This window comes from Pleurodeles waltl, chromosome 6 (genome assembly GCF_031143425.1).
Source record: "Pleurodeles waltl isolate 20211129_DDA chromosome 6, aPleWal1.hap1.20221129, whole genome shotgun sequence".
In the NCBI taxonomy this organism is placed as follows: Eukaryota; Metazoa; Chordata; class Amphibia; order Caudata; family Salamandridae; genus Pleurodeles; species Pleurodeles waltl.
In genome coordinates this window covers 1,499,126,771-1,499,198,859 of record NC_090445.1, presented here as the reverse complement: position 1 = coordinate 1,499,198,859, position 72,089 = coordinate 1,499,126,771, and positions in this window count along the sequence as shown.

The following is a 72,089-nucleotide window of genomic DNA, read 5'->3' as shown; positions in this document are numbered from 1 at the left end:
AGACCGCCATGGTGAAGACCGCTGAACAGGTCAAAGACCGCCAAATCAAGCCTCGTTGGCCCATGTGCAGCTGGGACAGTGATGGAACTGGGACCGTCACGGAGAGCGTGATGCACTCTGGGCACCATTCCCCCTCCAGAACCAGTGGAGACCTGCATCCACTCTGTCTGTCCTTCACAGGATGAAGCACTCTGGGCGCCAGTCCCCCTCCAGAACCAATGGAGACATGCATCCACTCTGTCTTTACTTCACAGGATGAAGCACTCTGGGCACCAGTCCCCCTCCATAACCAGTGGAGACATGCATCCACTCTGTCTGTCCTTCACGGGATGAAGCACTCTGGGCACCAGTCCCCCTCCAGAACCAGTGGAGACCTGCATCCACTTGAGAGACTGTGGCTTTGCACTCCCCAGGATGGTACAGTGAGCAACCCACCCACTGTAGACACTTGAGATACTGTGGCTTTGCACTCCCCAGGATGGTACAGTGGGCAACTCACCCACTTGTGAGACTTGAGAGACTGTGGCTTTGCACTCCCCAGGATGGTACAGTGGGCAACCCACCCTCTGTAGTGACTTGAGAGACTGTGGCTTTGCACTCCCCAGGATACATCAATGGGCATGGAGCCCCGTCATGGATCTGGCATGGTGCTGTAATCTGGCTGAGGTGCCCCCCCCCCTTCCTTTCCCCCTGAGGTGCCTGTTGTATTTCTATCTGATGCCCCTGCAGTGTTCTCTCTGTTTGTGGACAAGTATCTAGTGTGGGCCTCGCCCATGCATTTTGGGCCCGGTGGTCCACGGACATTGATATGTGCATACCTGCAGTACTAATCGTGATGTATGATTTTAGAATGTTTATATCTATCTGTATATATTTGGTTACTGTATTTTGATACATTACAATGTTTGAACTGATTTCCTTTTGTCTTTGCATTCTTCCGGGGGGGTTGTGGGCTGTTACTGTGCTGTTTGGAAATGCATTGGTGTGTGTGTTGTAGTGGGTGAGGGTCGGGTTGGGGTGGGGGTGTTGCGTGTGTGTCCCCCTGACTTTTACCTCCCCCCTCCCCTATGTCGTAGGTGCAGTATTCACTGTTGTCTTCAGCACCTATGTTGCTGGTATTCGTAAAGGAGCAGGAAGACAAGCGCAGGGAGTATTTGTAGTTCGGGCTCCATGGTGGCCTCCTTCCTCGTGGCGTGTGTTAAGGTGAGCGTGTTCCCATTGCAAAAGCTGTTTCTGCTGTGTTTTTATCCACAGTGAATCTGCCCCAGAAAAGGTTGCGGATTGGCGGGTTGTGATACTGTGGGCGGTACTTTGTCTTCCGCCTGTCTGTTGGCGGTGACTGCCACGCTGCTTGTCTGTACCGCCGTGGCGGTCGGACTGTTAAAGTGGCTGTCTATGTTGGCGGTTTCCGCCACGGTCATAATTCCCTTTTTTTTCCGCCGGCCTGTTTGTGGTATTACCGCAGCTTTAACATCGTCCGCCAGTGTTGTAATGACCACCTTTATGTCTATTCACATGGCATATTTTACTTCAAATTGCAATAATACAATTGTTTGTGACATGGGTGGGATGACTAAGGTCTATAATGTTGGACCAGTCTATGGCCATTATTTGTGAGCTGCCCAAACGTCTGGTGTGAATTCTTTGGTGACATATACAGAGGTGAGTGTATTTTCTCTTTCTTGGAACAGGATATCTGATGCTCTCAGTTTGACTTTACCTTACTCAGCTTTGCACAGCTACTAGCTGCATGCAAATGGTAGAATTAATCCACACCAGAATCTCCTTTGGTGGTCAACAGACATTTGTCTAGCGACTGGTATTGGCCTTTGCAGGAAAACCACTGGAGGCTATATACAGCAGAAGAATATGGGATGGGTGTGTTTTGTTAATCCCCCCAAACACTGTTAGTGAGACAGGAATCTTTTGTAGCCATGATTGTGGGCTGTGGTTTGTTATGGTCCTGACTTATAGTTAACATTATTATCATATTAGAAGGTTGGAGCCACATTCTCAATAGGTGTGGATACAAGCTTTCATGTTTGCAGCAGAAAGGAATGATCTGTTGCGAAATCAAAGCTACCTCCTAGAAGCTTCCTATCTATACAATCATAAAAAAATCTCAGGGGGACAACAACCTCATTCTGTTCCCCTGAAACCATTCAATGGGAATGATGCCTTTGGTTGAAAGCATAGGCACAGTTTTGTACACCACCCACTTTCAAGTTATTCAATCTATTTTCCAGATTCTCAAAAATTTAATTCTGGTGGTTAGGGATTTTTAAAGTGTCCCGGAGAGTAGAGAGCAATATGTAAGAGTAACACCAACAGTATTCTACCAAGTGGAAATAAAGTCAATAAAGAGTTTGGGCACTGAGTGCTGGATCAGGGGAGAGCCCTGGGACAGGAGGCTGCCCTAAACTTCCATAAATGTTGCACAGAAATAAGTCCTTTGTAGCAAAGGTGTGATTACTTATCCATGGACAAGAGGTTTTGGGCAATATTTTGTCTTACCTTCCACAAGAAGTTACATACTTCCCATCGCTTTCCAAATTTGGGGAAATCATAATGCATGCCCAAGGGGAAAGGCTAATGTAGGGAGATCCCTCACTTCAAGCGCATGTTTTCAGAGAATTCTTTGAAGGCTATAAAGAGGAGTTAAATTTTCTCTGGTGAGCAATAACAGGGGTCATCTCCTTGGACTGATGGTTGTGCCATTGATTGAGGGTCTACTCAGCTCTTCCCTCTATTTCACTTCCACCTTCCTCCCAGTCTCTCAAAATTTACCACTGGGGGAGGTTATCCCCTAACATGCTTGCCCAAACACTCAGTTCTGCCGCTCCCACCATTTCAGCCTCGCTTCCTGAAGCCTATTGTCAAGTCAATTAATAGATTAAACCATCATTTACCCCTCTACACCTCCTTACGTCTTCCAATGCAAGTTGTATTGCCACCTATCAACTCCTTGGTATTTTCATTCCTTGAAATCTTTAAAATTGGCCTGTAAAGAGGTGCAACACACTTGCAGTTAATTTCCTTCAGCATATGTTTCATTTCAGTCTGCCTTCCTTTTCTACAAGGCACTTCTTCATTCTTTGTGACAATCCTTTTATGCTGACAAAATAATACAGTCTTCTAATTCAGTCAAATAAGTTTTCTCTATTGCTAACTCACTCACTATTCACGCGCATGATCTTTTACATCTTCACACGCACTCTGTGAATTACTTTCCACTTTAAGGACAAGATCATTAAAATTGGTCAAGGTTTTCTCCCATCAACAACTTCTGTATCAACTTCTAGATTGGACACCACCATTCTCCCCTTTACTCATGACTCTTCTTGTTTATTTCAATTTTCCTCTCAGGTAGAAAAGAACTATGGCCCAGATTTAAGAGGGCCACGCACATCTTTGCACCACATCAGTGTGATTTTTTTCATGCTGATGTGGCCCAACAAGGCCCAAATCACCACACCAGATTTGCAAAGTGGTGCAATACACACATTGCGCCTCTTTGTAACTCCTTACAAAGGCATGATGTATGCAAGGGGGGCGTTATCCTTTGAGAGGGCAGAAAAAATGGCTCAAAGAAACCTAAAATATTTCTTTGCGCCATTTTGGTGGCATTTTTAACGCCTGCACAGAGCAGACATTAAAAGGAGGCACACCATTATTTCTAATGGGCTTCCATGTAAGCATGATTAGTGTCTACGTTTTTTATCCTAATTCTGTAAAGCACCAAAGAAGCATCAAACATGTTCACTCTAGCTCCCTAACTACTGCCATGGTGCACAGTATCTTAAATAAGATGCACACATGGTAGCATTAGGGGACACTAAGGGGAACAAGAGAAGTAGTGCTGCAATTGACAAAGCACCACTTTTTTTGATCCGGCCCAACTTATCTTCTCCTTTGCACTAAATCTGTTTCCCTCTTGGATCCTTGCCCTGCACATATTATGCATCATGTCTTTTCCATAATCAGCTGCCCCCTAAACAAACTTTGTAATCATTCCTTTAGTCAAGACAAAGGTCTCACTTTGTAGAACTAGACATTGGTTTGCCCTCTTCTGAAAAACCTTTTGCACAACCATCAGTCCCTAGCAATTTCTATCCTTTTTCCCATTTATATATTTTGACTAAACTACTGGAGTAAGAAGTTACCCACCAGATCTCTATGTTCCTTAATATTCACAACATCTTAGATTACCTCAGACCTGGTTTAGGGTCACCACTCAGTACGGCATCTGCTCTTCTTTCTAATGTAGATATTCTTAGGCTGCTGATAGACCATGGAAGCACTACAGCTCTCATCTTCCTTGAGCCTTTAGTTTGTAACCTGGTAGGCTAGTTTGACAACTTCTTCTCCCTCTTTATTCAGATAAACAAAGCCACATGCTCCTGTTGAAGAAATGTGCAACTTTTCTTTCTCTATCTTCATGGAAACTTGAGCTGCAGTGTGATAGAGTGCGTTACATATACACCCATCATCATTATTCTGCTCTTTAGTAGAAAGCCTTAGCAGGCTAATACCTCACAGGGATAAAAACCCTTAGCAATAGAAGAGCTCAAATATATTGCAGGATTGGAACAAATTTCTTCCACAGGTCGGAATCTGGAGAGGGGAAATTATCTTTTGCGATCCTGCTTTCTAAAAGAGCTGAATTCTTCTTGTAGATTGTTTTTTTTTTTTAACAATGATGCTAATCAGCATAAATAATTTTAGAGATAATTATTATATGTTTAAGTGAACTCGGTTTATGAAATAATTTATTTCTTACTTCTATGAGTGGTAGGAGGGGATGCCTTCCATCAAGCTTATGACAGGTACCACACCCCGTGGTGACGTAGGCAATGATGTAGGCAGTGATGTGGGTGCCCTGGCCCCGTGCTGACATAGGGGTAGGTGTGTCACATGGTTTGTGACCTCATGGTGTCACGTGTTAGCCATGTGCCAGGGTCCTAGCCCCTTTTGTATTGGCCTATGGGCTGTGTAAAATGAAGGACTTGATGGTGTGCAACCTGTTTCTGAGCCTAGAGGACAGGTTTGGACATGTCAGACATTCAGGACCAAGTGGCTGCTTGGGGGCCGCCTCACAGGACGGAACACTGGGAGTGCAGGCCAAACCTCCTCAGTGCTGGCTGATCAAAAAAGGGGTGGGCAAATATTGATTGTGTTAGAGCCAGCCAATTAGTTTGGAAATGCAAGCCTAAAACAGATGTAGCCCTAAGTGTTCCCAGACCATGGTTCAAAGGACCTCAGCATATGTCAGAATCTAAAGTGACCATGCATTTGAAAAGGTTTTGAACAGGAGACAGACACTGCAAGCCTAAAAAGATGGAGCCCTAAGTGTTCCCAGGCCATGGTCCAAAGGATGCTCAGCATATGTCAGAGTCTACAAAGACCATGCAATTAAAAAAGTTTTGAAATACACAGGAGACAGACATTGCAAGTCTAAAACAGATGTAGCCCTAAGTATTCCCAGGCCATGGTTCTAAGGTGCTCAGCATATAGCATAGTCTAAAGTGACCATGCAACTAAAAAGGTTTTGAAATGAACAGGAGACATACACTGCAAGCCTAAAACAGATGTAGAACTAAGAAATCCCAGGTCGTGGTTTAAAGGTGCTCAGCATATGGCATAGTCTAAAGTGACCATGCAATTAAAAAGGTTTTGAAATAAATAGAAGGCAGACACTGTGAGCCTAAAACAGATGTAGCCCTAAGTTTTCCCAGGCCATGGTTCAAAGGTGCTCAGCATTTGACATAGTCTACAGTGACCAGGCAATTAAAGTTTTGAAATAGACGGAAGACAAGCAATATCCCTCCTAAAACAGATGTCTATTTCTAAGCCCAGCCCCCAAAACAAAACCAAATGCATAATCAACACAGTGTGGGCCATATAAACCCCACCACATTCACAGGGCTCTTTTTCTGAACTACATACTGGCCGTATACAGAGAGCTTGGGCCTCCAAAGCACCTCAAGGAGAAAAATATGAACGGCACTGCACAGACTGATGATGCTGAACCTCTTCTACTTAAGGTCTGTAACAATGTGATGCTTGTATAGGTTCTATTGTAGTTTAACATAGACGTTAGCCCCAACCTTTTTAACTATATATTAATCCCTGGGATCCCTGAGCAGCATAACGCTCAGGGGCCCCGTTATTAATGTAAAATATGCACTCTCAGAACCCACGGGGTCTCTGAAAGCAAAGATATTAAATTGATAACTGAAGTCCTGAGCGCGGTGCGTCTCGGAGACCCAAGTTATTAACTTAACAGCCCTGCTCTCAGAGCCCATGTGGGCTCTGAGAGCAGAGATGTTGAATTAGTAACGACGGTCTCCGAGCCGCACCGTGCTCGGGGACCATTGTTACTAACTTAACATCTCTGCTCTGAGAGACCAAGTGGGCTCTGAGAGCAAAGATTATAAGTTAGTAATGAGGCTCCCCGAATGCGGTGCGGCTCACAGACCTAAGTTATCAGCAGAACCGATCAGATCAGTTCTGTTGATAACGGAGGTCCCCAAGAAGCACCGTGCTCGGAAGCCTCTAGTTAATAATAGAAATGGCCTGCTCTCAGAGGCAGTGAGGCCTCAGTGATCAGATCGGTTTCTATTATCAACTAGAGGTCTCCGAGCCGCACAGTGCTCAGATGCCTCTAGTTAATAATAGAAACGGCCTGCTCTCAGAGGCCACGTTAATGGTAGGAGGCCTCGCACTTCATGTTAGGCACCCCTCCAGCCCCACTTGGGGGTTTGAGGGGTCTAACACGTGGTGCGAGGCCCCCTGCAACCATGTGGTACAGGGGAAACCGCAGATGGCGCGAAGTACGGGCTGAGGGCCCGAGCCTCGGGCGCTTGGGCCCTTAAGCCCTGCTAGTATCAAATAGATTTGGGAACCGTGGGAGCCCGAGCACGATGCTTGGGGCCCCTAGTGGCCAATCAGGCAGCATTTTTTGTATTTAAATAAAAGAAAAGAAAAAAAATAAGTAATTAAAAAAAAATAAGAACAAAAATAGAAAAGCTGATCTAACAATTACTGGGGTATACAGGGCACAGAGGCCACAGTGTGTGTGTGTGTGTGTGTGTGTTTCCACTTGTGCCATGTGGCCTCTGCCCTGTAACCCCCACCCATACAGATTATCAGTGGTGGGGGCATTGAGCAGTAGGCGAAGACCCCCAAACTCCCAGCCACTCACCAAGGGCCTGTTGTCCTAGGGTGGTACAGAGAAAGACACAGAGCCCCCACATGATGCCTCCACAGACTGCCAATTGTAAAAAAAAGACTGTGTCTAGGGTGTTAGAGCTGGCTCAGCCTATCTGCTCCACCCTGGAGGCTGGAGTTTAGATTGAGCTCCGCCCCCACACATGGTTCAGAGCATTGGAGAGCTAAGGCTAAAACATGGCGTGGATCCTAGGATCCGGCTTCCAGTCTATTGTACATGTATAAATTCAAGGAATTGTAATGTTTTTAAATTGTGTTGTGTTATATATTTTTATAATTAGTGTAATTCCCTCTATTTCACTTCCACCTTCCTCCCAGTCTCTCAAAATTTACCACTGGGGGAGGTTATCCCCTAACATGCTTGCCCAAACACTCAGTTCTGCCGCTCCCACCATTTCAGCCTCGCTTCCTGAAGCCTATTGTCAAGTCAATTAATAGATTAAACCATCATTTACCCCTCTACACCTCCTTACGTCTTCCAATGCAAGTTGTATTGCCACCTATCAACTCCTTGGTATTTTCATTCCTTGAAATCTTTAAAATTGGCCTGTAAAGAGGTGCAACACACTTGCAGTTAATTTCCTTCAGCATATGTTTCATTTCAGTCTGCCTTCCTTTTCTACAAGGCACTTCTTCATTCTTTGTGACAATCCTTTTATGCTGACAAAATAATACAGTCTTCTAATTCAGTCAAATAAGTTTTCTCTATTGCTAACTCACTCACTATTCACGCGCATGATCTTTTACATCTTCACACGCACTCTGTGAATTACTTTCCACTTTAAGGACAAGATCATTAAAATTGTTCAAGGTTTTCTCCCATCAACAACTTCTGTATCAACTTCTAGATTGGACACCACCATTCTCCCCTTTACTCATGACTCTTCTTGTTTATTTAAATTTTCCTCTCAGGTAGAAAAGAACTATGGCCCAGATTTAAGAGGGCCACGCACATCTTTGCACCACATCAGTGTGATTTTTTTCATGCTGATGTGGCCCAACAAGGCCAAAATCACCACACCAGATTTGCAAAGTGGTGCAATACACACATTGCGCCTCTTTGTAACTCCTTACAAAGGCATGATGTATGCAAGGGGGGCGTTATCCTTTGAGAGGGCAGAAAAAATGGCTCAAAGAAACCTAAAATATTTATTTGCGCCATTTTGGTGGCATTTTTAACGCCTGCACAGAGCAGACATTAAAAGGAGGCACACCATTATTTCTAATGGGCTTCCATGTAAGCATGATTAGTGTCTATGTTTTTTATCCTAATTCTGTAAAGCACCAAAGAAGCATCAAACATGTTCACTCTAGCTCCCTAACTACTGCCATGGTGCACAGTATCTTAAATAAGATGCACACATGGTAGCATTAGGGGACACTAAGGGGAACAAGAGAAGTAGTGCTGCAATTGACAAAGCACCACTTTTTTTTAGATCCGGCCCAACTTATCTTCTCCTTTGCACTAAATCTGTTTCCCTCTTGGATCCTTGCCCTGCACATATTATGCATCATGTCTTTTCCATAATCAGCTGCCCCCTAAACAAACTTTGTAATCATTCCTTTAGTCAAGACAAAGGTCTCACTTTGTAGAACTAGACATTGGTTTGCCCTCTTCTGAAAAACCTTTTGCACAACCATCAGTCCCTAGCAATTTCTATCCTTTTTCCCATTTATATATTTTGACTAAACTACTGGAGTAAGAAGTTACCCACCAGATCTCTATGTTCCTTAATATTCACAACATCTTAGATTACCTCAGACCTGGTTTAGGGTCACCACTCAGTACGGCATCTGCTCTTCTTTCTAATGTAGATATTCTTAGGCTGCTGATAGACCATGGAAGCACTACAGCTCTCATCTTCCTTGAGCCTTTAGTTTGTAACCTGGTAGGCTAGTTTGACAACTTCTTCTCCCTCTTTATACAGATAAACAAAGCCACATGCTCCTGTTGAAGAAATGTGCAACTTTTCTTTCTCTATCTTCATGGAAACTTGAGCTGCAGTGTGATAGAGTGCGTTACATATACACCCATCATCATTATTCTGCTCTTTAGTAGAAAGCCTTAGCAGGCTAATACCTCACAGGGATAAAAACCCTTAGCAATAGAAGAGCTCAAATATATTGCAGGATTGGAACAAATTTCTTCCACAGGTCGGAATCTGGAGAGGGGAAATTATCTTTTGCGATCCTGCTTTCTAAAAGAGCTGAATTCTTCTTGTAGATTGTTTTTTTTTTTTAACAATGATGCTAATCAGCATAAATAATTTTAGAGATAATTATTATATGTTTATGTGAACTCGGTTTATGAAATAATTTATTTCTTACTTCTATGAGTGGTAGGAGGGGATGCCTTCCATCAAGCTTATGACAGGTACCACACCCCGTGGTGACGTAGGCAATGATGTAGGCAGTGATGTGGGTGCCCTGGCCCCGTGCTGACATAGGGGTAGGTGTGTCACATGGTTTGTGACCTCATGGTGTCACGTGTTAGCCATGTGCCAGGGTCCTAGCCCCTTTTGTATTGGCCTATGGGCTGTGTAAAATGAAGGACTTGATGGTGTGCAACCTGTTTCTGAGCCTAGAGGACAGGTTTGGACATGTCAGACATTCAGGACCAAGTGGCTGCTTGGGGGCCGCCTCACAGGACGGAACACTGGGAGTGCAGGCCAAACCTCCTCAGTGCTGGCTGATCAAAAAAGGGGTGGGCAAATATTGATTGTGTTAGAGCCAGCCAATTAGTTTGGAAATGCAAGCCTAAAACAGATGTAGCCCTAAGTGTTCCCAGACCATGGTTCAAAGGACCTCAGCATATGTCAGAATCTAAAGTGACCATGCATTTGAAAAGGTTTTGAACAGGAGACAGACACTGCAAGCCTAAAAAGATGGAGCCCTAAGTGTTCCCAGGCCATGGTCCAAAGGATGCTCAGCATATGTCAGAGTCTACAAAGACCATGCAATTAAAAAAGTTTTGAAATAAACAGGAGACAGACATTGCAAGTCTAAAACAGATGTAGCCCTAAGTATTCCCAGGCCATGGTTCTAAGGTGCTCAGCATATAGCATAGTCTAAAGTGACCATGCAACTAAAAAGGTTTTGAAATGAACAGGAGACATACACTGCAAGCCTAAAACAGATGTAGAACTAAGAAATCCCAGGTCATGGTTTAAAGGTGCTCAGCATATGGCATAGTCTAAAGTGACCATGCAATTACAAAGGTTTTGAAATAAATAGAAGGCAGACACTGTGAGCCTAAAACAGATGTAGCCCTAAGTTTTCCCAGGCCATGGTTCAAAGGTGCTCAGCATTTGGCATAGTCTACAGTGACCAGGCAATTAAAGTTTTGAAATAGACGGAAGACAAGCAATATCCCTCCTAAAACAGATGTCTATTTCTAAGCCCAGCCCCCAAAACAAAACCAAATGCATAATCAACACAGTGTGGGCCATATAAACCCCACCACATTCACAGGGCTCTTTTTCTGAACTACATACTGGCCGTATACAGAGAGCTTGGGCCTCCAAAGCACCTCAAGGAGAAAAATATGAACGGCACTGCACAGACTGATGATGCTGAACCTCTTCTACTTAAGGTCTGTAACAATGTGATGCTTGTATATGTTCTATTGTAGTTTAACATAGACGTTAGCCCCAACCTTTTTAACTATATATAGCAGGGTAAAATGCACATGTTTTTGTACAGGTTATTATGAGACATACATTTATACCGTGTTGAAAACAATTGTTTAAAATGTAGAGGTGTACGTTATGTTTAAAGACGTAAAAACAATGGTTGTTGTAAAAATAGAAGTGTCTAAATTTAAATGACAATATACATTATAATTAAAATGCTTTTAATATTGTAATACTTAGCTATGTAGTTTAGGCCAATGCAATTTTATTACTCAGTTGTTTTTTATAAAATAGATTAATCAAAAAATCTATGTTTTAAAAAGGGTATTAGCAGTGTATACTTTAGGGTTGGTGGTGATGTGGTCAGGGTTTCGCAGGTCTCAGGGATCACTGTGTTTAGCAATAACTTCTGAAGCTAACAATGTAAAAACACATACTATAAATGTCTTTAGGATGTATTTATAATGTTAAGATATAGCCTGTAATTAATGTTCAAGCCTGAGTTTTGTTTAGATGGTGTGTTGATGATTTGTAAAGTAGCGCAGATGGTTAAGATGCAGACTGCAAAGAACATAACTATACATGGATAATTGAGTTGCTAGGTAAAGCCTACCTTTACTAACATTTTTTAAAATGATATTATGTATGTTGGAGGAGGCCTGTGGCATGATGTGGGGTTACAATGTTTAATTTGTGCTTGTTGGTTCAGTTGTTAAGTATTTACACCTATTTTGTGAGGTCTGCACCTATTCTGGAGGGTGGAGGCCATGCTTGATTTGTACTTGTTGGTTCTGGTGCTAAGCATTTGCACTTATTTTAGAGGGTCGAGGCATGCCTTAATTTGTAGTTGTTGCCTCCAGTGCTGAGCATTTGCACTTATTTTGGAGGGTTGAGGCCATGATAACTTGTACTTGTTGGTTCTGGTGCTGAGCATTAGCACCTATTTTGGTGGGTAGAGGCATGGCTTAATTTTACTTGTTGGTTCTGGTGCTGAGCATTTGCACTTATTTTGGAGGGTCTGCACTTATTTTGGAGGGGTGGAGACAATGCTTAATTTGTACTTGCTTGTTCAGGTGCTGACCATTTGCACTTATTTTGTAGGGTGGAGGCATTACTTAATTTGTACTTGCTGGTTCTGGTACTGAGCATTTGCACATATTTTGGTGGCTCTGCACTTATTTTTGAGGGGTGGAGACCATGCTTAATTTGTACTTGCTGGTTCAGGTGCTGAGCATTTGCACTTATTTTGGAGGGTGAAGGCATTGCTTAATTTGTACTTGCTGGTTCTGGTGCTGAGCATTAGCATGCATTTTGGTAGGTCTGCACTTAATTTGGAGGGGTGGAGACCATGCTTAATTTGTACTTGCTGGTTCAGGTGCTGGGCATTTGAACCAATTTTGTTTACTTTTTATTTATTTATTTGATTGTATTTATTTTTGTTGTGTTTTGCACTTATTCTAATGCCTCAAACATGTACTGCTAGCAAAAGACACATATAGGAAAGACCGTGGAAGAGAAAAACTAAAAAGCGTTACAATGGTAGAAAGCAGAAAGCTGCCAGAGTGAGCTGTAGGGGCTGGGAGCGGCTTTAAGTGGATTGAAGAGGTGCAAGACGGCATTAGGATTACTCGGACTCAGTATTCAGTGTTCGCACCTTTAATTGCCGCAGCAAAATGTTTAAGAGGACAGCTTTGGGCATTGGGTATTTCCTAATTAATCCCTGGGATCCCTGAGCAGCATAACGCTCAGGGGCCCCGTTATTAATGTAAAATATGCACTCTCAGAACCCACGGGGTCTCTGAAAGCAAAGATATTAAATTGATAACTGAAGTCCCGAGCGCGGTGCGTCTCGGAGACCCAAGTTATTAACTTAACAGCCCTGCTCTCAGAGCCCATGTGGGCTCTGAGAGCAGAGATGTTGAATTAGTAACGACGGTCTCCGAGCCGCACCGTGCTCGGGGACCATTGTTACTAACTTAACATCTCTGCTCTGAGAGACCAAGTGGGCTCTGAGAGCAAAGATTATAAGTTAGTAATGAGGCTCCCCGAATGCGGTGCGGCTCACAGACCTAAGTTATCAGCAGAACCGATCAGATCAGTTCTGTTGATAACGGAGGTCCCCAAGAAGCACCGTGCTCGGAAGCCTCTAGTTAATAATAGAAATGGCCTGCTCTCAGAGGCAGTGAGGCCTCAGTGATCAGATCGGTTTCTATTATCAACTAGAGGTCTCCGAGCCGCACAGTGCTCAGATGCCTCTAGTTAATAATAGAAACGGCCTGCTCTCAGAGGCCACGTTAATGGTAGGAGGCCTCGCACTTCATGTTAGGCACCCCTCCAGCCCCACTTGGGGTTTTGAGGGGTCTATCACGTGGTGCGAGGCCCCCTGCAACCATGTGGTACAGGGGAAACCGCAGATGGCGCGAAGTACGGGCTGAGGGCCCGAGCCTCGGGCGCTTGGGCCCTTAAGCCCTGCTAGTATCAAATAGATTTGGGAACCGTGGGAGCCCGAGCACGATGCTTGGGGCCCCTAGTGGCCAATCAGGCAGCATTTTTTGTATTTAAATAAAAGAAAAGAAAAAAAATAAGTAATTAAAAAAAAATAAGAACAAAAATAGAAAAGCTGATCTAACAATTACTGGGGTATACAGGGCACAGAGGACACAGTGTGTGTGTGTGTGTGTGTGTGTTTCCACTTGTGCCATGTGGCCTCTGCCCTGTAACCCCCACCCATACAGATTATCAGTGGTGGGGGCATTGAGCAGTAGGCGAAGACCCCCAAACTCCCAGCCACTCACCAAGGGCCTGTTGTCCTAGGGTGGTACAGAGAAAGACACAAAGCCCCCACATGATGCCTCCACAGACTGCCAATTGTAAAAAAAAGACTGTGTCTAGGGTGTTAGAGCTGGCTCAGCCTATCTGCTCCACCCTGGAGGCTGGAGTTTAGATTGAGCTCCGCCCCCACACATGGTTCAGAGCATTGGAGAGCTAAGGCTAAAACATGGCGTGGATCCTAGGATCCGGCTTCCAGTCTATTGTACATGTATAAATTCAAGGAATTGTAATGTTTTTAAATTGTGTTGTGTTATATATTTTTATAATTAGTGTAATTATATGATGTTATAAAGACCACAGGTGACATTGTAATATTAGTAAAATAAGGTTGTGGAGCCCTTGGAATTATATAAATAATGCCTTATAGAGAGGATCCTAGAGCTTATGTTGTGCAAAAGTGCCGCCCTGTGGACTTTGTTTATTAAACAGCGTATAGTCTTTGAGAAAAGGTGAACAAATGGCTCTGTGTATTATACCTTCAGAACATTGGGGCTTAACAAATGGCATCTTGAGAGACTTTTTCTTTTCTTTTTTTTTTTTTTACAACCTTTTGTGAGAGTTTATGAATGGGTTATGCATATAACATTAAATGAGTTATGCTTAAAGTCATTTTTGTCTTTTTTGTACGTAGGATCCCCAAGAGCCTGCGTTGTCCCCAGAGATAATGGAAGCAATGCAACAAGGTGAGTTACGGGTTATCAGCCGTTCTAAACAAAGATGTCATGATTGTTATTTTTTCATTTTACCATTAATCGTTTCCTATGTGTTTGTGTGCTTTTCCAGGTTATGATGCAGAACTACAGCTTGCAGTTGATGCTCTACAACAAACCCTCCAGGCTCAAGATGGTCCAAGCACAGTGTCTCAGGATGTAGCTTTTGCTGGTAAATAAAAAGAGTTCTTGTGTAAACGCTGTGAAAACCTAAAAAACCCCATAAACGCAGCATTTAAAGAACCCTAAGAGAACTTGCATAGTCTGTGTATTATATTGTAAATGTAACATTTTAATCTTTTTTTTCTCTAGCCCCCTTGCGGTACAAGAGGCTCCTGGGGTAACGACCCAGAATGTGGAAGGGAATGTTAAAAAGATGGTCCGCAAAAGGAAGTCCACCTATTAAGAAAGGTCCCTCACAACGGAACACCTCAGGTGAGTTTTTAGAAACTGTAGAGCCAGATGAATTCAATCCTTAGTGTGTCTCAAACCTCTAATATGTATTTTGTTATCTTTACATCCTAGAGTCATCACAAAAGAGCTCTGGAGGAGTCGGCCATAAGACTAAGCAGACAACGTCATCTTTAAAGGTCAACAACGTGACCCTTCAAAACCCCATGCACCAGCCGCATTCGTCAACATCTCAGGACCCCAGGACCAACCCTGCATCGGCTCCACAGACAGAGGTCATGGCCCAGGTATAGCTCTTAACTACACCCCATCAACAGTCATAAAGGGTATGCCAAGTACAGTGAACACTTCTACAACAATTACCTACGTGCAGGGACTTGGACACTCTGACATTGTCACACTTAGAACCTCAGACACACACCAGTTTGTACCATGTAAAACCTCTGGAGGGGACCCTAAGCAGGGCAACAATCCTAAAATAAATTGGCTGTCCTTAAATTACCATAAGAAGAAGTTGCAGACCCCGAGCTACAAGCCTTGCCTTTAGACATGTCTTTTAAAAAAGTTGTTAAGTCTCAGACTGCTCCACCCAGCCCCCAGCATTCTAAATGTTCAACGCTTGCGGAGTCTAATATAGGAGGGGCCATCAGTGACCTAGCACAAACAACCAGTATAACTATCCCTCATAGTCTTTGGGACACTGAATTGGAAAATGATTACCCCATAGAGGTTCATTATTCCGGTTGTATAGAATAGGACTTCTCATGGCACTATCGGGTATGGTAGAGAGTTCTGAAGCCACAGCAATGCCCCCGTGACTCTTTTAATGCATCCACCACAGGGTTGCAATTAACAGGGTCGCAATCACCATCACCCATCCACAACACTTCCTATGCATCCGGGGCCTGGAGTTATTATGACCAGCATTTATCTTCCCCATGTCTGATGTCACCAGTTACATCCCCTGGAGCGTATGACCCCACCAGCCCGACACAAAGTGCCTGCGCGCAGTGGTCTTCACTCTCCTCCTCAAGATAACCCGCCAGCAGTACAGGATGTAGCGGTTCACAAAATCAGAGTTTTGGAACACCACCTAGCGATGATCAGGCCTCCCAAACCCCAGGGTGTTCACATTTGAGTCCTGCTTTTTTTACCCGTTCCAGTCCATCCATTCAGAAAGTGGGTAATAATGTTAACTGGGGTCCTGTAGCTGGGGCGGCTCAGGGAAATGTCAACCATCCAGCTAATGTCTCAAGTACTGACCCAGAACATGGCGCTTCGGACCGTACTAGAGTCCTGGACACATATATAATAGAAATACATCAATCTGTTAGACAGCTAAAATTCAAACTACGCCTAAAAACTTTAAAACTGGGTAAGGACGGCTGCAATACTGCATCCTCCAGAGCTGCCATGAGGGGTTTAATACAGCGGTTGGCACAATGTAGAAACGAGGTAGTCCAATCTTGCAATTCAGCAGTTGTAGACATAAGTAATATACCCGTGTGACTGTGCATGTATGCCGACCTAGGGAATGTAAGAGCCACATTTATTAATACTGGTGTCCTTAGGTCTAAATATAAAGAGGATCCAGGATGTACTCAGTAAAGCTCTAAGACCCTCATTACAACATTGGCGGTAAAAGCCGCTTATTGCCGTACAGAAGACCACCAACACACTGCCGCGGCCACGGTATTCCGCCACAGCCATTATGACCCACAGCTCGGAATCTGCCAAAATTCAGACACCCACACAAGTCCGCCACACCAAAGGTCAGTGATAAACTGGCGATAACAAAACCGACACCATCACGCCAACAGAAATACGCCCACACTATCATGACACACGAATCCACGCGGCGGTCTTTCAACCGCAGTATTCCATTGGTGGTACACACCGCCGCACTCAAAATACACACACTCTTACAAAACACTGCCACATTGGACAATTCGAAACACACACACCTGATACACATACACACACCACTCCCACACCCATTGCAATATAAAACACACACCCACATCACCCACAAACCCCTACGACCACAATTACAGAGAGAAGGCCAGGGAGAGACAGCACAAACAACTACCAATCATCCACAGGCACACAATACCATCACCCACAGAACTTCCACGCACCTCACACAACACAACACTAAATATTACCCCACTTATCACTACACACACCCACTTATCACTACACACACCACCCCACACATCACCCACACCACCCCATGGCACAGCAAAGACACCCCAGGTTCTCTGAGGAGGAGCTCAGGGTCATGGTGGAGGAAATCGTCTGGGTACAGCCACAGCTATTCGGATCACAGGTGCAGCACACCTCCATAGCTAGGAAGATGGAGCTATGGCGAAGAATAGTGGACAGGGTCAACGCAGTGGGACAGCACCCAAGAAATAGGAATGACATCAGGAAGAGGTGGAACGACCTACGAGGGAGGGTGCGTTCCGTGGTCTCAAGAGACCACCTTGCAGTTCAGCGGACTGGCGGCAGACCCCCAAATCCTTCCCCACAACTAACAACATCGGAGGAGCAGGTCTTGGCGATTCTGCATCCTGAGGGCCTCGCAGGATTAGATGGAGGAATGGACTCTGGTAAGTCAAAGCTTTACTATTACATCCCCCACCCTAACTGCATGCCATCACATGCCCCCACCCTCACCCTCACCCCATCACTCCTACTCCTCACAAATGTCCCACTATCACAACCCACCCATCCCAACACCAAGCCCTGCATGCAACAACAAAGCATGGACACCCATCACCAAAGCATGGCCACTGCACATACCCATACACACCCCTAAGCCACCATCACATAAGGTAACACACAGAAATGCAAGCACTGGGGTACCCGGTCACCCACCTATTGCACACCATCGCACACACAGATGCAATAAACATCCTTTTATACCCCTGCAGGACCCCTACCAAAACGTCACCGGACAGGAGGGTCCACACATGTCCACACCACCAACAGAAGAGGCCCACAGTGATGACAGCACCTCTGTCCAACTGGATCTAGATGACCAGCCCGGCCCATCGGGGACCTCGGGACAGTCGGTTCCCCTGACACTGGCACAGGCCACCACAGAGCTTCCCCCCCTCTGGAAACACCAGCAGAGCACCCACCCAGCGGGCCCATACCTCCGTCCCCAGGACACGTCAATCAGCAGTGTGTCCACCACTACATGGAACCGAGGCTAACCCACCACCCCAACAACAACAGGGACCTGGGGGCAGTGGTAGTGGGCACACGTCCAGTGGACGGAGGCCCAGGAACACAGGGGAACTGGGAGGGCTGCTGTGCAACAGGGGGAAGACAGGCCCAGGGAACCCACTCTCCACGAGGCCCTCTCCTCCATCATGGGAGCCTACCACCACTCCCGGGAGACGATGGCAACAGTACTGGACAAGTTTCAGGAGACCCAGCGCCTGCAGAAGGAACAGTATTTGGGCTTCAGTGAGGAACTCAGAACCATCAATTCCACCCTGGGCACCATCGTAGGGGTGCTGAAGAAAGTACTCAACACCAGGAGGGACACCGTGGCATAACAAGGGGCCCCTGATACTAGCCTGGACGATGAACTGCCCACCACCTCCCCCGGCGCTAGTGGACAGGAGGCACCGCCACAGGACCACCACACCAGCACCCCACCACTTGCAGATAGAGAACCACCCTGCAAACAGTCCCTGAGATCCAGGACAAAGACAGAGAACGATGCCAAGACCCCAGCCAAGAAATGAGACCACCCTGAATGTCTTCTTTCTGTACCACTTTGCCACCCTGTCCATCCTCAAACTGCCCCAGCTCCACTTCCTATGCCCATTTGGGCAATGCACATGTTACGACTCGGTCATCCCATTTCCAGGGGGCGCTGTAAGGGGACTGTCAGAAGCCTGGGAATCACCTTGAACTCCTATCTAGAGTCCCTTGCTGACTCCTGTTTGTTTCTCTTTTCTCCATGGTACACTTGTGTAGGACTACATTTGCTTCTTGGGACTTCAAATCCCATAATGCATAGCTTGGTAGTCAGGAAAACCCGGATTCCGTTTCCCATTGTTTTCAATGGGAGAAGTCCAGTTGCTCCTTTTCACTGGATCCTCTCCTCCAGGACTTGCAAGTGTCCGAAACTACACACACCTGAAACCTCTCCTGTGCAGCCCAGCTTGGAACTGCTTATAAGCAGCCATTTCCTTAAGCTCCCTGTCGTGCATCGGACTTCGATTCCTTTGTGTTACAGACCCTTTGTCAGATGGTGTTCCAGTTTTGTTCCTGTTCCTGTTCTGTTCCAGCTTGATCCTGTTTCCTGTTTCTCTGCCCTGCTCCTGATTGTTCCAGCCAGAGTCTGCTCCCTACTTCTTAGCCTTGTACCTGTTTGTTTCTTCCAGAGCCTGCTCCCTGTTTCTCTGCCCTGCTCCTGCCTTGTTTCAGTCTGAACCTGCTCTCTGTTTCCCAGTCCTGTTTACTGCTCTTTTCCTACTCCCTGTATTCCAGTCCTGTCCTTGCCTGTTCCAGCCAGAGCCTGTTCTCAGTTTCCCAGTCCTGTCTCTGTCTGTCCCAGCCAGAAGTTTGCGCCCTGTTTTCAAGTCCTAGTCCCGCCTTTGCTTCAGCCTGAGCCTGTTCCTAGTTCTTGCCTCTGCCTCTTTGTTTTTTCCCTTCTGTTTCTGTTTCTTCTTGGTTCTTTGTGTCTGGTAAGTGTTCTATCAGTCTTCACCAGTGTATACGTGTCCTCCTGTGTACTGGGGTTGGCTCCTGGTTTCCAGGAGGCAATTCCAGCCCCCATCGTTGTCCAGTGTTATACGTTGTATTTCGTGCCTGACAGTGACAGTGTGCTATTGCTGTTTTCTCAGGAATCGCCACTGTGTTTCCAGCTGGACCCACAAGAGCGTGTCCTGTGTATGTAAGTACTATCCTTGTTTGTGCTCTAGGGTCCAGAGACAGAATCACTTCTGCTGCCTCCTTTCTATGGGGCTGGCAGGGTGACTATCTGTAAGAGCAAACTGCACAGAGGCATTGAGATTCCCTGTCACTGTGGGAGGTTCTGCGCCTTACTCTGTCTACAACCCCAGCGTGTTTGTCCACTGGTAATCCGTTTCCTGTTTGTTCACACAATGGTTGCTCTGCTTTTACTTTCCTGTTTCCTGTGCCTATCCATAGCTGTCCTTTCCGTGTATGCCTTTAGCTGCTCTTCTGCCCCAGTACACTACCTCTGTAGGATATTCGGTGACCTCAAGGGGTGTCCCAACCAAAGTCCTGATCAGCCCTGCCCGAAACCGTGACAGAATGCACGAACCAAACATTTCAAGCTCCCCTGGCAGTAAAGGCACACACAAACCTAAAATGCTTTCCTATCATGTTAAGACACCCCTTTCTAAACCTAGACTTTCTCAGAAGACCTCTAAAAAAGGCCTTAGTTTAAAGGATAGACTTGTTAAAGAAAATCACAGATTGCAAATGCAGTACTACATTGCCTGGCTTGCTGATTCCTCAATGTTCAGCTATTATAATATATGTGATTATGACCCCCAATCCCTGTCTGTAGAAGAATTACAAAGTAATAATGAGTTTTTGGAGGTTCTATTACCTCAAACAGGGGAGAATGTTCCTAACAGTGAAAGTGCTTTTGCTACTTCTGCACAAGACATTTAGGGCCTGATTCTAACTTTGGAGGATGGTGTTAAACCGTCCCAAAAGTGGCGGATATACCACCTACCGTATTACGAGTCCATTATATCCTATGGAACTCGTAATACGGTAGGTGGTATATCCGCCACTTTTGGGACGGTTTAACACCATCCTCCAAAGTTAGAATCAGGCCCTTACTCTGAAGAAAAACTGGTTAATTCCTTGCCTCATGCTAGTGCATCCCAAATTCACTTCCAGGACTCTGTCAAAATAAAGAACCCTGACACTGTTCAAGAAGCCACACTAGGGATTCCCTTGTTTTCTGTTGAGTGCTTTAGCCCATCTAGTCCAGTTTCTCAGAATTCAAAGTGCAGTGCTGACTCTTATAAAGACCTATCAGTCCCTCAGAGTTTTCAAGTCAGCAGGCTAGACCCTGTATCTAAGGGATCAGTAAAGACTGTGGGATTCCTTAGTTCAACTCAAACGGCTTGTGCTCCTCCCAAATTGGATGACAGTACATCAGTCTCAATTCCTAAGTGTTGTGCTGACTCGTGTAAAGATCTACCAGTCCCTCAGTGCTATCAAGTGAGCAGGATAGAACCTGTATCAAATGGATCAGTAAAGACTGTGGGATTCCTTAGTTCCACTCAAAAGTCTTGTGCTCTTCCTAAACTGGATGATAATACACCAGTCTCAATCCCTAAAAGCTCTGCTAAACCCTTTTCTATTCTGAGTGGGTTTGATAACAATATGGACATACACACACTAAAAGAGCAGTTTTGGCAAATTAAAAGGCAGATATTGGACTTCTATGATGAATATGTTGTAACATACACAAGAAATCGTGCACGTGGGCTCTTTTCATCAATGCATATTTCACTGTTGCCAGAACCAGACATTCTGTTTATCTGTAAGGTAGAAGAAGTAGCAGAGCAGCTGATGGAAACTACTGCAAGGCAATTTGAAAACCTGAAAAAAGAAAATGATCACCAGCTTTGGCTTAAAGAACAGTATGCTACTTTGTGTGCCTCTCCAAAGACTCCTATAGAGCAGATTGTCCTTTCTATTAATGACAGTCAAAAGACAGCTCCAGTTATAAATATATCAGCCTCTTCTTCAGACTCTCTCTCAGCCTGTAGTTCTCCAGTGAAAATTCCTGAACAGTTGACTGCATCTCTGACATCTCTGAGAGATTTGACACCTCTTGATTCAAAGGAAAGATCAGAGTCTTCAGAAGGAAGTGTCTCAGCCCCTCTATCAGAACAAATAAAGCCAAAGGAAGAAGAGAGTTCTGATGCAGACTGCAATAGCTGCACCTTAAGAAACCAAGATATGACTTTACTGGAGATTAATGGCAAGTTGTGCAACAGTGTTGAAGAATCTGAATCTAGTGATGACAGTGGTTCCTGCCTTGCCGTGAACAAACCTGCAGATAGTGCTGTTCAAATGGCGCACACACCAGAATTTTCAGATTGTGGGGATACTCCTGCCCTTTCAAACAATATCATAGAATTTTCAGATAATGAAGAGGCAGTTCCTGTTTCAAGTGAACTAATGGAATTTTCTGACCGTGAAGAAATACCCGCAATTACTAAGAATGTAATGGACTTCTCTGAAAGTTTAAGAATCTCTTCTTTGTCAAAGCAAACCATGGAGATTTCAGACAAGGAAGAAAGCCAGCAATCTGAAATTAAACAGCCTGTCATAAGAAATGAGATCCTTCACCTAGAACTGGACACAGTTGCAGCCTCAACCACTGACCCTGACCTGCTGATCCATGCCAATGTGTATCCTGTTTCCAGCTCCACAATTAGTGAAGAACAGATCTCTGATCTACCGGTATCTGATTTTGATGTAAAATCAGCCACACCAATGCCACCTGCTGTGTCTCTGAAATTAAAGACTCCTGAAAATCAGCAATCTGAAACCGAAGCTCAAGTACTGAAAGATGTAATATTTCCCACTAAGACTAAAGACTTGAATTTGAATCTTGTATTTGAAAATCTGATGATAAGTACTGTTCTTAGTGTTTTATTGCAAGAAACAATCATCACTTCAAAGGCAAGAGCTGAAATTGTAGAAAACAATGTAAAGGTGATTTCTGAAGAGACTCCAGTTCTATTTCTTCCCAAAGAACAACCTTTCAATGTTAACAGAGTTGAAGATCAACTACCTGTAGTAGAAACGCCTTGCAAAGAAACCATTTCTGATACCACGAACACACCACAGAGCACTTGCAATGAAGAAATCCCAGTCTTGTCTGAAGATCACCCTAAAGAATTAGTTTGTGGAACTTCTACATTTTCAGATGTTAATCCAGTTTCTAAAGACTTGAAAACTCTTGTTGCTCCTGAATTTGATACTCCGAAGTCATCCAAGACGAAAGAAAATTCTGACTTTTTCATGTTTACCTTGAGAACACCAGTTACCCATGTCTCCCAAGTCTCTATGCTTTGCAAGCCTCAGACCACAATCGATGCAAATACTGCTGCAGAAACAGACAAATCCTGCTTGTCGGAAGGAGTTATAGACCTTACAGTTACTAATACGTCAATTATCTCCTCCAAAGAAGACAGTACTGAACAGGAAACTAATGTCCTAAAGAATACTGCCCATAATGCCATTCCAGATCTCCTTGCTCCTGAATCCACTTCACCAGAAACCAACTCCATGCACTCCTCCTGTATCACTCGAACAATAAAGAGGAAAGACATCGGAGCCCATATGGGTATTAATACATGCTTTGCTCATTGGATGATTCATCTGTGGCAGGACTGTAAACTTATCAACCAAGGTTGGTGTTGGATTTTCTTGCTTTGGCTTTTCCTCTTCAACTTTTTTCAGCCAAAGGATCGCCTTCTCTTCTTGAGCAGACTGGCGGGAGGGGGTATACTGTTACGACTCGGTCATCCCATTTCCAGGGGGCGCTGTAAGGGGACTGTCAGAAGCCTGGGAATCACCTTGAACTCCTATCTAGAGTCCCTTGCTGACTCCTGTTTGTTTCTCTTTTCTCCATGGTACACTTGTGTAGGACTACATTTGCTTCTTGGGACTGCAAATCCCATAATGCATAGCTTGGTAGTCAGGAAAACCCGGATTCCGTTTCCCATTGTTTTCAATGGGAGAAGTCCAGTTGCTCCTTTTCACTGGATCCTCTCCTCCAGGACTTGCAAGTGTCCGAAACTACACACACCTGAAACCTCTCCTGTGCAGCCCAGCTTGGAACTGCTTATAAGCAGCCATTTCCTTAAGCTCCCTGTCGTGCATCGGACTTCGATTCCTTTGTGTTACAGACCCTTTGTCAGATGGTGTTCCAGTTTTGTTCCTGTTCCTGTTCTGTTCCAGCTTGATCCTGTTTCCTGTTTCTCTGCCCTGCTCCTGATTGTTCCAGCCAGAGTCTGCTCCCTACTTCTTAGCCTTGTACCTGTTTGTTTCTTCCAGAGCCTGCTCCCTGTTTCTCTGCCCTGCTCCTGCCTTGTTTCAGTCTGAACCTGCTCTCTGTTTCCCAGTCCTGTTTACTGCTCTTTTCCTACTCCCTGTATTCCAGTCCTGTCCTTGCCTGTTCCAGCCAGAGCCTGTTCTCAGTTTCCCAGTCCTGTCTCTGTCTGTCCCAGCCAGAAGTTTGCGCCCTGTTTTCAAGTCCTAGTCCCGCCTTTGCTTCAGCCTGAGCCTGTTCCTAGTTCTTGCCTCTGCCTCTTTGTTTTTTCCCTTCTGTTTCTGTTTCTTCTTGGTTCTTTGTGTCTGGTAAGTGTTCTATCAGTCTTCACCAGTGTATACGTGTCCTCCTGTGTACTGGGGTTGGCTCCTGGTTTCCAGGAGGCAATTCCAGCCCCCATCGTTGTCCAGTGTTATACGTTGTATTTCGTGCCTGACAGTGACAGTGTGCTATTGCTGTTTTCTCAGGAATCGCCACTGTGTTTCCAGCTGGACCCACAAGAGCGTGTCCTGTGTATGTAAGTACTATCCTTGTTTGTGCTCTAGGGTCCAGAGACAGAATCACTTCTGCTGCCTCCTTTCTATGGGGCTGGCAGGGTGACTATCTGTAAGAGCAAACTGCACAGAGGCATTGAGATTCCCTGTCACTGTGGGAGGTTCTGCGCCTTACTCTGTCTACAACCCCAGCGTGTTTGTCCACTGGTAATCCGTTTCCTGTTTGTTCACACAAGGGTTGCTCTGCTTTTACTTTCCTGTTTCCTGTGCCTATCCATAGCTGTCCTTTCCGTGTATGCCTTTAGCTGCTCTTCTGCCCCAGTACACTACCTCTGTAGGATATTCGGTGACCTCAAGGGGTGTCCCAACCAAAGTCCTGATCAGCCCTGCCCGAAACCGTGACAGCACATGTGAGACTAATAGACTGGACTCTGCCATGGACATTCCTCCACCATCACCCCTCACCATTTTACAACCCCCTCTAATATTGAGCACCTAAATAAACACACTTGAAGCACAAAACAATCTGGAGTTAGTCTGTGATTTCGAAATAGTGTATTAGCAATTACAGTGGCAAAATGCTCTTTCAATTGTAATATCAAAATACCTATGTCACACAGCTCTAGTCCATGAGGAAACAAAGCAGATGTCACACTGTGGGACACACATCTGTGAAATCATAAGGGAAAGTGACAACTCAGTGGCCATACACTGGGTGAAAACGACAGACAGTAGAGAGGTAGTAGTGTTAAAGTACATGTAGTAGGCAGGTTTGTATTCTTACCTGTCTCTCACTGGAAATATTGCAGGATCACGAGTTCCTGTTGTCCATGTCCTCTTCTTCTGCTTCCTCGTCTTCACTGTCCACAGGCTCCACAGCTGCAACAACACTGCCATCTGGACCATCTTCCTGTAGAAAAGGCCCCTGTCGTCGCAATGCTAAGTTGTGAAGCATACAGCAGGCCACGATGATCTGGCACACCTTCTTTGGTGAGTAGAATAGGGATCCACCTGTCATATGGAAGCACCGGAACCTGGCCTTCAGGAGGCCGAAGGTCCGTTCTATTATCCGCCGAGTTCACCCATGTGCCTCATTGTAGCGTACTTCTGACCTTGCCCTGGGATTCCTCACTGGGGTCAGTAGCCATGACAGGTTGGGGTAACCAGAGTCACCTGCAAATGGCGAGAGACAACTGTTAGACACACACTAACCTGTAGGGATATCCCCAGACCCAGACAACAATTCCCACTGACTTGCTTCCAGGTGCTCACCTAATAGCCACACACGGTGCCTCAGGAGTTGACCCATCACATAAGGGATGCTACTATTCCGCAGGATGTAAGTGTCATGCACTGAGCCAGGGACCTTGGCATCAACATGGGAGATGTACTGGTCTGCCAAACACACCATTCATGGAATGATAACTCTTCTGGTTTCTGTACACCTGTTCACTCCTGCGGGGGGTACCAAAGCCACATGTGTCCCATCAGTGGCACCTCTGATGTTGGGGATATGTCCCAGGGCATAGAAGTTTCCTTTCACTGTAGGCAAATCCTCCACCTGAGGGAAAACGTTGTAGCTCCGCATGTGTTTCAGCAGGGCAGACAACACTCTGGACAACACGTTGGAAAACATAGGCTAGGACATCCCTGATGCTATGGCCACTGTTGGTTGAAATGACCCACTTGCAAGGAAATGGAGTACTGACAGCACCTGCACTTGAGGGGGGATTCCTGTGGGATGGCGGATAGCTGACATCAGGTCTGGCTCCAGCTGGCCACACAGTTCCTGGATTGTGGCACGGTCAAGCCTGTAGGTGATGATCACATGTCTTTCCTCCATTGTTGACAGGTCCATCAGTGGTCTGTACACCGGAGGATGCCGCCATCTCCTCACATGTCCCAGCGGACGGTGCCCATGAAGGACAACAGCGAGCACAGAGTCAACCAACTCAGAGGTACGTACCCACAGCTTACACCGAACACTAATCAGTATCCGAAAATTGGCCTGTGTGAGTGTTGAGGCAAGACCTAGGTATGTGTAACGCATTTAAAAATTAAACCATGTGGTCCCCTGAAATGGCGGCTTCCTGACCTGTAAAGTGGGACAATGGGAAGTGAGGTAACTGTGCTGGCGTTGTGCACCGTCGCAGTAAACGGTCGAAGACCACGGCACAATGCTGCATTGGTTAACTTTGGACCCTATGGATCCCAGGAGCCAATAACGATGTACGCCGGTGGTGACGGTACGCACCGCTGCAGACGTGACCGCCATTTTCTATCTGTTCAATCACTCGATACCTGATCTTTGACAGGAGAGGACCTACACTGCAAGTGCAGCTGTGACTTCGGTCTGGAAAAGACAATGGCTTGTGCGTCTGGGGAAAGGGCCCCTGCCTTCACATCGGAGGAGTTGGAGAAATTCGTGGATGGGGTCATCTCCCAGTACACGCTACTCTACGGTCCTCCAGACAAACAGGTAAATAAACTGGGAGCATGCTGTATGGGCTATGCCTGTGTGGAGTGGGGTGGATGGAAGATGGGGGGGGGGAGATTGAAGCGTGCATGAAACGACGGTGAGTGCATGTGCATCATGGCAAGGGTAGGGATGGGTGCCAATGACTGTGACGGTGCATTTGGTAATAACTTTTCTTTTCCCCTTGTACAATTCATGTAGGTCAGCACCCACCAGAAAAAAGATATTTGGCGTGCCATCGCCAAGGGCGTCCGGACCCTGGGGGTCTACCACAGACGGGGCACCCACTGCTGTAAGAGAATGAAGGACATTCGCTGCTGGAGCAAGAAGACAGCGGAGGCCTAGCTGGGGATGGCCTCCCAACGTGGGAGGGGTGTCCGTTGCACCATGACCCCCCTGATGTTCAGGATCCTGGCGGTGGCGTAACCCGAGTTCGATGGCCGCTTGGGGGCATCATAGCAGCCACAAGGGGGTGAGTACAATCTCATTCTGCTGATTTTGCGCACAGTGTAGGTGTCTGGGGTGGGGGAGGTGGGCTGTGGGCTGTGGGTTTCCCTAGGCCAGGGCGAGTGTGCTAGTTAGGTCCCCTTCTTCTGGCAGACCCTGTGGCACCCCACCCCACCTGTGTAGAGTGCCAAGTACACCTAGTCAGGCTTCTGTGTCATCCATGTGTGCAGTTGTCATCCATAGCCTTGTAGGCCATGTCCCAGGGATTGAACAGTGGAGCCCAAGTGCGCGCCGTAGTGCAGGGGGCTTCTGTGTCTGTCATGTCCGCCAACGGTAGTGGTAATGCATGCACTGAACATGTCTTTGTTCTGTCGTCGTCCCCCTTTTTGTGGTCTCGCTGTTCTTGTGTCATCAGGAGGAGGAGCAGTGGCACCGGAGCAGGAGGGAGCTGCATCCCACATGGCCCTGGAGGGCGACACTACGGACTTAGAGTTCACAAGTGGGATGGAGGGTGAGGGGAGCTCCACGGCGGGGACAGGAGCTGACACCAGTGACACGGACTTGGCCTCTGAGGGGAGCTTCCTTGTGGTGGCGGCAACATAAGTGCCCCGCATCTAGAGGTACAGCCGCCACCCCCCTACCAGCACCACCCTCCCAGCAGCCCCTCAGCCTTTGCCCCGTGCCCGCTCACCCAGGAGGGTGGGCATCACCTTTGCCCCAGGCACCTCTGGCCCAGCCCCAGTCACCAGTGCTGCCCTCAGTGAGGAGACCATTGACCTCCTCAGGTCCCTCACTGTTGGGCAGTCTACCATTTTGAATGCCATCCAAGGTGTAGAAAGGCAGTTGCAACAAACAAATGCATTCCTGGAGGGAATTCATTCTGGTCAGGCGGCCCTTCAGCAAGCTTTTCAGACTCTGGCCTCAGCACTGATGGCAGCCATTGTCCCTGTCTCTTACCTCCCCCCTTCAACTTCCTCCACCCAGACCCAATCTCCTCTACCTCAGCCTATCCCAAGCACACCTTCACACCAGCATGCACACACGTCAACACATAAGGGAAGCTCAGGCAAACATAAGCACCACACATCCCACAGGCACTCATGCAAGCATCACACACATGCAGACACACCAACATCCACTGCTCCACTGTGTCCCCCTCCTTCTCTTCTCCCTCCTCCCTCCCAGTCTCGTCTACACTCACACATCTACAGCCACTACTGCAATCACCAGCACACACACCATCACACCCCGCTCACGTGCAGTCACCACTGCCACTGCCATTCACACGTTCCCTGTGTCCTCTCCCAGTGTGTCTGTGACGAAACCTCCCAAGATACACAAACGCGGGCACACACCCACCCAACAGCCATCCATCTCACGACAGCCTCCAGCGCATGCACCTTCACCACACCCCGCTCACGTGCAGTCACCACCCCCACTGCCATTCACACGTTCCCTGTGTCTTCTCCCATTGTGTCTCAGACACCACCTCCCAAGATACACAAACGCAGGCACACAGGCATCAGCCTCACGACAGCCTCCAGTGCATGCACCTTCACCTCTTCCTCCACTCCCAAACCCCCTCCAGCTACCCGTCCCAGTGTTTCCAAAAAATGTTTCCTGTCCAACCTTGACCTCTTTCCCACACCTCCCCCACCCCGTCTGTCTCCTATGGCACGACCTAGCACCTCAACCACAACATCTCCGGGACCAGTGGTGCCTGTAGTCACGGGAATCTGGAGTGCACCGGCCACCAGGGCAGCCAGTGTGGCACGGAGCCACAGTACGAACAGTCCTCCACCTGTGAAGCATCAAAAGTTGGCCAGTGCCTGGTGGGAGAGGGGGAAGACTCCAGCCACCAAAGTCGCTCCCAGGGGTACAGGTGGGAGTGTGGAGTTAGCTGCAACACCTTCCAAGGTGGGGAAGGGCCACAAGAAAGTCAGCAAGTCTGGGAAAAGCAGCATGGCGGAGAAGAACGCCATCATCCCAGCTGCCCAGGAGGCCACCGCCATCACCAGCCCTGCTGCCCAGGAGACTACCGCCATCATCCCCGCTGCCAGGAGGCCACCACCACCAGCCCCGCTGGGCCAGACAGGACCGCCAGCACCAGCCCCGCTGGGCCAGACACAACCGCCAGTACCAGCCCCACTGGGCCAGACACGACCGCCAGCAGTTGAGTCACTGCAAAGGACCCTGGCGCTACAAACACCGCTGAACAGGACACCGCTGCAACAAGCACCGCTGAACAGGGCACCGCCGCCACAAGCACCGCTGAACAGGGGACCGCCGCAACAAGCACCGCTGAAGAGGGCACCGCCGCCAAAAGTACCGCTGAACAGGGCACCGCCGCCACAAGCACCGCTGAACAGGGCAACGCCGCCACAAGCACCGCTGAACAGGGTACCGCCGCCACAAGCACAGCTGGCCCATGTGCGCCAAGGGCACTGACGCTACTGAGTCCGTCACGAGCAGGATGAAGCACTCTGGGCACCAAGCCCCCTCCAGAACCAGTGGAGAGTTACATCCACTACCTCTGTCTTTGGCAGGATGAAGCACTCTGGGCACCAAGCCCCCTCCAGAACCAGTGGAGAAAGACATCCACTACCTCAGAGCTTGGCAGGATGAATCACTCTAGGCACCAAGCCCCCTCCAGAACCAGTGGAGTATCACATCCACTACCTCTGTCCTTGGCAGGATGAAGCACTCTGGGCACCAAGGCCCCTCCAGAACCAGTGGAGTATCACATCCACTACCTCAGTCCTTGGCAGGATGAAGCACTCTGGGCACCAAGTCCCCTTCAGAACCAGTGGAGTATCACATCCACTACCTCTGTCCTTGGCAGGATGAAGCACTCTGGGCACAAAGCCCCCTCCAGAACCAGTGGAGTATCACATCCACTACCTCTGTCCTTGGAGGATGAAGCACTCTGGGCACCAAGCCCCCCCCAGAACAAGTGGAGAAAGACATCCACTACCTCAGTCCTTGGCAGGATGAAGCACTCTGGGCACAAAGGCCCCTCCAGAACCAGTGGAGACTGTCCTCCACTTGAGAGACTGTGGCTTTGCACTCCCCAGGATTGCACAGTGGGCAAACCACCCACTGTAGAGACTTGAGAGACTGTGGCTTTACACTCCCCAGGATTGCACAGTGGGCAAACCACCTACTGTAGAGACTTGAGAGATTGTGGCTTTGCACTCCCCAGGATTGCACAGTGGGCAAACCACCCACTGTAGAGACTTGTGAGACTGTGGCTTTGCACTCCCCAGGATAAAGCAGAGGGCAAACCACCCACTGTAGAGACTTGAGAGACTGTGGCTTTGCACTCCCCAGGATTGAACAGTGGGCATGTGGCCCCCTCGTGGATTTGGTGTTGTGCACTCAACCGGCTGAGGTGCCCCCCTTTCCCTGCCCCTGAGGTGCCGTTTTTATTGCTATCTGATGCCCCTGCAGTGTTCTCTCCGTCATGGTCGGGGATCTTGTGTGGGCCTCGCCCATACCGTTTGGGCCCAGTGTTCCACTGACTTCAATGGAGCACTACCTGGACTACTATTCTTGGTGTATATTTTGTTTATAGTGTATATATGTATATTTTTGCATCCTGGATTTTAATATGTTACAATGGTTTCACTAATTTTCTTTGGTCTTTGAATTCTTACGGTGGGGCTGCAGGGTGTAACTGTAATGTATCAATATGTCTTAGTGTGTGTGTTGTCGTGGGTGAGGGTGGGGGTGTTGTGTGTGTGTGTGTCCCTGTTTTTTCCCTCTCCCCTCCCCCATGCTGTAGGTGTAGTACTAACCGTGGTCTTCGCCGCCGGCATTCGTGCTCCTGGTAGAGGAGCAAGAAGATAAGGGCTGGCAGGATCTGCAGCTCTGGTTCTATGGTGTCTGCTTCCTCATGGGGTGTATAGAGGTGAGCGTTTTCCCTTCGAAATCCTGTTTCTGCCGTGTTGTTGTCCACGGTGCATCCGCCCCGGAAAAGGTACCGGATTGGTAGGTTGTGATACTATGGGCGGTACTTTGTCCTCTGCCTGTCTGTTGGCGGCGACTGCCAAGCTGTTTGTACCGTCGTGGCGGTCGGAGTGTTAAAGTGGCTGTCTTTGTTGGCGGTTTTCGCCACGGTCGTAATTCCAAAAATTCTAATTTTTTTACCGCCGGCCTGTTGGCGGTCTTACCGCCGCTTTAACACCGTCCGCCACAGTTGTAATGACCATCTAAGTGTTTTACGAGCGCTCAAAACCCAAAAGCCGCGTGAACCAGCCCCTAACAGTTTAAAACTCCTAAAAAGATAACCCTCAACACCTAAAACACTCCCCATAAGGCCTCAAAATATAACGTTAGGAGAGAATATAGGCATTTACAGGGCCTCAAGGGGTAAAGTTCAGAGCAGGCTCAACCCAAAACATTCTGAAGGATCCTCTCCCTTATTAGGTGAAATTTCAGGGTCACCTTTTGTTAATTCCCCAACTATTGTTCAAATAGGCTGTGGTCTGCTGACAAAAATCAGCTGGGTTTGTCAGAAACAGAAGTGGGCTATTAGCACTAGAAACCAAAAGCTTTTAACAAGAAAATAAAAGAAAGCCAGATTAAGCATTACAATGAGGCATAAAAATACACCAACAACGAACCATACTCAACCACCGTCGAATGATTCCCCCGGGACCCCTCCAACCTCCGACGGTTCTCAAGCTGAGGATTCAGAACAGGTGTTTTTGGAAAGTTGAAGAAGGTATAGTCGCACTGTAGAGAGGTTTAACGCTACAGAGCACTATGGGGAGTTTAGCTTTATTAACCTAGACCGTATAAACTGCTCCGATCATGGTGTTACAGCTATACACCGGGCCATGCAAACGCTCATAGAATGATTGTTACACGATGTGGGGCCTAATGATTTCTTTCAGATGCGATTTCAGTTGCAGGGTCTCAATAGTCCTCTGTTCACCAGACGGTCACCTCGAGATGTGTTTGACGCTGTGATGTTTCTAGAAAACCTGTGTAAGCTTTTACAGACCAAGGCTGAGTTATTGGCGTACAGGACCTTTAGAATAATCACCCTTGTTGTTATTTTTCATGAGGATGGTGCTTCCAGAACCTTAAAGAGCATCATGTGCAGTAAAATCATTGGCAAAAAAAATCGATGGTTGCTCGACTTTAACACTGGAGTTAACAATATGTGTTTGGTGCGAGCATCGCAGGATTGTTGGTGGACCGAGCCACCCCAGACAACGTCATTATGTCTGTGGTGGCTGCAGCCCTTGAGGCACTTCAACAACCGCCTGACAGACCGGTTAGTTTTGGGAACCTGGGCCTTTTTGAGAACCATTTTGCCATTACGGTAAAAGTTCTATACCACAGCGGTTCTTGGAAGTACTTCACTACCAATGAGCGTGTCAAAAACAAGATTGTTTATGTGTACATCGTGAAAAACACTTTTACGGTATCTTGAACCTGAAGGGTTTTCTAGGAGCAAAGTACGTGTGCAAGCATTGCAACCACATATACAACAACTAGACCAGACACCAGTGTGAAGTGCACTGTAAAATGTGTCAACAGGAAGGGTGTGTCGCCCATGATGCTCAGAAGATGAACTGTTCGACGTGTAAGATGTTTTTGTCGGTATGCAATGTCCCAGGTGTAAAGCATATTTTATAGCCGGGATAGCATGTGAGTGTTACATGCTCGAAGGATTCCTCCAGAAAAAAAACAGAAGACTATATCGTATTCCATATAGACTGTACGCAGAAGACGGGTGTGCAGCAGCCTAACTACATTTACGCCCATCATCTAACAGCCGATGAAAACTGGGATTTTGAAGGCCAGTCATGTGTGAATGATTTCCTCAACACGTTCCTGCAACCGAAATACTCCGAGTATACAATTCACAACTCAAAAGCGTACGACTCGTTCTTTATTCGCCGGGGCCTGATTTGTGAAAAGCTGGCTGTGGAGCCTTTTGAAATTAGGTTCATTGTCACCTTCAATTTTTTGGCCATAAAGTTGAGCAGGTTGCCAAAAGCCTTTGGTTTTGAAGGCTGCAAAGGTTATTTCCCTCACTTTTTTAACACATGGGCTAATCAGAATGACAGCGGTCCTATGCCTCTGCCAGACAGTTCCGGCGTCAAGTACATGATGCCATCTGATAAGAAGAGCTTTCTACAGTGGTACAATGAAAACCATGAAAATTGGTTTCATTTTCAAACAGAGTTAAAAGCTTATTGTCAGGCTGATGTCATGATCTTGCGGAAAGCATGCAACCTTTTCAGAGACGTTGTGGTGGAGGTGACAAAACGGGTCAGGATTATTAAAACCAAATCCCGTAAGAGAAAAGAAATCACAGAATACTTAGACCCATTTAGGAAAAATAGTCTGGTTTCAATGTGCATGTCTATTTATCAGCACATGTTTTTAAAACCTGAAACCATAGCTCTAGGACCGCCAGACCTCTATAACGGTAAACAGAAACGCTACTCCACCCCGCCTATTCAGTGGCTCATGTACATCCTCGGAGAAAGAGAACATCTTCATTCAACAGGCAGTGCAGGGCGGTGAATACCGCTTGGCCAGCTACTACCTAGATGGGTATGTGTTAATTAACGGGGTACCAACTGCCTTTGAGTTCAACCTGTGGTTGTTTTTACCACAGGTGTCCGCATTGTTACAAACCCCACAAGTTTAATAGACTGCAGGGCACCACATTTGAACATCTGCATCGTCGTACTCTGGTGAAGGTGCAGTATATTGAAAGCAGTGGCTTTGCTTTGAGCACCCTCTGGGAACACGAGTGGTTAGAGGAGATAACAAAAGATTCTGAACTGGGCACTTTGATTAATATTCTGAAGTTACCAGCACCTTTGAAACCAAGTGACGCCTTATTCGGCGGCCGTACAAACGCCATACAACTTTACTGGGTCGCTGGTGAGTGTAAGAAAATACACTACTACGACTTCACCAGTCTGTATCCATTTGTGAACAAAGTGAAGCTGTACACAGTGGGGAATCCTAGGATCACATATAGGAACCTTAAGCCCCTCGATGAGTACTTTTGGCTCATTAAGTGTCAAATTCACCCTCCGCTGAAGTTTTACTTCCCAGTACTTCCGTACAGAGTCGACCGCAAGCTAATGTTCCCCCATGTCGAACATGCGCTGAAAATAAACAGACTAGTGTGTTTAGACATAGTGATGAGCAAAGGCTGCTGGAGGGGACATGGTGTACCATTGAGGTACAAACGGCCCTCAAGAAAGGGTACCACCTCTGTAAAATACTGGAGATTTGGGACTTTCCACACACCACAACTCCTTTCTGAGTACATCAACTTGTTTCTCAGAAACAAACAGGAGTCATCGGGGTATCCCGACTGGTGTGTCAATGAACCCTCAAAGCAAAAGTACATCGCTGATTACCATGCTCATGAGGATATTACGCTGAGGCCTGAGTTCATTAACGTTAACCCCGCCAGACGTCAGTAAGCTAAGCTCTGTCTTAATTCCTTGTGGGAAAAATTCACACAGCGTCCCAATTTGTCAAACACATCCATCGTCAGAGCTTTTAAGTATCTATTTGCCCCATCTTATGACCTGTCCAGTTGTCAATTTATAGACGATGAGACAGCCGTTCTATGCTGGAAATATGCCAAAGTGTACCCCACAATGTGTAACAATATAAGCAATCGTCATAGCGTGCTTCACAACTGCTCACGCTCGTTTAGAGCTTTACAGGCTGTTGGGTAAGCTTCAGGATGATTGTTGGCACCATGACACCAACTCTGTTATTTTTGTGAGTAAAGAGGGTGATGAAGATCCTCCACTGGGTGATTATCTAGGGGATTTGACCAACGAGCTCAAAAAGGATGAGTACATACTCAAATACACTTCCTCCGGACCCAAGACCTATAGTTACAAATCCTCTAACAACAGGGTTTGCATGAAAGTCAAAGGTATCACTTTAAATGTTAGCAATACTGTTAAAATACATTTGGATAGTCTGAAGGGTATGGTGCACAAGTACTATGCATCGAATGATCATGAAAATAGCAAGGCAGTAGTAGTAAACCACCCTAGCATATTCAGGTCCAAAAAAAGGTGGTAAATTACAACACAGCCGTTGTATAAAACACTGCGCATAGTGTTTGATAAACGGGTCCTCACCGAGGACTACAAAACACTGTTGTACGGTTATTAAAAGAGTGGCGAACCCCAACCTCTATAGACACCAGGCTGCAACACCAATTCTCCTGTGTTTTAGCAGGTCCCTCAAATAGCGGTAAAAGTTATTTTACAAAGAAACTGTTAGAATATGCTCCCGGTGTTTTATCTCAGACCACTAACAACATTGTATTGCTTTATTCTTGCTGGCAAGATCTTTACATGGAACTCTCCCTAAAGTTCCCACACATCAGATTTATTGAAGGTATCCCCAGTAATCTCAACGACGATGACTTGTTACCTAAACACCTTGTAAACATGGTTATTGTGGATGATCCCATGCGTGAAGGTGGGTACCACTCCGAGATCGAGAGAGCTTTTACTCAATATTCACAATATCGTTATCTGAGCATATTCTACATAGTGCAGAACATGTTTGACAAGGGTAAAAGCAGTCATTCTATAACTCTCAATGCCTCATACTTGGTTGACAAGCTTCACATATCAATTATAGATAAACAGATGTACCCCGGAAACACGCAGTTTTTCATGGAAGCGTTTGACGATGCCACCGCAAAACCCCATGGCTACGTACTGGTAGATTTAAAACCCAATACTACAAACCATGCACTGGTATTTTCCCCCCTGTCTAAAACAGTCTCCAAAGCCTATAAAAAGACTCCTTAAGAAGACTTTTATAACATTTACACTCTAAACCTTGGAATATGAGGTCACCACAATGTCTGCACAGCTACAGCGAAATTTAGACCTCCTAAAAGCCCACCCCCTGAAAAGAAAGGCTATCCTGTGTGCTGCTTTGGACAAATTAAGTGGCGGCCATTTCAGAAATAGCCCTAAACACCCTAAAAGGTAATGTTCAACGAGCCAGTTCTGTGTGCTGAAGAAGAAGCGCCACTTTATTAAGAAGCTCAGCAATAAAAGGTCGTTGCTCCTTTCTAAAAGGAAACTGGTCAAACAGTCTGGAGGTTTTCTAGAGGCGCTGCTGGGTATAGCTATACCCCTAATAACAGGTCTCCTGTCGAGGACATGATGGAGCACTCCCAAAAAATGTACCTTGTGCCACGCCACCAGCTTGAACAGTTGGGCCCTTCTACCGTCTTGATGCTGAGATCAAATCCATTTTGAACCCAGCTGCTTTAAAACCACATGATAAAGCAAGGCTTTACTCAGGAGCCCTTCACAACTTTTTACAGTATTACAAACAATTAGTTTCTGAAAAAAAAACAAATATACTTTGTATACCCCTGCCACAGAACAGCCGGCAGTCGACCCCATAGCCCCTGAAGACCCGGCCCCCCTGGTCCCCGCAGACGCTGTTGTAAAAGACCTTTTAATAGATATAAGCCAGAGGTTTAGAGGGGCGGTGCAGTTGCTGCTTGGTAAAATGACTGTGACTAAAGATCTAACCTCTTGGAACAACCAGGGTGAATTTGTTTACAAGGGACAACAGGTTGGTGGATCACACATGTACGATCTGGTCAGAGGTCTCACGTATAGTAAAACCCTATTGACACAAAACTCTCCTAGAGGATGGGAGCAGTTCCTACACGCCGCCGCGGAACTCAACATCCCCTCCACGATCATCGGTAACACCGACCACCAACGAAGGCTTGAAAGTTTGAAAGATCCAAACCCTGGTGTTTTTACCATGAGTCCCACTGTGCCGACTTCGCCTATCTTCCCTCAGCTAACACCGTCTAGGAGCACCAACGCTCTACATATGGTGCCTAAAAAGAGACTGTTCAAAATGAACACATGGTTACCACTCTAATGTAACCACGAAATTTGAACTGTTGTACAGTTTTGTTCAAAAGGTTCACATCTCAAAATATTTATACTTCATTTAATATTTTACCCGTGTACATGTTTGTGGTGAAAACTGTTTGTGATAAACACTTTTAACTTTTAAACAGTCGTCAGTCATCTTTTTTAAAATGGTTTTAAAAAATGTGTGGCGGGTGAATAAAAATGCATAGTGTGAATTCGTGGGTAAAATGTTTTTTTATTGTGGACATCCATTAGTACAAATAGGGGCTTTACAGGGCCTTACACTTTTGACAAACATTGTATTCTGTTTTAACAACGCTCAACATGGGCCTAGTGTTTTCATTCACATATTTCATAACAATACCATTGTTGTTTACTAGATCAGCAGGATACAGATTTTAAAAAGTTCTAAACGTCATACCCTCAGACATTTTACTAATGAAATATATACAATGTTCCCCACATGTGATAGCTAGAGAATCCTGTACACGCTGCTTGTTATACTCAACCGCCGGTGATGCTTTTTAAAAATATTTAAATATCGGTTTTGTTTAAATTTTATGCTCTGGGAAGTCCGCTAAACTGTCAAACACTATAACCTTGTCTAAATCCAGAAACATGGCTGCCCAATGTGTACCACCCCTGTAATGTGGGTCTGTGTTAAAGACTAAGGTGCAGGGTCTTTCTGGGTCTATCTTTTCAGGTAGCCCATTGCTAAGAAATACACCTAAAAAGTATTTCTTAGCGTATTTATGCCAGCTGAAGAAGTCACGTATCTCCGCAGTGTCCATTTTACAATCTTTTAATGATAGTCAAACATAAGCTGTGGGGCGTGATTGACCTGGATAACGTTGTTGAATACCGAGAATACAATCATATTCATGTTGGTAGCCAGCGTCTGTGTAAAGTGTATTTCAGCTTTTAGATTTCAGTTTTTGATCAAGTTGTAGTGGTCACCATCTTCCAGGTCAGGAGTCAGGTCAAACGCAAACAAAGTGTAGCCAGTCCCATACCTCTCTCTTGAAACAACACCACCTGAGTCCTGCAGATGTTTCCCCATTGCTGAGACCAGTCGGCAATATTCCCTGATAAAATTGGATGTTCCAAAACTTGGAGTGAACAGTTTTGCGGGAATAACAGCTCCATTGTGGACCAAAGCTGCGAAGTTTATGTCGTAGTGTTTGAAGTTGAAAGGGTTAGAGGTATAGGGCCCACTAAAAGCTGTATGGTCCACAAACCCTATGATGATGAGTTTCGGTAGTTGCCCCAGAAATAGATTCTGCTGCTGCGTTAATCTAGTACCGGCTAGGATGCTGAATATCTTCAGAGCCACTCTTTCAATGGCGTACTTGGCATTCGATTGTTGTAAAGCTTCAGCCTGGGCCAGTCTACCACTCGGTGACACTTTCACTCTCTTTACAAACAGACTTGCATATAACCAGTTTATACTGCTCTGCATCACTGCTGATGAGACAGAATGCGTCCTTGTTGCGGTTGAGTTTGATCTTAAGATATATACCTTTGAATAGAAGCTTATCTTGGAAGAAAAGGTCTGAATGTATGCGCCCCAGGAGGGGAAGCTGCCTACTGCCGGGGGCAAAGCTGGCTCTTTTTTTTAAAACCATTGTTACCCCCTCCAAAGTTGTGTCCTCAAATTGCACTTCAGTATCTTTGTAGGAGAGTCCAGCTGAAAGTTGTGTGTCCAGGGCTTCACGACTGTAATTTAGAATACTCTCTATGTAGGCCCTGTAGGCATACATGTTATCACTCTGCATGATAAGTCGATCTGCCACGTTAATATCCACCTGATTAAACATGGTTGCGATAGGGTAGGCGATCAGTGTCACTTTAGCATCAGCCACGATGTTGGTGCCTTCGCTTTGGTTATTTTGCAGACAAGGTGTAGCAGAGTGTTGTTGAGATCGAAATACATATCCGTGGACACCGACACAGAAACTCTATCAGCGCCAGAGGCGTCAGAGCTGCTAGAAGCGATACTTACATGACAAAACTGTTCTCGATGCTGGTCTGTGTGGGTTTAAGAGAAAACAAATCTAGCTCAGATTTGGCGCATTCACCCGAGGCGCAGTGTAAGAAGGCCATGATAGCGGATTTAAAAAATATTCTCACTAGAGCGTGGTCTCTTCTTCTTCTTGGAAGATCTCCTCCGTCTCACAACTCATCCTTTGTGTGGGTCTTTTGAAGAAGTCCTCCATATTTTATAAGGCATTGGCGGGCCCCTATGCCTCGAAGCCCTTCGCTTGCTTTTAACACCCGCATGTGCCTTGTACAACAACCCAGATCCTTCCTGGGGCTGTGTGTTCATGCGCACGGCAACAGTCGATGTTACAGAGCCCACGACGTCATGGGCTATGTTTGTAGCAGCCGCTTTAACGTAAGGTTTTGCAATTTTGTATCCTCTTCTCAAGAATGGTATGGCTCTTCTAAACAAACTCCGAAAGAAGCCCCCAGTCCGGTCCTGTACATAACGGGGGCCCATTGAAAGTAATGTTGAGATAACGCAGTCACAGGGTGTATTTCAGCTATTCTCTCTTTAAATAGCACATATATCAACTTCCCAGTACAGATGTAGTCTGGGTGTCACTCATAGATATCTTGCCCCGCGACACTCTGATTGTCATCCTAAAAGTGAGTAAGTATATAGCGTTAAGTAACACCGTTATGGTCTGCTATCCACGACCTCTGTTTTTTGTTTTTTAAAACAACTTTCGGGGGGCTAAAGACCTAATTCTTCTATTTTGAAATAAATACACACATTTGTCTTTCTATGACCCTTTCTATAAAGATTTTGTCAAAATAGGTACTCAGCCCCTGCATACGTTCGAGTTTTGAGCAGGGCTCAGCAGCATATCGGATCTCATTGACAGCTGCTGCCAAGACCTTAATCATATCGACGTGGACACCTTTCTTCAGAGCTGACAACCTGTACACCACCCATAACAACTTATATCCCTTGTGTGGGTCTAAATGGATACATACGTTCCAAATTGTTCTTGCAGTGTACAACTCGTATAGACAGTCGTGAGCCTCCTGCTGTGGCTCATTAATTTTATGCTCGTAACACAGGTTATAATAGTCACGTTTAACACATGTGTTCACAACGGTTGCCGCAACACCTTTAACAGGCCATATGGCGTTGTAGGGTACGCCAGGTGTTTCCTTTTCAAAATTTGGTGCTATTGTAAGTGCTGACACATTTCTTACACTGCTCTTTGTTCTGGCTTGTAATACTTTCAGACTGTCTGGAACAGCATAAGCAGTAAAAATTGACATTGTTCACCTTTGGGGTAGACCCCACTAGAGCATCTCTTTCTGCAGTTGTTTTCTACGGTTCAAACAGAAAGCAAAAGACATCTTACTAGTAAAAAATATTATATCGGCGTATTCACAATAATTGTCTATAGAGTTTTTTACTAACCTCAACATTTTCGTTACACTCAGCGGCGGCTCTGAAATCTTGCGAGTCGCAAAGGTCCATTGGTGTATAAGCAACTTCGGATTTTACATTTGTTGGCTGCACCACGACTGCCTCTGGATCAGGGTCCTCCTGAAAGCCCATGTCTGCATAGATCGGCAAATTTGGTGGAGCTACACCTTCTTCAGCATCTTCAGTGTCGTTGAAGTTGATTGCATCACTTGATTCATCTTTCAAGGCTTCGCTGTCGCTGCTATCAACCTTGATCGGGATACCAGTTGTGGCAAATCATTGAGGCTGAGATTTTCAAGCCTCTGGCAAAGTTCCTCTTGCAACCCAGTAACGTCAGAACCCCCATCTTTAGGGGCAGTCTGCTGTGCATTCTTATCCAACACAAGAGGTGCTAGGGTCTGATAGTATCTATTGATAGGGTTCTGGGCTCCTGAGGCAGTGACTTTTCTGGCGAGCGGATTGTATCTCTTCATATTGCTTATACACCCTATTTCAGCAGTGGTTCACGGTTTGGCATGCTGCTCTAACCAACTCCTTATATGTATTCTATGGTTCAAAAAGGGTGTGCAACGCTAAATCACATTGCAGTCACATGCTCTCCTTGACTGCTCTAATACGCTGCTGGGTTTACACGTGGTGCTAATCACATGTCACAGATTTTGCAGCATTTGCCCACCCCTCTTTTTGGATTAGCCAGCAGTGAGGAGGTTTGGCCTTCACTCCCAATGCTCCGCCTTGTGAGGCGGCCCCCAAGCAGCCACTTGGTCCTGAATGTCTGACATGTCCAGACCTGCTTTCTTAGGCTCTGAAACAGGTTGCACACCACCAAGGCCTTCATTTTACACAGCCCATAGACCAATACAAAAGGGGCTAGGACCCTGGCACATGGCTAACATGTGACACCATGAAGTCACAAACCACGTCACACACCTACACCTATGTCATCACGGGGTGGGGGCACCTACGTCACTATCTACATCATTGCCTACATCACCACGGGGCACTGTACCTGTCAAAAGCTTGATGGAAGGTATCCCCTCCTACTACTACTACTATGCAACTTCTTTAAAATGAATGATGTACAATATACTAAACTGGAATCACTAGAGACTTGAAAGATGTGATCTCTAGGTAAAAGGCTTGTACACTTAACCTGACTCATAGGACATGCTTGGTGTTCTTGTCTTAAGAACTATGGTAGTTTTGTCATGTCACTCACGTGGAATAATTGTCTGTGGAGACAATGCTGGACCTCCACTCACTCCTAGTGCAGCGTCTGATCAAGGCATATGGACCTTGAGCCGGGGATTGCCACAGAAGGGAAGGGGGCTTACAATAAAATAACAAAGAAGAGACTTGTGTCTTCTGGGTCCTGTGACTGGTTCCTCTGAATGGGTTGTGTGTTCTGCTTACACTGACTGGTTTCATTGCTCACAACATCTTCAGACTGAGAGTTAGCGAATACCTGCACTATTGACAAGAACATGTAAGAGTACTTCAAAGTTATCAGGCACTGACATCCTCTGTACACACATTTAAATCAGGGCTCGGATGCTAACTTACACATAGTTTGTCTATTTCAGCGTAAAATATGTTTCTCCATAGTCACAAATATTTTCACAGAAATGCACGTTAACACCTTGAACACTTCTGATGCATCATGAAGGATTGCGTGCATGGGTACATTACAAAACGCAGTGCTGTCTTGAACCATTGACACCCTGAATAAAAGTTAGAAATAAAAGGCACTTATGTTCTCCACGTTTCTTTTCAGTCTTTAGGCAGTGTCAGAGTTCCATGGCTCGTGAGCAAGTTCCGTAAAGCTTGAAGCTAAGACTGGCCTTGTGCGCCGATGCGCAATCCAGGAACGAAGAGTTTTTGGTATCCTAGAGGTTACAAGGCTGTATCAAGAATAAAGAAAGTGCGCTGATCATAGTTGACATTTATGTTTGCATGTGCTAATCTGGACAAAGAAGCAGGAGCAGAAGCAGGAGTTCGGGTGTTGAACAGTACCACCCTGGAGGTTATTGAAGCAGAAATGCTATTTAGAAATTATTAATGAATGTTTATTTATTTTGATTAACAGGAAATTGATAGAAAAACTAAATGTAGAGAAATTTAATGTGCACGTCGAAAATGTGCCCACGGAGAGTGACAACCAACTTATACAAATTTGTACTAAAATGATTAAAAATGCGTGAAATAATGAAGATGTGTAATAACAATGTAGTAGTGTGTCATTTTAAGATGTATAACTTTTTTTGCATTATATTGTAGAGTTCACCTAGCCGAAGTTGTGGCCTACTTGCCAGGCCTCATGCAGAAGCTGAATTATTAGCGCATTGAAGAGAAGCAAATGCATTGAACTAACTTTGACCACTTGTGTTAATAAAATCTGCTTAGCTAGAATGTTCTGCAATGTACCGGCAAACAGGAGATGATGGAACTAAACATGTAACAAATTTGGTGTAAGACAGACTCTATGTACTTTCCCAGGACTGGAACAACAGAGACACTGACTGAAGAGAAAGATGCAACATTTTTGTTACCCGATGAGCCAGATGATGAGGACACCATACAGTTAACCAATCAACGAACTGAGAACAGAGTAATATTAGAATTCATAGATTTGCAAAATTAATATTATTGGGTAGAGTCATATCTGGAGCTTAATTGACCAATTAGGAATTAGGGTGATGGACTGAAAAACTTTCATAAAAGGTCATGACAAGAGGCTAAAACTTCAGATGCGAGGGGAGAATTGATGACGTCAGAAGACGCAATTCGAGATTCTGTCATTTGGCTCATGTACTTGAAAGCCTGATGCGTTGCTGATCGATTGATGACCTGAAGACGAAGACTGACTTTGTTGCTGATCCATTCTGTGGCTAGGTAGCTATGACAATGTGACTGATTAACTTTGTGCCTTTTCTTCTAGGTACTAACTGTACTGATTTTTTATAGTTTTTCTTCTAGTTAGATGTTTTCCAAATTCACATTTCTAAATTGTTTTCGCATGAAGTCCCACATGCTAATGCTAATCTGGGTAAGGTAAGGTTACCTTGGGTGACCCTGACAGTGACAAATGATTGACAAACTGATTGCTGAACTCTGCTATTAATGTCTATATTTTCATCTTCGTTAGCTTATGTTGAAGCATTAGAGCATATGTTTTTTCAAGTTCTGATTAGATTATTTTATTGGTGGTCACTAATGGATTAACTCTGAGATAGATGAATAAAGGTTGAATTAACCCGATGGTTTAGAATTGTGACTAATCGGGAATACAAATTGTTAAAACATATATTGAGTTGTGGTCATTTATGAAATGTTGATATAATTGTCTAATGATTAATGATTCTCTTAATGGATATTGATTGGGTATTTTGAATATTGATAACGTTAATCACTACACGGCTAGGAGGCTCCACGCGATCCAAAAGGTTCACCGGCCTATATGCGTCCCCTTGTAAGTTTACTTTCTAAGGACCAGGCACGCTAGCAGTTTTGGGTAGCAGCTTGATGGTTAGTTTCCTTGGCAAGCAAGTTATGTGATGATTAATGGTTATGGTGGTAGTTTGAGTTAGAGTTAGTTGTTCATTATTATTGTGATTTAGATTTTGTTTTTTGTAATGGCAATTGTAGCAAGCATGATGTCCCCTTAAGCCCAGAAATGACTTTCCCAGATCCTGGATCCTGCTAGTAAAGTTGGGTATGTTCTTGGCGTTCTTGCGATAGTATGAAAGTGATAGGTTGCGCTTACAAAGGCTTAAGCAGATCGCAGGTGAATTGTGACATACGTGAGAAAAGTAGGGAGTTTGCATACTCCAGGTGAAGTTTAGTAGGAGTGTGTGTACTCCGCAGTATCAGAGTAGGGAAGTCGTTGAACTTGATATGTGGCGATTTGTGCTAAAAATTGTCCACATGGTTGTTGCTGATGTATGGCCTCTGCGTGGTCTAAAACTCCAGAGTATATTGACAAGTGTAGGAGACACTTGGTTATATGTTGTAATCTATCTGGTTTAGTAAATTGAACAGGCGTGGTCAACAAGTCGGTGTGTAAGTTAAGTGAGTAAGATTTTTTTTTGACTGAGATTTAACGAGTCCTATGTGCACCAGGACAGGCCCATTGATCAGTTGAGAGTGAAATTTGCTGGTTGAATTTTGCTTGCAAATATGGGAGACTGATAAAGACGAGTAGCTGCATGAGCAAAAGGGCCATCAGTGAAAATCAGTAAGGTCTCTGAAGTGATTGTGTACCTTCCTGTAGTAAACCAGCTGATTTGTTTGGTTATTGGTTTTTGGTTAGTGCTCCCAATAATTTTGCATTAGTTTTGTGTGAATCGAAGATCAGGAGGACAAGCTGCAAGACTCTGTTAGCCGCAGTGTGCAGTGTGATGTCAGAGTGAGCCGCACTGGGATAGGATGGTTAGTGAGAAAAGTCGCGAGCGGATTGGCAGCCGTCCGTAAGAGGCAATTGATCCAGTAAGCGGGTGAAAGTAATCTTGGGAGTAAAAGTCATTTCCTTTTTTAATCGAATACACAAAAGATGGCGAAGATGAAGTTTTTCAAAGCATTCAGTGCCATGAAGGGTGATTCTTACATTAAGGTGACAGTGGGGAAGCCGACCCCACCGGAAATTTCTCCGGCATTTATTCTGATGGAGGAGCGAGGTGTCTCGCCATGCCTTTGGTTGAAGCAGTGGTGCAAGTTGACAGAAAAACAGGGAGCTTTAGCGTTTCCAGAGCATGGAATGTTTAATTTGAGAATTTTGGATCAGTTGCAAAAGACATTATATGAGACAAAGCCTCTTCTGAGACCAGCACAGTTTGAGGCTTTAGCAGTTTGGGAGCTTATAGCAAGACAACAGCCAATGATTAAATTCCAGAGGAGAATAAGGAAGGTAGAGAAGTCCTTAGCAGAGGCAAGATGGGATTGGGAACAGGAGAAGTGGAGAATGACAACGTTGCAGGGTGTTAGGTTATTCCTTGCCATCGCAGAGGAGATGAGTCAGGAGAGAAGGAGGATACTAGCACAAGTGATAAGAGTTCATCAGGGGTTAAGAAGAAAAAGACTTACGTAGAAGAGGAAGATTCAGATGTCGAGGATGTTATTACTCAGGTAGTGATGGACCGACCTCCACCATATGCGGTGTGGGAGGGGGGCCCAAGTACTAGTTCTGCTCCAACTGCCCCAGTCCAAGTGTGGGAGACAGTGGGACCAGTGCAGACAGATAATGGACAGGTACATGGGGTAGTGCAGAGTACTCCTAATGTAGTGACTACTCAGGTGGTTCAAGCACAGATGCACCCACCATCAGTACAGAGAATTTATCCAGAAGTACTGATTCTTGAGACAACTTTGAACTTAGTGTTTCCTACTGAGAAAGAGGTTCCAAAGCCAATGCTAGTTCAGACGGAACCGACTCCAATGTTGTTGCCTCAGGCACAGCCACAGGGTTTGCCGAAGTTCACATCAATGACAGGGACACAGTCAGATGTGACACCAGTGATGAATCAGAGTATGGGAGTAGTCCTTCCACAAAATGCAAATGTCAGAGCAGCACAGGATGCAGTATCGATGCCGATTACTGTTGGTCCAGCGGTACCATTATTTGCGTAAAAGAATCCGATAGCAGGAGAACAGGGTGAAATGTCACAGAGACTCGTGAGGAGGGGGATGAGAGATCAGGTACAGGTGATATGGTCTATGGGTCAGACTTTTGATGGATCTAGACCAGAGGTCTTCAAACTGGGGGGCGGGCCCTCCTAGTGGGGCTCAAGTGATCTCTTGGGGGGGGCAGACTCTGGCCAAAAGAAGCATTTTATTACAGATAACAGGCCTTTGTTTTAAGCAGAAGCATGTTATTGTATTAAAACAAATATAACAGTACTTAAGTGCAATGTTTAAATAGGTCTAGACATATTTAAACATTGCCATCTTTATAAAATAATTGTGAAAAATTCTGACGGGGGGCCCAATGATTTCTATTTTTCAACTGGGGGGCGTGGCTTTAAAAAGTTTGAAGACCACTGATCTAGACCGTTAATGGAACTTAGTCCACTTGTTGCGCTTCCAGATGCGGTAAATGGCACAAGTGTAAGTCAGAGCTTGAAGCTTTTGACGACACAGACTCCAGGTGCAGTGGTACAGCAGGTGCCAATGCCGAATGCAAGTAACATCTCGTTACAGGGATTGACAACACAGCAGTTAAATGAGTGGTTGGATAGTTTGAATACTCCTCAAAATACTTCCAAGGGTGAAGAGCAGATTGATCGTGTAAGGCTAGCTGCAGATATAACTGAACTAGTCGAGGGATCAGTGGGAGTGAATAGGTCAGAATCCTATACAGAAGAAGAGATGAGGTACTTGTGTCCAAGAATTACAAGAGAAGTGGGCAAGATACATCAGAAATTGGCAGATCTGGCAGATAAACATGACATAGAAATTGAGAAAACAAAACACTTGAAACAAAGTTACAGGCTAGACTTTGAGGCAAAGGATTTTGAACACATGAGGTCAGCAGGGATGAAAGCGCATCTCAAAGAATTATTGCAGAGTGCTCAGATTTGGGGAACATTAGAGAAGTGGGAAGGCAGATGGGCAAAGAATAAGGATAAATGGAAACGAGGTTCACAAGAAGGGTCTGAGGGTGTTCAGAAAGAAAAGGATCCAGTAACATTTTTACTGATGAGGGAGATTCCAGGATGGCAGTTTGCTCATGTTCAATGGCACAGCACAGATAGTATGTCATTCACAAATGATTACCCTAAGCTAAGAGAGAAAGCGGTTGAGTGGTACCAGCAGACAGATAGATTTGTGAAACTTTCTAAAAGCCTGTGGGAAGACTTGAATACCCTGTTGGAAATCGTGGCTCCAGCTGACTTGTGGGTTGAGTGCAATGAGCAGTGGATTGGCCGACAAGTGAACCAGAAATGGATAGAGTCACAGGTGCACCATCACCTGAAGTAATGAAACATTATTATAAGGTGATTGAGTTCCTGAAGGCTAGAATCTCGCCTAAGAATATTGATTGGTAAATAATTGACAGGACAGTGCAGGAAGTAAAGGAGTCTATAAATACTTATCATGCGATATTGCTGAAAGCGTTCAAGGAGTATAGTGGTAAGGAAGCAATTGAGCCGAAGGACATGTTGCACTTTGTGTTCAGGTTCATCAAAGGATTGAGACCTGAAGGAGGTCAGATGATTAAGAGTCATTTGATTTGTTGTCAAGCGAAGCCGTTTGATGAGGTGCTGCAGTATGCAAAATACTGTAGTGATGAGATTGAGCTGAAGCAGAAAAAGTTGAAGGAGAAGGCGATGGTGATGCAAATTAAGGCAGCTCAAACAGCAGTGCAAGGAGCCTTAGTGCAACAGGTACTGCAGCAGCAGGGAACTGTCATGTTCCAACCTCAGATGAGAGGTAGGGATTGTGGAGTTAATGTGAATCATGGTCCGGATTTCAGTACTGTAGTGGTTCAGAATGATGTGCAAGGGATGAAAAAGATGTTACTGTGTCATCTGTGTGGAAACGTGGGACACTGGAAGCGAGAGTGTCCGTTTATGGTGCAGGATGGTGTTGTTCAGAAAAGTGGTGATGTCACTACATTCCAAAATGTAAAAGTCCCTAGAATGAGAGGGCTTAATCCGAATTTTAATAATTAAGTGCAGAATTTTCAACCCATGCCGCAGGTGCAAATGCCTTGTGCACAAGTAACACAGTTACAACCACTGCAGCAGCAGGTTCCTATGGTACCTAGACAGCAAATATACCTAAAGCCCTGATGGAACAGCAACAGAAGATGCTTAGTCAGCAGGTCACAGGTCAGAGACAAGACAGAAGTAATGACACAGTGCACCAATTCCCATGACATAGTGAGAATGAACTAAACGATGAATGGATGAGTATTAGTTCAGATGAAGAGCCATGTATGCTTGCCGCTTCACTAGAGGTACATCAACGAGGACCCTTTGTGAAGGGAAAGGTCATAGGTCACAGGGTCTCATTTCTAGTGGACACAGGAGCTACACGCTCTACAGTAAGGAGTGCAGAAGTGCCGAACTTACCTCTTTCGGGCAGAACAGTTCAGGTTATGGGGGTAGCAAACAGACAGTTGATAAATCTGATTACTGATCCATTACAGGTTGAGATTGGCAACTTCCAGGGACTGCATAAGTTTGTAGTTTGCTATTCGAGTCCAGTATCTCTACTGGGAAGGGACTTGTGCAAGAACAAATGTTCCATTGGTTGTTCAACTGCTGGAATAGCGGTTCAGACTAATAGTGATGATGAGAAAGGACAGGCTCCTGAAACTGAGAATGAAAACATTAACAAAGAGTACCAGTTGATTGAGTTTTTCCCAATGTTTACTGTGAAAGAGTTGCATGCAGACTTGCAGGGAACAGTACAGGAGAACATGTGGGACCTGACAGGTAAAGAAGTGGGCTTGATCAAGGGAGTGGAGACAATTGAGATTACTCTGAAGCAAAATGTAGTGTTTCCGCAGCTTCCACAGTATAACATGGCACAGGATGTTCTGATGAAAGTGGCTCAGATAATTGGAGACTTTCTGAAACAAGGAGTTTTAAAAGAAGTGATGAGCCATCCATGTAATTAATCGATAATGGGCTTAAAAAAGCCATGTGGGAAAGTGCCCATTATGTAGGACTTGCGAAAAGTGAATGACATAGTGGTCAAGTGTTGTCCTGTAGTGCTGAATCCAGCAGTAATATTGTTTTAGATTCCATGCGATGCAGAGTGGTTCACAGTGGTTGACTTGTAACAAGCTTTCTTTTCTGTGCCTCTTCATGAGGATAGTCAGTTTCTTTTTAGTTTGAAATTCATACAAGCTACAGCTGGTGTAGGCTTCCACAAGGGTGTACGGAGTCAGCATCTCTGTTCAATCAGATTCTGAAAAAAAACTTGGAGTCATTGGAACTTCCATAACAATCAACTCTAGTGCAGTACATTGATGATTTGCTAATTGCGTCCAAAACGAAGGACGAGTGTAAGTACGACTCGATTGCCCTCTTGAATCATTCGGGAAAATTTTGACATAAAGTGTCACCTTTGAAACTGCAGTATTGTCAGAAGTCAGTAAAATACTTGGGACACCAAAATGAGAAAGGGTCGAGGAGAATCTCCAGAGAGAAGATTAAAATGATATTGCACAGAAGTCCTCCGACTACACAGAGAGATGTCAAAATGTTTCTGGTAATGGTAGGTGATTGTCGCCAGTGGATTCCAAATTTTGCTTAGATCGCCAAACCATTGCAACAGCTGACACATAAAGAGGTTACTAACCACATAAACTTAAGTGAAGATCAGATGAAAGCATTCTCTGAATTGAGGGAGAGTTTGTGCAGGGCTCCAGCGTTGGGAATGCCTGACTACACAAAGCCATTCACATTGTTTTGTCTTGAACGTGATGCTTGTTCTTTGTATGTTTTGACACAGGTCCATGGATGTGCTTATTGCCCAGTAGCCTATTTTTCAGATACCTTGGACCCAGTTGCAACAGCTTTACCAGGTTGTCTGTGTGCAGTTGCTGCAGTTGGTCAAAGCCTTTCACAATGTGAGGGAGTAGTGATGGGATATCCTCGGTAAGGGTTCCTCACTCTGTTGAGATCTTACTGACAAGGACAAAAACACAGTATTTGACCTGTGCAAGACTGACAAAGTATGAGATGAGCATTCTAGGTGCTCCAAATGTAACATTGAAAAGATGTACAGTGCTGAACCCGGCAACATTACCTCCAAGTGATACTGTTGAAATTGAGAAAGAGGAAGACAATGAGCATGATTGTCTTGAGGTAACTGAACTGTGTATCAAACCAAGGCCATACATCAGAGATACCCGATTGGAAGATCACATTTGTTTTTGTTGATGGCTCATGTCATAGGGATGGTACAGGGACACTGAGAGCAGGATATGCTGTATGCACAATCACAGGTACATTAGAAGCTTCCTGGCTTCGAGGTGTGTATTCTGCACAAGTAGCAGACTTAGTAGCTCTTACTAGAGGGTGCCATGTTTCTGCAAGACTGAGAGTCACAATCTACACTGACAGCCAATATGGATTTGGAATTGTTCATGATTTTGCTCAATTGTGGGAGCAAAGAGGTTTCCTGACCTCTACTGGTTCACCAGTAAGAAATGGGAACATAATTAAAGAATTGCTGTATGCAATACAGTTACCTGAAGAAATTGCTGTGGTGAAATGCAGTGCACATCAAAAGACAAAGGACTACATCTCACTGGGAAATGGATATGCAGATCAAGTTGCAAGGTTTTGCACATTGAACTTCATATCATTCAAGGATGAGTGGGAATTGATGTCAGAAGAAGATCATACATGTACAAGTTTTGCATTGAAAGTGATTGAAATGGCCATATGCATTGCCTTTGGTGTTGATTTCAACGAGAAACACACCTGATAGAAAGACAGGGCTGTCGCCCTATGAGATCCCCATGGGCAAAGCAATGAGATTACCAGCAGTTTCCAGCCAATGCACTTGCAAACTTTACAGATGATATGGTGTTGGACTACTGCAAGGGTCTGGCTGACGTGATTCGCTCTTTCTCTCAGCAGGTGCAGGCCACCACCCTGCCACTCATCCACTGTCCAGGGCACAAGCTGAGAGCCGGTGACTGGGTCGCTGTCAGGAAGCATGTTCGCAAGACCTGCTTAGATCCACATTGGAGAGGTCCTTATCAGGTGGTCCTGACAACTACGACAGCTGTGAAGTGTGCAGGACTCCCGAACTGGATACAGGCAAGCCATACAAAGAGAGTGGTATATCCACAGGAGCATGAAGAAGTGTTGTTGAAAGCACCAGCAGCAGCAAAACAGGTTGCCACACCTGAACCAGAAAAGGAGCCAATATTGCTTGAAATTGAACCAGAGCTGGTGGAAGATGGTTCTATTACCCCTGTAAGAGAGGAAAGTGAAGAAATACAGGAGGTTGCAGAACAATCAATCTCAACTGATACAACAGGAGAGCCTAGCTCAGCAGAGGTTCCCCCAGAAGCAGACAGTGATGAAAAGCAGAAAGAGCAAGTGCCAGACTAAGAGGGGAAACAATTGAGACGGATCAAAGCCAAAGCCATCTGACTCCTCCTGAACCCGTTGCAGGTCCATCAAGAGAGAACACCACAGAGAAAGAGAAGAGTCCAATCCTGAGAAGAATATTAACAAAAGGAGATAATTGGCCAAAATCACAATTAGGGAAGAAAAAGGAATTGGTCATAAAAAAAACAATAGAGGAAGAAGTATATACTACGAGAAAAGAAGATTTGAGTGAAGGAGAACTAAGTGGTGACCGAAGGTTGAAAAGGACAGGAGATGATGGAACTAAACATGTAACAAATTTGATGTAAGACAGACTTGGGCCCTTATTACAACCCTGGCGGTCGGTGTTAAAGCGGCGGTAATACCGCCAACAGACCGGCGGAAAAAAAATGGGATCACGACCATGGCGGAAACCACCAACATAGACAGCCACTTTAACACTCTGACCACCACGGTAGTAGAAACAAACGGCGAAGCTGTAACCGCCACCAGACAGGCGGAAGACAAAGTACCGCCCACTGAATTTCAAGACGCCTATCTGCCACCTTTTCCCGGGTGGAACCAACGTGATCAAAAGCACGGCGGAAACAGTACACAGAAGGGAAAACACTCAACTCCCGACACCCAACGAGGAACCAGGATGCCATGGAGCCCGAGTTACAGGTCCTGCCCATGTTGGTGTATCTTCTCATCTACCAGGAGTACGAACGGTGGCGGCGGCGACCACAGTGAGTACTGCACCTACAACACAGGGGAGGGGGGAAGAGAGAGACACACACACGGAACACACAATACCCCCACCCCTACCCTCACCCACAACAACATACACACAAATACATGCAGCAACATTACGTATACACCTCCCCACCCCCTGGAAGAATGCAAGGACAAAAGGAAATGATTGTAACCAGTGTAATCATGAAAAATCAGATAGTCAAAATTCAGTATATACACACACTAAATACCTGACTCGTAACGGAGAGAACACTGCTGGAGCATCAGATCGAAAATATACAGGCACCTCAGTGGGAGTGGGGGGGGGCACCTCAGACAGATGAGCACACAACACCACTGCTGCACGAGGGGGCTCCATGCCCATTGCTGTATCCTGGGAAATGCAAAGCCACAGTCTCTCAAGTCTCTCTAGTGGGTGGTTTGCTCACTGTATTATCCTGGGGAGTGGAAAGCCACAGTCTCTCAAGTCTCTCCAGTAGGTGGTTTGCCCACTGCTTTATCCTGGGGAGTGCAAATCCACAGTCTCTCAAGTCTCTTCAGTGGGTGGTTTGCCCACTGCTTTATCCTGGGGAGTGCAAAGCCACAGTCTCTCAAGTGGATGTCATTCTCCACTGGTTCTGGTGGGGCCTTGTGCCCAGAGTGCTTCGTCCTGTCAAGGACTGAGGTAGTGGATGTATCTCTCCACTGGTTCTGGAGGGGGCCTTGTGTCCAGAAGGTAGTGGATGTCTTTCTCCACTGGTTCTGGAGGGGGCATTGTGCCCAGAATGCTTCATCCTGCCAAGGACTGAGGTACTGGATGTATCTCTCCACTGGTTCTGGAGGGGGCATTGTGCCCAGAGTGCTTCATCCTGCCAAGGACTGAGGTAGTGGATGTCATTCTCCACTGGTTCTGGAGGGGGCATTTTGCCCAGATGGCTTCATCCTGCCAAGGACTGAGGTAGTGGATGTATCTCTCCACTGGCTCTGGAGGAGGCATTGTGCCCAGAGTGCTTCATCCTGCCAAGGACTGAGGTAGAGGATGCCATTCTCCACTGGTTCTGGAGGGGGCATTGTGCCCAGAGTGCTTCATCCTGCCAAGGACTGAGGTAGTGGATGTCTTTCTCCACTGGTTCTGGAGGGGAGATGGTGCCCAGAGTGCTCCACATGCAGTGTGGCCGGTACAATTACCTCACCTGGGTGTGCGTGCCATGAGATTAACGAGGTACAGGTAGCATGATACGCCATGGAGGCAGTGACATACCCCACTCTGCTGCGGCTTCGCCTTCCACCTGCAGGTGCAAACAGTGATGGAAGTCATGCCTCATGGAAGCTGCCCAGGGTCCAGGAACTCTCCCCCAGCCTCGGAGGACTGACCACTGGGGATGGTAGCCATGTTAGCAGTGGTGCCACTGTCCCTATGTCGTGGGGCCGGTGGCGGTGCTTACGCCGGAGTCTGTGGCGGTGGTGCTTGCGGTGGCGTCTGTGGTGACGGTGCTGGCGGTGGTGCATGGGTCAGCACCTGCTGAGGGACACAGCAGTATAACTACTGCAGCCTCAGAGGGCTGCCCACTGGGGAAGAGGCTGGGGACTGTCGCTGAGGCTGTAGATGTTCCGGTGGAGGGGCAGGTGGTGGTGCAGGTGGCAGTGCAGGTGGCGGTTGTGGTGGCAGGGCAGCTAGCGGTGTTCACCACCGTACAGGTTGGTGTGGTTGTGGACAGAAGGTGTGACACTGGTCCCTCAGTCGGTGCCACCATGCCCTCTCCTGACCTGCTCTTCTGCTTTCGGCCCTTCCCCACCTTTGAAGGTGTCGCAGTTGTCTTGCCACTATCCCCTTTAGTATTTGATGAGCCCTTGGTGGCTGGTAGTTTCAGCTTCTCCCACCAGGTTGAGGGCACATTTTTCACCTTAGCAGGTGGTGAAATGTCCTTGCCCTCGCTACGTGGCACACTGGCAGCCCTGATGGGTGACGCACTTGATGACCCCACAGTTGCTGGCACCACTGTGGGTTTTAGTGGCTGAGGTGCTGGGCTGGGACCTGGAAAGCCTGGCCCTAGGGGAAGGATGGGGGGAGGTGTAGGGAAGAGGTCAATGTTAGCCAGGAAGAGTTTTTTAGACACACTGGGATGGGAATATGGAGGGGGTATGGGAGTGGAGGAAGAGGTAGTGATTGTAGGAGGTGTACGTCTCCTGAATTTGGGTATAGGTGAATGGGCCGGAGGCTGTTGTGAGGTGGATGGCTGTTGGGTGGGTGTGTACCTGCGTTTGTGTACTTTGGGTGGAGGACTCACAGACACACTGGGAGAGGACACAGGGGATGTGTGAATGGTAGTGGGGGTGGTGATTGCACGTGAACGGTGTGTGGTGATGGGCGTGCTGGTGATGGAGGTAGTGGCTGAAGATGTATTGCATGCAGGTGTGAGTTGAGACGTGTCAGGGAGGAAGGAGGAGGACACAGGAACAATGGCTGTCATCAGTGCTAAGGCCAGAGCCTGAAATGCTCTCTGTTGGGCCGCCTGCCCAGAATGAATGCCCTCCAGGTATGCATTTGTATGTTGCAAATGCCTCTCAATACCCTGGATGGCATTCAAAATGGTAGATTGCCCAACAGTGAGGGATCCCAGGAGGTCAATAGCCTCCTCACTGAGGGCAGCAGGGCTGACTTGGGCAGGGTCTGAGGTGCCTGGGGCGAAGGAGATGCTCACCCTCCTGGGTGAGCGGGCAAAGGACACACGCTGAGGGGCTGCTGGGAGGGCGGTGCTGGTAGGGGGCGTGGTGGCTGTACCTGTTGATACGGTGGGCACAGAGGCGCCCGCCACCGCAAGGGAGCTCCCATCAGAGGAGTCGTCGCTGGTGAATGCTCCTGTCCCCGTTGTGGAGCTCCCCTCGCCCTCTGTCCCACTGGTGGCTTCAGACTCCGTTGCTTCACCCTCCAGGGCCAAGTGGGTTGCAGCTCCCTCCTGCTCCAGTGCCAATGCTCCTCTGCCTGATGATGCTACAAGAACATGGAGACCACAAAAAGGGGGGAAGACAGAAGAAAAACATGTTCAGTGCATGCAACACCACTACCGTTGGCGGACGCAACACACATGGAGCAGCCCTCTGCACTACGCCATGCACTAACAGTGGCTACAAATTTCACCTGACCATGGGGTTTGAGGCCTAAGCCCAATTGCTGCACACCTGGAAGTCACAGGAGCGTGAGTAGGTGTAGATGGCTCTTACCACTAGTGGGTTTGGGGTGCCACATAGCCTGCCTCACAAGGGACCTTGCCTGCCAAGTTCGCCCTGGCCTCGGGGGAACCCACTGCCCACCTCCCCCACCCAGACACCTCGTTATGCGCGCAGAGTCAGCTGAATGAGAGTGTACTCACCCCCTTGTGGCTGCTGTGATGCCCTCAGGTGCCCATCCAAATCCAGATACGCCACCGCCAGGATCCAGGACATCAGGGGGGTCATGGTGCGACGGGCACCCCTTCCACGTTGGGAGGCCATCCCCAGCCGGGCCTCCGCCGTCTTCTTGCTCCCGCAGCGCAGGTCCTCCCATCTTTTACGGCAGTGGGTGCTCTGTCTGTGGTAGACCCCAAGGGTCCGGACGTCCTTGGCAATGGTACGCCAAATACCCTTCTTCTGGTGGGCGCTGGCCTAGAGGGATATTACGGGAGAAAGGAAATTACTCACCCGTCAGGACCATCATACTCATTGCCCACCAGTTCCCACCCATTCCCTGACGCTCATACACTAACCATCTGCACATGCAGGCCTTAGCCCCCCCATGTATCTTCCATCCCCACCACTCAAAGCAGGCATTGCCCATGCAGCATGCTCACAGTGTACTCACCTGTTTGTCTGGAGGACCGTACAGTTGTGTGTACCCAATCCACTAGTTTCTCCAACTCCTCCGAAGTGAAGGCAGGGGCCCTTTCTCCAGACACTGTAGCCATCGTCGCTTCCAGACACAGGTTACAGCAGCACTTGCAGTGTAGGTCCTCTCCTGTTGAAGGTCAGGTTTCAAATGTGAGTGAACAGACAGAAAATGGCGGCCACGTCTGCGGCAGTGCGTACGGTCACCGCCCACGTACATTGTCATTGGCACCTGGGACCCATAGTGCCCAATGTTAACCAATGCAGAATGGTGCCACGGTCGTCGGTGTACAACGCCAGTGCAGTTACTTCATATCCCCTTGTCCCACCTCACAGGTCAGGGGGCCACATGGGATGGATAATAACTGCGTCACATCTATCTAGGGCGGGAATACAGACAGATAGAGGCACATTAAGGAATAATAACGTTTCTGCAAATAACACATTGTGATACCTCAGTGTTGGATGACTCTCTGCTCGCTGTTCTCCTCCATGGTGCACGTCTGCTGGGGCAGGTAATGAGATGGCAGTATCCTCTGGTATACAGACCCCTGGTGGACCTGTCGACAATGGAAGAGAGACACATCATAATCACATACAGACTTAATTGTGCAACAATCCTGGAACTGTGTGCCCAGTTGGAGCCAGACCTGATGTCAGCTATCCACCATCCCACAGGGATACCCCCTCTAGTGCAGGTCCTGTCTGTACTCCATTTCCTGGCCAGTGGGTCTTTTCAAACAACAGTGGCCGTAGCATCAGGGATGTTCTAGCCAATGTTCTCTAATGTGTTGTCCAGAGTGTTGTCTGCCCTGCTGAAACACATGCGCAGCTACATCGTTTTCTCTCAGGTGGAAGATTTGCCCACAGTGAACCGTGACTTCTGTGCCCTGAGACATATCCCCAACATCATTGGTGCCATTGATGGGACACATGTGGGATTTGTACCCCGCCGCAGGAATGAACAGGTGTACAGAAACCGGAAGAGCTACCATTCGATGAATGTGCAGATGGTGTGTTTGGCAGACTAGTACATCTCCCATGTCAATGCCAAGTATCCTGGCTCTGTGCATGACACTTACATTTGGACAAATAGCAGCATCCCTTATGTGATGGGGCAACTCCTGAGGCACCGTGTGTGGCTAATAGGTGAGGCCAAGATCCCAATACAGTTGACATAGGTGTCTGGGTATGGGGGTGTCCCTAAGGGTTAGTGTGTGTCTAACAGTTGTCCCTCGACATTTGCAGGTGACTCTGGTTACCCCAACCTGTCATGGCTACTGACGTCAGTGAGGAATCCCAGGACAAGGGCAGAGGAACGCTACAATGAGGCACATGGGCGAACTAGGAGGATAATCGAAAGCACCTTTGGCCTCCTGAAGGCCAGATTCCAGTGCCTCCATCTGACAGGTGGTTCCCTATACTAGTCACCGAAGAAGGTGTGCCAGATAATCGTGGCCTGCTGTATGCTGCACAACCTAGCTTTGTGACGCCAGTTGCCTTTTCAGCAGGAGGATGGGCCAGATGGTTTTCTTGTGGCAGCTGTGGAGCCTGTGGACAGTGAAGAAGAGGAGGCAGAAGAAGAGGATGTCGACAACCGAAACAACACCATCATGCAATACTTCCAGTGAGACACAGGTAAGAAGATGTCACTGCTTCCCACATCTCATACTATTGTTGGAGCTAGCATAAATCAGTCATTTTCACTCAGTGTATGGACATTGACTTGTCACTTTGACCCTCTGCTATGTTTACTTATGGCCTACAGCTGTGTAACATTGGTATGTGCACAAGTACATTGACATTGCTATATTTCAGAGATGTTGCAATTACCCATTAGTGAAAGCACAGACTGACTCCAGATTGTTTTGTGATTCAAGTTTGTTTATTCCTGTGCAAAGACCGCCACGTTAATTCATGGGTCCTGATACTGTCGGCGTATTCCTGTTGGCGTGACGGTGTCGGTTTTGGTATCGTCAGTTTATCACTGACCTTTGGTGTTGCGGACTTGTGTGGGTGTCTGTCTTGTTTCAGATTCCGAGCTGTGGGTCGTAATACCAGTAGCAGAATTCCGCGGCCGCAGCGGTATGTTGGCAGTCTTCTGCACGGCAGAAAGGGGAATTTACCTCCAGGGTTGTAATGAGGGACTTGATGTACTTTCCCAGGACTCGAACAATAGAGACACTGACTGGAGAGAAAGATGCAACATTTTCGATCCCTGATGAGCCAGATAATGCGGACATCGTACAGTGAACCAATCAACAAACTGAGAATGGAGAAATATTAGAATTCATAGATTTGCGAAATTATTATTATTTGGTAGTCTTATCGGGAGATTAATTGACCAATTAGGAATTAGGGGTATGGACTGAAAAACTCTCATAAAAAGTCATGACAAGGGACTAAAACTTAAGATATAAGGGGAGAATTGATGATGTCAGAAGACGCAATTCGAGATTCTGTCATTGGGCTCAGGCGCTTGAGAGACTGATGCGTTGTTGATCGATTGATGACCTGAAGATGAAGACTGACTTTGTTGCTGATCCTTTCTTTGGATAGGTAGCTATGACAATGTGACTCGCATGAAGTCCCTCATTCTAGTGCTAATCTGGGTTAGGTAAGGTTACCTTGGGTTGACGCTGACAGTAACAAATGATTGACAAACTGATTGCTGAACTGTGCTATTAATGTAGATATATTCATCTTTGTTAGCTTATGTTGAAACATTAGAACATATATAAATTCTGATTATATTATATTATTGGTGGTCACTAATGGATTAACTCAGACATATATGAATAAAGTTTGAATTAACCTGATGGTTTAGAATTGTAACTAATAGGGAATAAAAATTGTTAAAACGTATATTGAGTTGTGGTCATTCATGAAATGTTAATATAATTGTCCAATGATTAATGATTCTCTTAACGGATATTGATTGGGTATATTGAATATTGATAACATTAGTCACTACATGGCTAGGAGACTCCATGCGATCCAAAAGGTTCATTGGCCTATAGCGTCCCCTTGTAAGTTTACTTACTAAGGACCAGGTGCGCTAGCAAGGTCATCATGCTAGGAACAAGTAGGCTGGGATCCGATGACTGGGCCTCGATCAGAAGGCGTCTCCAGAAGATATGAGGGGGTGAAGTGTATCTTAGTGTTGTGTCCAAAGGGGCAGTTTTTACACCACCGTCAGCACATGGCGAAACAGCTGTTTGAAATGGCCGGGCACTGGGGGAGTACACCGTCAATTCTTAATACATAAAAGAAACTAATATAACGGTAGGACAGAGCAGCTGGCTAAACACATGAGTAAAAACATAAACTGGCACACTGTACACCAGATAAAAGTCAGCCCTGGGGGATCACATAACATGACACAGAACATACAGCCTGACCCATGATTCATGAGTGATGTAAGGCATCAAATAGTCATCGAGGACGAGCTCCAGGTTATGGGAATGTGAGCCCAAGCAGCAAACTCCAAAGCATATTCAACACAGGATGCGCAATCCATTTTGTGACAAGTTTGGTGACAGTATTTGATGGGGCTACATTTTTTTAATGGGAAGTTAGGATCTTACCAATACCCCAAAACTGCTTGCTGTGGATACTTCGTGCTTACAGGTCTCTGGAGGAATGTTTGACAGACTTTTTTCCTGGACGTTTTTTCACCAAAGTGATTTGGCTCTGCTTCAAATGAACTGTAAATGCACTTTTGAAGAAACTCTGTGAGCATTTTAACCAATAATTGAAATCATTGTGGTTCTAAAGACTACAACTATTATGGAATGAGTTTGCTGTTGGAAGTCTGCATAGAGTTTGTACAAAGAACCTTTCTTTTCATTTTCACATGTGTTGTTTAAACACCTGATAAAAGAGCCCACTATCAGGATGCTTATATTGTTGTGAGGTAACACAAATTCGACTTGCACAACATCAAGGATATGCAATTTATACCTCTCAATTACATTGTTTCTGGTTTGTGGAGTGTTCTTAAACAATCTGGAAGAGTACAACTGAGAGGAAAATGTTTTAGAATAAGGTAGTCACTGATTCAGGGTGTTAAAATAATTTGCTAACATAATTCTAACAAAGATTGTATGTGTTTTTTCTCCTCCCCTCTGTAATTTGAGCTGGAGCAGGGTACTGTGAAGAGGGTATTATATTCAGCGATACCAGTTCTCTCGAGCTATTCCCCATTCCCCCTTTTGTACAGCGATTCACAGTGTACTGAATTCCCATGCTACATTGGGCAGGGTAAATAATCCTCATATTGTGGAACTCCTGCAAATTATATTTTCATTCCAGGTGTGCTCTTTGACAGGTTTGGGGGAGCTCATGCCCATCTTATACGTCCTCGTGTGTTGTGGGAGGATTTGCAAAATTAGAATAGTGGAATGCTCTTCTTTCAAACAGTGCCGCTCTCACAAATATGTGTGCCCAGATACAATTCTCTGATACAACATAATGATGATTTACTAGAAATATGAGTGGTCACTGGGGTGTTAGCCATGACCTGCTGGTTTGGAAGCTTGAAGATAATCCTAGTTCAAGCACTCAAAGTTTGTCAAGGGATGAGTTCTATGGAATGGTGTTCACATAAATATTACTCATAAATTATAATTGATAGGATATTCTTAAATTGCTTAGTTTGCTATTGCATGTAAGAAATAAACAGTGTACTGCACTGAGTTTCAACTATTTCCAGTGAAAAGTCAATGTTTGTCATGGCCATTTCCATTTTGTTTTCATTTCACCGCAGTATCCTAAGCTTCTCCTGCCTCTGTTACACTGTTACGTGCCAAATTTTGGCTAGAACCTAGACTCTGGTAGCCAATAAGGTCCACCTATTACATTGGTGACTTTGTGACCAAGATGGTTGACTGTGCCCCTTTCTTGAGGGTAATAGCCCCTCTGCCTTTTATGGGGCTACATCACTGCTCAAGTGTGTTTCATTTCACATAACTGGTGGTCAATAAAGCAGGACCTGAAGGAATGGCCACAAATCTTGCAGAAACTCCTGTTGCCATGAGTCTGGTGGGCATCTTGAATACAGCAGGGTAATTGAGCGGCATCTACATTAGAGACCTTTATAGACATTGGAGGAGGAATTAAAGTGTCTTGTTCCTCCACCTACTTATATTAAACTTCACAGTTCTTCAACACCTCCAATGTTTTTTGTTCTAGGTATGCAGGACCTGCAAAGTAAAGGTGAAGATGAGGAAGTTACAATTTAAAACATTCTAAGCTGCAGGTGTTCAGTGTTTGGCCTCCAACAGGCAAACAGTAATGTCATGCTATGTTACGTAATGTTACATTGCACCATCTTATCTTATCTTGTCTTGTCTTATCTTAAAATTTGCATAATTTATAGCACATGTAAATATGTCTGAGCCAGAAAAATGGCACAAAGATGCATGTTACATTAAACAATTGTGTGACACAGCTTAACGTGTGGTCCATGAGCATGGCTATTTTGAACAAGAAGTCCCATTGACTTATCCTGTTTCTAGTTTCCTAACTATCCTGGTGGAAATGGCCCTTTTTGAAGGGTCATCCCCAGACTTTTTGCCTTCATTCTCCTTTTTTCTGACCCTGTTTTTGTTGGCTTTAGGATGCTGCACTTTTTCATTGTTGACCATTGCTAAACTGCATGTGCTCTGTGTTTAAAACATGACAACATTGAATTTTCCATGATTGGCATATTTGATTTACTAACAAGCCCCTAGTAAAATGCCCAATGTGTGCCCAGGGGCTGTATAATCAAATGCTACTAGTGGGCCTGGAGCACTGGTTGTCCCCCCCACTGTGGTAGTCTTTCAAGCATGGCTCAGAACTGCCATTGCAGAGCCTGTGTGTGCAGTTTAAACTGCTACTTCAACCTGGCAAGTGTACCCACTTCCCATCCTCAAACCTTCTTTTTTTACATGTAATTCACCACTAAGGTAAGCCCTGATTAGTCCCAAGGCCAAGGTGCAGTGTATTGAAAAAGCTGGACATGTACCTTTAAGTTTAACATGTCCAGGTAGTGAAAAACTCTTAAATTCATTTTTCACTATTGCAAGACTACCTCTCCCATAGGCTAATGTAGGAGGCTGGCTCTCTATGTAGTGTGCAAAACCAGGCACACTGTGCAGAGAGTCGGGGCAACCACATGGTGGTTTACAAAGGTAAAAACTAGACCAACTAATGCGCTAATGTTTTTGGTATCTTGGTCGAGCAGTTCGGCAAAGCATTTGTAGTACCCACAATGTCAATAAAGCAAGACACGCACTCAAAATAACTCGAGACAAATTTACAAAAAACTTCAAATTTTATAAACATTTCAAGACCAAGATCATCAAAAGTGAGTAAGTACCTTTTAAGTTGTGATTTTTCAAAATTTTGAAAATGTCTTGTTTCTATGTGTAATTATGCTTCGTAAGAATCAATGGGAGAAAACTTTAAAATTGCATATAAAATCAGGTAATATGTATATGATTGCCTTCTTTTGCTTTTAGGTTGAGGCCATCAAGAAGTCTTGTTGGCCAGCGGAGCAGTTCAGGTGGTTACTGGTTTTGGCAGGAAGAGCTGCTGAAAAGTCCTTGGAGATGGTGCAGGACCACTGCGGGGGACCACTTGGAAAAGCAATGGACAGGTGGACTTCAAGGAGAGTCCGGTGGGTCCCCTTAGAGTGTAGAGGTCATTAGCGGTGTGGAACTCTTACAGCACAGCTGGTTCTCTGGTGCAGGGCCCAGGGTGGTTGGGTACAGGACATATATACATGAGCCAAGAGATGTGCTCAAAAATGTCCTTAGGAGAAAGAGGGAGGTCACTTTGAGAGTTGCTTGCAGGTTAGCAGGGCCAATCTCGTGGGTGGTTTTGGTGGTTTCTGAAGTCCAATGAATGAGGCTTTCTCCTGGTTTCCTTCTCAGTTTTTGACATTGAGTGGCCACTTCCCTGGGCTACTTCGCGGTTCAACCTCTGTAGGTTGCTGAACCACCAAACTTGGCACACTTGTAGGCCTTGTCCTCCAGATGTGTTGGTTCAAATTTGGTCTGGCTGTGAGGCCCTGTTCCTTGGTCAGCAGTCTGTCAGTGAACTGGACCTCACTGGTCTTTGGTTCTTTGTTGCAAAAGAGTGACGCCTTCACTCTGGAGGGAGATCTTCAGTAATTTTCAGCAAGGTGGGGGTCCTCTGGGGTTTTGTAGAGTCTGTCCGATGTCTGTTCTACTACTCTGTGGTGTTTGTAGAAACCGGAGTGCAGCAGGCAGGGTTTTGCACCCTTTCTTTGCACAGCATGAATGCAGTTCTCGAGCCTTAGGTCTTCTTTGTTGCAGGCCTTCTTGTGTCTTTGGAATCTGATCTGCAGGTGGAGGTGTTCCCACTAAATACTGTATTCAGTGGGCGTTTAGGGGAGTACCTAGTAGTGACCAATGGATCATCTACCTTAGGGTGGCGACACACGCAATTTGACAACTTCCTCTGGGAAGACGTCACTTTCCTATGTCTGGTAGGCTATTTTCCTACCATGCAAGATGGATAAAAAATAAATTAACAGTACTGCAAGCTGGGGGTGGCCACTCCTCCATTCCTTTGTGCATTTTTCCACTGTTGCTCCTGCCAAGAGAGGGTGTTTGCAATGGGGGCGGTCACCTGCTGCTAGCAGCAGGGCTGGGGATGAGTTTCAAGGGGTGACTTACCTATATTGCATGCAGTGTGTAGTGGACACGGCTCACAGGCTGTGCGCCAAGTCGGTTGTGCATTTTAGCATGCACCAGAACACTCAGCCTGAAATGGCAGTAAGGGGTGCACTTGGATGCAGGGTCCCTGAGGGTGACACAATCTGTGCTGCTGCCCTCGGGGGCCTACTCTTAGTACGTCATGCAATTGCCACCCTAGTACCATTTACTAGGGACTTATAAGTGCACCAAAAGGTGTTTCCAATTGTGCTAATGCATCACAACAGTTTTGGGAAAGAGATCTGGCCCAGGGAAAATTGTTGACAGGGGCCCTGGTTACCCTTGAAATCACATCAAATACCAAGCAATAATTGAAAGCTAACCATGTCAAAGGAGACCCATTTCTCACAGCTAGTAGAAGGATTGCCTTAAAACATCTTTTAAGTGTATTTTCCAACTGAGAAAAGATAGAATACGTTTGGTATCTCTGGAATGACAATTTAAAAACACATCCTTTAGTAAAGGTGGTTTTAGGTTGCGCGTAAGCATACAACCTCTTGTTTACTTTTAAGTATACTTCTTCCGTGGGCTTCCAGCTATTTCATTTGTTAGATTCAATGTCATTTAAAAATCCTTCCTTGCTAGTGGTCAGTCATACCTCTTTGTCCCTCCTTCTTGTGTGTGGGAGCAGGAACCAACTACCATATAATTACGCTTTGTCATATTTATTTGGTCTGCAGGGGACTTTATTTTTACTTTGTTTCCTGCTCCTGGCCAAGGAAGCTTCCCTTTTCATTTGCAGACCATTTTACCTGTGAGCTTAGCTGTGAACAAGGCTGTAAATCAGGCTGTTATCTTGGTCGCATTTGATCTTTGTGGGTTCTCTGCACCCTCACTCAGCTGCCTTCCTTGACTTTGATTTTCTTTACAAAGCAAGGGCAGAGGATTGTTTGCATTGTTTTTAGCCTAGCCATCCAGCTCTACCAGTTCTGCGCAATCCTTTGAGACAGTGCCCACTTCTGCTCCATACTGGGATCCCACTCGCAGCTCCAATGGTGCACCTCAGTTCTCACATCCCTAAGAAGTGCCAGGAACCCCACACATGCTGTCTGCCAGAACACCTAAATTCTAGCAGTCAGTACATTCTGGTGCTCCAGTACTGGGACCATGGGCACAGCTCCATCAGTTCTCAGCAGTTCATACACTACAAGCCCTCAGCCATGCCAGTGCCAGGAAATCCACACACACTGTCTGCCAGAGCACCTCAGTTATTGCACTCAGTACACTCTGCTGCTCCAGCACTGGGCCCTCAGACGCAGCTCCATCAGTGCACCTTAGTACACACACTCGTAGCCCTAAGCTGTGCTAGTGCCAGGAACCCCAGACACGCTGTCTGCCAGAGCACCTCAGTAATGCAGTCAGTACACTCTGCTGCTCCAGTACTGGGACCTCGGGCGCAGCTCCATCAGTGCACCGCAGGTTGCACACTCCAAGCCCTCAGCCATGCAAGTGCTAGGAACCCCACACATGCTGTCTTCCAGAGCATCTCATTTCTTGTTGTCAGTAGCCTGTGCTGCTCCAGTACTGGGACCTCATGTGCAGCTCCACCAGGGCACCACAGTTCACAGACTCCAAGTCCACAGTCAAGCCAGTGCCAGGAACCCCACACACGCTGTCTGACAGAGCACCTCAGTTCTCGCAGTCAATACCCTCTACTGCTCCAGTTCTGGGACCTCGCGCTCAGCTCCATCAGTGCACCTCATTTCTTGCCCGGCAAAGTCACTTCTTTTCCTATACTGGGACCCGACTCATGTACAGTTCTATTACATCTCAATTCTAATATTCAGCCCCACTGCCAAGCCAATACCGGACTCAAAAGCACAAAACACAGCTCAGCCAGTGCACCTCAATTCCAACATCCAACACCACTGTTCATGGGAACCACAACAGCTCCCCAAGGATCAATCAATTCTAATATTTAGGGGAAGGTTTATGGAAAGTGGCACTGCACTGATTGCAGCTCCACTTTCCCTGCACCCCTTAGCACCCCCGTACCACTTATTTAAAATACGGCGCACTGTGGCGCAGGGTAGGGGGAAATAGAGTCATTTTTAATGACTTTATTGACGTACTCTGCAGGAGTAGCTCCAAACTGTTGTAGCTAATAAATGGCGCAAGGAAATCCTATAGATTTCCTTGCACCATTTTACCGTCTCCCCTAACAGGGGAACGCCCCATTTACATACATTATGCCTGGCGCAGGCATAATGTAGTGGAAAGGGTTACAGAGTGGTGCAATGCATGCCTTGCGCCACCCTGTAAATACGACGCAGGGATTTTGGCCTTATTCAGCCACATTAATGTCAAAATAAATGACGTTATTGTGGCACAATTTGGCACTAGGGGTCTATAAATATGCCCCTTACTGCAAATTTCTTCTCAGGGCTAAGGCTCACATGCACACCTTTCAGGACTCCTCACTTCTGTCATTCAGAAGCAATGCCACTCCCATACTGGACCCCGCATGCAGCTTCACGGGGGCACCTGCAGGCTAATACTCGGCAACACTGGAACGCCAATACTAGGTTCCACACAGAGCTCCATTAACATACTTCACTTCAGACCTTGTGTGCCCATTACTATTCCAGTACTGCAGCCCACATACCGCTCCTCTTTATCTTTCGCTCACTAGCTTCCTTCCCTTTTTTCTTTTGTCTCACACTTTTGCTCTATTTCTTATCCTAGTTGTGTTTTCATTTTCTTCTTCTCTATTTCCCTTCTTTCTTTTATTTCTATGTGACACCTTCTCTTTCTTTCTTTTGTCTGTTGTATTCCTTTTGCTTCTCTTTTTCTGCCGGGTCCGTTTTCTCTCCTGAGGCCTAGTTATCAATGGAGAAACAGTTGCAGTGGCACGGGGGCCCAGAGACATATGGACCCCACTCAACTCTAATTACTGATATATTTTCCTGCTGAAATTGTAGTGAACCATTTTCCTTTCCTACTCCAGGGCCCATGACACAGTTACTGTGCCACTTGTCCTCTCCATCTTTATTTCCGACTCCCTCTTTCCTTTCACCCTCCAATCCGTCCCAAATTATATTTTTGTTATGGTGCTGTGAGCATTACACTCAAATGACAAAAGTTTATTTCTGATAAATGATTATATGAAAATTGAATATGTTTTAAGATAGAGGAAGAAGGTAAATGGAAGTGCTTTAGTTAAATGTTGGGCAACTGGAATTACATGGCAGGAAAAGACAAAATTATGAGGCAGGGTTTGCCAACTTTTGTGGGAAGAAAAGCCCAGTTATGAATTTACAATGCCAATAGCTCTAAATCAAGAACATGCGAGACCTATTGCATTGCGCATTAAATTGCACGTTTTAAAATGTCACTTTTACAAAGTTGGCAGTTTCTTACTTTAACCATCCTGGGCTGTAGCCTGCCTCCAATCCACGTCTGGTATGTGTAAGGTTAGGTGACAGCTACCTTTGTGTATTCCATCCAGGCAACCATTAATACAGGGCACTCAACTGCTCCAGCATTTCATGTACATACTGATGGGTCTTCCTGGGCAGCAAGGGTGGAGGGGCTTACACCCAACCCAGACTTATAACTCAGCCCTGGCTTGGCCAACACAGCATTGACACATTGGAACTGGTACTCATTGCTTCTGGACATTGACTCATCAATGACATTGCCTGAATGGGAAATGACACATCCACTGCAAGCATGATGCATCCCTTCCTCTGGATTAATGCTTTTTCACCAAGCATTGGCACAACAAGGTACTGTCAGTTGTCCGGCATGACTCCTGTAACGGGCCCGTGCTCCACCGTGGTCAGACTGAACTTTTGGATTTGCTCTGTTGCAGCGCGACCAATAGTTCCGGTTGGAGCTTTTGTCTTCTAAACATTGCATTTTGATTGAATCTTTAAAAATTCTTAACTTGACTTTTGTATGTTGGATTTTTCTCATTTTGGACTTCTTTGACTCAGATAAATAGTTGCAATTTTTTAAAACTGCTGTGGAGTCCTTTTGTTGTGTTTCCACCGTGTTGCAGTGTGTGTTCACAAATACTTTGCACATGGTCTCTTTAATTTAGCCTGACCGGTCTGTCTCAAGCTACCAGAGGATGAACACAGGTAAACATTTAGACCCAAATTTAATGGAAAATGACAGAGCACACCACTGCACCAAAATTGACAATGCCTAGCTCTGTCATTTTCACAACACAGGAGGCACCGTATTTAAATGAATACGGTGCACCCCTGTGTTGTCCCCCGCTCTGGTGCTAAATTGAGCTGCCTAGCGCTAACACAGGCATCCTTGCACCATCGTGCAAAGATGTCTGCATTCGAGGTGTTTGATTGTTTATGTGTGGTAAGGCATCCATTCCTGCATATAAGCAATCACTAATGACAATTTGGCAGAAGACAGCACACACAGAAGTGCCAAAGCATAATTTTGAAATGGCTGTTTATGTGCAGGAAGGGACACTTCCCACACATAAACAATCATGTCTGGCATTTGGTCTTTCTATGCGTGTTGCAGAATGAAGCACACATAGAAAAAGGAAAAAATGAGGAGGAATAAAAGTATTCCTCATTGTTGCGCCTTGGTAGCGCCACCCCTTGAGCACTACCTCTGGTTAATGAAAACTCTTAAATTTGATGCAGCGTCAAAAAGCAATGGGTGTTGCTGTGGCATGCCCACAGCAACACACATTGCACGCCCCTTCCACGCAAACACAAAAAGTGGCTTAACATCACCTTGTGAATACAATGCAGGGCAGTGCGCCACAGGAGCATCATGAAAAGGGACTCTCCGGTGGCGCTAGGGACTCATAAATATGCTCCTTAGTGTGTTGCTTAATTTGCCCTCACTTGGATTGTTGTCCCTACTTGTACAGAGTGCAAAGCTCTGCCAACTAGAGACCCAATTCCTGACATAATCCAAGCCCATCCATCTAAATTTTTCCCACCTTTCCCTTGTTTTTGGTTTCCTTTTTCTTTTTTTCCTTCTGTTAGAATTTTAGTGGTTTTAGTTTTCATTTAGTCCTGCCTGTTTTGTTTATTTTTTGTTAGCCTCTGCTCTGCCCCACAGCTATGGCAGAGGCAAGCAGTGTACTACTACCGAGGAAGGAAGCCCACTCGAATAGAATTAGGTGCAAAGTGGTTACTCCATGTCTTATTTTTTAAGTTGGAAGTGGGAGCACTTGATTATTCAGTGCAGAGCCACCTCCCCCTCAGCAGAAGGCAGGCCTAAAAAGGGTGTTGCCTTCTAGTAAAAGAAAGAGCACTACTGGAAAGTTTCGCTTAAACTGCACAACCTCACTGGGGTCACTGCACTTTAGTAATGAAAGAGTGAAAGGAGGTTTAGTAGTATACTGTGCCAGGCAACATGCTATTTTGCCAAATGTATTTTCATTGGCATGGCTAGATTTAAAAGGTTAATACTTTAATATGTCTATACCCTTTAGCCCTATGAGGCAATCCTGTCAATTGCATTTTCAACATGCAAGCCAGTGTGATTGGCTGGATTAGCGCTCAAAACATTTTTTTGGTCATCTTGAAACTTGTGAGATGGCTCCGACTCACAAGATTCACTGTGTGCAAAAAAGCACTTCACAGCCATCGGTGGCTCCTATTCCAAAAGCAGTTTAGTGATGATTGGTACGCGGGGCATGGAACATCTAAAGCAAACCTAAAGAAAGTGTAGTTTTTTTGTACATGAGTCTTAAACAAGGCGACTTTCCAGTTTGGCAACACCCTTCTTAGGAGTCAAAATTGACAGACATTTTGGCCTGACTCACAAATTGCATCCAACTTGGGCCGCAGTCCATCCTTTACGGCGGAGGGGCAACACCCCCCCCCCCCACCTTTTGTCCCTCATGAAGAGTGCCTGTCAGGCTGAGCAAAGGTCAGCCTGAAAGACACTCTTCATGTTTAGCTCCAGCAGCCAGGAGTGAGACATGCACGATTCCACAGCCTCCTGGCTGCCTGAGCTGAACTTTGCTGGGCTGAAGAGGTCACATCTCCTATGAGCGTGACCTCCGCGTCTCAGCAAAGGTGCCTTGAGGCTGTCCCCCCTCGGTGACGAGGGGAAGTGTCACCCATTGACTCCGATCTGGACGCTTCAGGTTTAAGCCCTGAAGCATCCAGGGCGAGTGTCAATCAGTGACACCTCGTCACAGAGTGATGTGGGGTCAGAAGTCTCACTGACCCCATCCCACTCTCTGACGAAGTTGGGACTGCTGTCTTCCCTCATTGTCTCACCTGAGGTCAGCCAGAGAAGGAAGGCAGCAGTCCCAACCCTGCTGGGACTTCCGAGCTGAAGGTAAGTGTGTATGTGTGTTTTTTAAATGAATGTTTGGTGTGTGTAGGTTTGAATGTTGATGAGTGTTGTGAATGGATGTGCGTGTGTGAATGAATGGGTGTGAGTGTGCTTCCCGTCCGCCCCCTCCCTCCTAAAATAACCGGCTGCCACAGTCCAACTTACAACTTTCACACACTGTAAAAAGAAATCACAAGCAAAGCCAAACACTAAGATAGCTGTCTGGTTTTATTTTGAAGATAAGAGGTAGAGGCTCAGCAACTGCTGCGCATGGCTGAACGAGAAGTGCAGGGAAGTTTAGAAACCTGCTGTAGATTGGGCACAGGATCTGACTGAAAGGCATGGCACCCAACCCCTGAACCGCATGACCTAAGGCCGTATGCAGCATCAGGTGGGTGGCTTTGGCATATTGACACATTGCCTGACCAAAGGACATGACCAGCATGAGTTGGGGGTGCACAGCAGGCTGTCTTCAGGGTCTGGCTGCAGGTGGGGTTCAAGGAGAATGGATCTCCGAAAAGTGTTGGGTTTGTGCTGCACCTTTGAGTAATAAAAGGGAAGTTTGGCATTGGAGAAGCGGTCTCATTTGTTTTTCCATTAATGACACTGAGATACGTGTGAACGCTAAGGAAAAGCGGTGTAAAAGATATATATACTTACACATATGTATGTAAATGTATGCCTACATTTTTATATATGTGCGGAAAATGCATTCTTAGGCTCATTTGGATGTTGGGATGCATTTTAGATTAAGAAAAAAGTGCTGAGTGCTGGATTATGGTTCTTACATAGTCATACATAATTATGAGTCACTTTGGAATAATTACTAGTAATCACAGACTCTTAGTTTCTATACAAAAGGCATTTATTGGTTTGCTACTAACTTTGTCGCCATTTGCCGTTTCATCGCAAAACACTAGAAAAAGGGCTCTTTTTTAATTTGTTTCTACATGGAAAGTTTTGGGGTAATCTTTCAAGTGGATCAGAGAGAAAGGGGGGTCCCAAAATGCAAAACCCCTATGCTTTTTCAATAGGATTTTTTAAAAAGGGCTACTGCTAAACTGTCTGAATGTAATTTTATATCAACCTTTGCAGAAAGCTCAATCTTGAACCAGAGACAATCCTTTTTGTAAATTGGTGCAAATCTTTTCAGTAGTTTTTGAGAAACTAAGATACAAAAATATTTGTATTTCTGGGTGGTTTGGCACGAGGGACCCTCACAAGAGTCCTCACAAGAGTCCTGCATGCTCAGCTTAAAAAAAAAGTTGAATGTTCTGATTCACCAGAAGGCTTTATTGCCCTTGGACATTCTTGATCTCATTGGGTTGAGGCCCTGGGGGTGCAAGCACTCTGATTGACTGGCTGCAACATGAACAAAAGGATGAGGCAGCCATTACAGTTCTTGGGGACTAAGGGGAATATTGATACTCCTTTTGCGCTAAAATGTGCATCATTTTTATGCAATATTCGTTGCAAACTTAACTCCAAATTTAGATTTTGACGTTAGACACGTCTAACCTCAAAATATAGGAATTTGCGCCATTTTTGGATGCGTGACCCTACCATGCGTCAATGAGATGCAAGGTAGGGATCCCCATCCAAAAAATGGTGTTATCCCCATAGCTCCATATTTATCCTGTGTGCTAAAATGACGCACGGGTGGGAGGCGGGGCTAAATAATGGTGCTAAGCTTGCTTAGCATCATTATTTAACACCTGGGTCAGACCAGGCGTTGGGGGACCTGTGGA